The 71,767-nt window shown below is 45.7% G+C and overlaps 4 protein-coding genes and 1 long non-coding RNA gene across 5 annotated transcripts; 3 read left to right on the forward strand and 2 right to left on the reverse strand.

The window, feature by feature from the left end:
* Window positions 1–2,343: 2,343 nt before the first annotated feature.
* Window positions 2,344–6,800, reverse strand: LOC147850685 (uncharacterized). The gene is made up of 3 exons (XM_087335943.1): window positions 6,681–6,800; window positions 2,765–4,276; window positions 2,344–2,660 (listed from the first exon to the last, which is right to left on the reverse strand). Exons 2-3 carry the CDS (start codon window positions 4,133–4,135, stop codon window positions 2,577–2,579), a joined length of 1,455 nt encoding a protein of 484 aa, XP_087192069.1. The 5' UTR covers window positions 4,136–4,276; window positions 6,681–6,800; the 3' UTR covers window positions 2,344–2,576.
* Window positions 6,801–8,890: 2,090 nt separating this feature from the next.
* On the reverse strand, window positions 8,891–12,377 carry LOC147850686 (uncharacterized). The gene is made up of 2 exons (XR_015531616.1): window positions 12,330–12,377; window positions 8,891–9,901 (listed from the first exon to the last, which is right to left on the reverse strand). It is a non-coding gene; the product is annotated as an uncharacterized LOC147850686 (long non-coding RNA).
* A 2,713-nt stretch (window positions 12,378–15,090) lies between these two features.
* Window positions 15,091–18,778, forward strand: LOC147850687 (HVA22-like protein i). The gene is made up of 7 exons (XM_087335984.1): window positions 15,091–15,121; window positions 16,822–16,920; window positions 17,258–17,314; window positions 17,390–17,453; window positions 18,040–18,234; window positions 18,290–18,316; window positions 18,398–18,778. The coding sequence occupies exons 1-7, from the start codon at window positions 15,096–15,098 to the stop codon at window positions 18,776–18,778; spliced, it is 849 nt and encodes a 282-aa protein (XP_087192110.1). The 5' UTR covers window positions 15,091–15,095.
* A 38,761-nt stretch (window positions 18,779–57,539) lies between these two features.
* On the forward strand, window positions 57,540–59,513 carry LOC147850688 (11-beta-hydroxysteroid dehydrogenase-like). Its single transcript, XM_087335985.1, has 6 exons — window positions 57,540–57,722; window positions 58,174–58,366; window positions 58,444–58,529; window positions 58,718–58,849; window positions 58,948–59,115; window positions 59,202–59,513. Exons 1-6 carry the CDS (start codon window positions 57,540–57,542, stop codon window positions 59,511–59,513), a joined length of 1,074 nt encoding a protein of 357 aa, XP_087192111.1.
* A 4,714-nt stretch (window positions 59,514–64,227) lies between these two features.
* LOC147850689 (uncharacterized) lies at window positions 64,228–66,829 on the forward strand. Its single transcript, XM_087335910.1, has 2 exons — window positions 64,228–64,898; window positions 64,958–66,829. The coding sequence occupies exon 2, from the start codon at window positions 65,437–65,439 to the stop codon at window positions 66,379–66,381; it is 945 nt and encodes a 314-aa protein (XP_087192036.1). The 5' UTR covers window positions 64,228–64,898; window positions 64,958–65,436; the 3' UTR covers window positions 66,382–66,829.
* Window positions 66,830–71,767: the final 4,938 nt, after the last annotated feature.

Here is a 71,767-nt window from a genome sequence, read left to right on the forward strand (position 1 = left end):
GAGATCAACATCCTCTTCATGGTCTAGCCTTATCGATACCTTTCCTCACAATTGCATTGGGCTACTCACCAATATCATCAATTGTGTACCTCACCTCGCGAAAAGCCCATATTTGTGACAAAGTTGGCTCATTAGGAGAAAATAGGATTTTATTAGATTAAGAAATCCTAGGGAAGGGGACTCTATTTCATGAGGCAATAGAAGGAAACGCATATATCATTAAACACTCTAGTCTTTCCTTCCTTTCATTGTGTCACATTGTGTTCTGAAACTCATATAACCTCCTCATCAATAGCCATGTGAACATGCCACTTCAGCTTTTTCCACACCTAAACCAAGTTTAATTCAGAGTAAAGACCAAGGAGAAGGCATGTTTTCGCTAGATGTGAATGGATTGTCATCATGGGTTGTGGATCTTTTGATTTTATGTTGGAGGGTCTCATCTTGTGAATTGATCTCAATTGTCACCTCTTAATCAAAACATTATTTGCCATAGAGAGAAGTTTGTCTTCTTCAAACTAATGGATCTCCAATCCTCCTGAAGTTTTACGTATACTGAATCAAATTCTCTACACTCTATTATGGTCTAAACATTATTATCCCACAAAGTGAACCTCATAAACTAGATCTAAAATGATGACACCTGGAAGAATCACATAGAAGACATTTGAATCATCAAGAGTAAGTGGTGGAAACCTAAAGATGGAGAGGATCAGGGTACTCACAAGTGATGTTATGGTCAAAGAACAATGGCCTAAATATGTCTGTTTTAATGGTCAAAGATTACTTCATGGGCTTCCGGGAGGAAGAGGATGGACTCATAAAGAGACCAAGGCACATGTTCAAGATACTTGACCTGGGCAACTTTCATATTAACGTATGAATATGTTTTCCTTTTGATGAGTTGAACAACATTTCCAAAACATGGGATGCGTGCAAGAACTTAGTATCAATCCGAGGGAGTTTATCGAGGAAGATTTATTGAAGTCTCATGATTTGGAAATATGTCAATGTACTTATGTATAACCAATGGTGAAGTCTAAACTTATATGTGGTGGGAAATGCTCAAGATGGTCTTCATAATTGAGATGTGCTTTTAACCTATATTTATACAATAGTTTTATAATGATTTTGAGAATGTTTGCCTAAAATGGCTATTCATCAAATGGCAATAAATGCACTAAGCCTCACTTCATGTAAGGACATCTTTCGAAAAATAATTTGACATTGTTAACCTGATACATGTGACTCTGTCACAAAAGCTTCAAATAAGATGTCTTGCAATTTCAAATTTATGATTTTCTGACTTCAAATATCATCTTAAGTCTTCAAGCATTACGGTACTCACATTTGCAAGACTAAAGCAGAACACGATACAAGGTTTTAAGTTTTGAATACACTGCTTGCTTTGTGAGTTGTTCGTGCAAAGTGACAAGTTGTCTTCCCATTGGCAATATAGAAATGTTGATGGAAGAATAGCAAGCTTAAATGAAATAACTTACAAATTGGTCACACATAATGTGTGGCAAATAAAGCATACAATGAAGTATGATTCTCATACTCTAGCCAACAATGCAATGATCCAAGCACAGCCATCAAAATATTTCAAGAGATCACTTTTAATTTCAGCTAGTTTTTAATAACATATCCACCAATATTACTCTGTGAACTCTTGGAGTGTGACACATAGGGCGTAACATAAAGACAATGCAAGTTATTCAATGCAACCCATACAAACACAACACATAAAACCATCTTTCAAGTAACCTTTTTTTTTCTTTTTTACTTCAACAAACTATAACCCTACACATGCTCTTGCATTATATTACTTTCATGATCAGATGCAATATCTTATGTAAAGCTTGCATTTCTTCAAAAGCATGCAAACAACTCCTCTTTCAGATGGTAGCAGACCAAATTGGTGAATTGCTTGTTAAACAACATTGTCGTATATGTATATATATTACCACATCCAAAGCTTACCAAATTACTGCTCAGACTTTCATTTGGTGTACGGATAGAGATAAGCAAATAGTTTGAAGCTAAAGAGAGCATATCATTTACTTTCATTTGGTGTACATCAAATGGTACATTCATAAACCCAGAAGAATAACAGTTTTTATAAGAAATGCACTTAAGACACTAATATCAATCTCAGGTGTACTCTTGACACCATGGAGAAAGGAAGCACATATAATACTATTATCAATCTTAGTTGTCCTCTGAACCACATGGAGAAAAGGAAGAGCATATATGCCACTAGGACCAGATAGAGAAGTTTGAAAATGCATTGAAAAGGTCTTAATCAGCATTGACGCCACAAAGTTAGTTGTCAGAGACATGACCAAGTTCACCTATTTGTTTAACATTTTAACTTTACCTCTGCCAACAAATGTATCTACATTGCATCAGAAAAACTCTGGAAATAGATTGTAAAAATTACTTTGTGAGATATGCTCAAAGTTAATCATTTGCCATTCAGCTTAAAACTCTTATCTAACAATCAAATCGATACTTCACCGACCATTTTCAATTTTGAACAGATTTTTGAGTTGAGAACCATATTAATGAACTAACTAGCTTGTAACAAGGCGAGCTTTCTTAGCAGAACCTTTTTGTACATCGCCCTTGCGGCGTCCTCTCTTTTTTGGGCGCCCCACCTAATCCAATATAACAAACAAACTAATCAATCCACTAATATGATTAATCTGCCAAAGAAAAATGCATGAAATTAAAATTTGGCTTCTTCTTGGGAATTATTTACCGGATTTCTTAACGGTTTTTCACCAATGAGGTCCATCCCGAGTACGGCACGAACTTTCCTGGCGATCTTTTCATACCTTTTGGCTGAAGCTTCATTCCATTTTGATGTTCGTGGACCTTGACCTTTCCTCAGGTCTCCAGGGTTCAAAGCCAACCTTTTCAACCATTCCAACATCTCCACCAAACTGTCTGATGTTTCTACATCACTTTGCCCCATAATAACACTCTTTTCAACAACTTCCTCAGAACTCGTTGCTCTTTTTGTCTCTGACGATTCTATACTAATACCTTTAGAACTCAGATCTACAGCACGTGGGCTCTCTCCATTCCCATTACTCTCCGATCTTATCCCTTGATATTCAACAATTCTTTGATTCTCTAACACCTTGAGGTACTTCACATAAACTAGCTTTAGCAATGGACCACACTCTTGACCAAAACCAAGGGATTTTGATATGGTTGACCATATTGCAGTTCTATCATAGCCTCCACAAGCTGTCACTTGCATAGATAGTTTGAGGAGATCTATCTCTTTTCCTCGCAGAAGAACAGGTAATGGTCTTGATTCTTTAAGGTGTCGAGCTTCGAGGATCGTCATTACAGTCATCAGAAGATCCTCCTCTTGCATGCTACGCTTGTCATCGTCGATGTTAACAGTTGTGTCAAACAATGTTTCATCATCTTTCCGAATGGCTACATCTACAAACTTTCCCTCTTTAGTCTTACTCTCATTTTCATTCACATCATCTAATCGACGAATATTATTCGGAACAATCGGATTTACCAACTGCCCATCATCAACCTCAACTGCATTAACATGTAGTGGTTGGACATTCTTCGGAATTATTCGATCTACCGATTTCCAATCATCATTCTCACTTTCATTAGTGTTGCCTGGTTGTTCAATATTGTTCCTATCATCACCCCTGCTTTCATTAGCATCTCCTAGTTGTTCAATATTGTTGTTAGCAATTAGATCTATAGATTTCTGATCATCACCCTCACTTTCATTAGCACTTGTTAGTTGTTCAATATTGTTCGAAATCATTATATTCATTGATTGCCCATCACCATCCTTTCTTTCATTAGCATCTTCTAGTTGTTGAACATCATTCTGGACACCATGCTCTAGTATTTCTTGTTTTGATTCTCGTTGAACAATGCTTCCAGGTATAATGTCTTTCATAGCATCCATATCACAAACACCATCTGAAACAATCAAACCATCAGTACCACTACATTGTTGTGGTACATCTTCCCTAATTCTTTCGTCTAATACCATGCCAATTGTGTCATTCTGCTGCTTCGCACCACCATCCTGAATCAAACCTGCATTTGCTTCATGATCTACTATTGCTGTCATTTCTTCCATTGCTTCATTCGTCCGATGATATGATACCTCTCCTGTTCCAATATTTCTTTATGTTATACCCCACAATGTTCTTTTCTCAAAAGAAGAATCTTTGTAGCCTTTTTCACACCATCAATCAGATTTATCAGAAATGATTTCACTCTACATCAATTCAACAGAGAAAAACAAACAAATGCTTCAGGTGATTGTTATTTGTAAACTCTGTATCAAATCATTTGAGTGCGATGTTTCGGATGTGCGAAATTTTGATATGTGTAATGTTTCGGATGTGCGAAGAAGTCTAAAGATAGAAGAAAGGAATGTCTTGAATTCCAAAACTTCGACTCGGAAGATGGAATTGAGAAAACAAACATGTCCAAGAGATACAAGTTTCCATCTTGCAAAATATGGAGACAGAAGTTGATCAAAAACCTTCTAAACCAAGATGGAGATAGATTCCATTTCTGAGCATATACTATGGTTGAAAAACCAAGTTTCAACATCTTACTCCACCCTTTTTCACATCAAAACTCGGAATTACCTAGGCATCAATATCTACAGTTGTCTCTTTTCCCCATCTATACAAGTAGATAAGGAAAATGAGACCAATTTTCAGTATTCACAATGACTACAAGTATCTAGAATGGATATATCAATGTATTGTGTAGAATCTAGACACACACTCCAACTGTTTCGGCAAAGCATCGACTACCCATTCTTGGAAATGAGTTAGAGAAAGACAAAGGAATAATGGTAGATGTCAAGTGGACACGGAGAGAAAAGTTGGATCAATCCGAAAGTCTATATCTTCTTACATATATATCCCAAGATGGGTTTCAACCCGAGTATACAAAGACACGTGTATTCATAGGTGTTTTGCACAATGATCGGCCACATAATGGCTTCATTCACAGCTGTTTTGCACAATAATAGGCCACACAAGCTCATCCACAAAGAAAAATCACAACTTTCTTTAGCCCCATCACTCCTACTAATGCTACAAGTCGATCAAGGGATACACAAATGGGCTCCCGACCAGGATATACCAAAGGGGTTACAATAGATCGGGCAATAGCAATTTGTCATGCACGTAGGCCCTGGCCCCATGGACGACAACCTCAGCACCTTTGTCATCGACAGATAAAGGCTATTATCTCCCGCCATTGCAGGTGCTTCCCTTGCTTCGGAGACCTCTCCATTCTGGATTGACCTATGCTATCTTTCGAAGACAAAAGTTACAATATATCTAGCTTGCGAATTTCACATGTGCCAAAAACCAGATTCCCTCGTCTCTTTTTATCTTATTTACTTTTCATTTACTGAGTAATTTTTATTTTTATTTTTATTTGTTGTTCTCAAAGACGAGACAACACTTAAGATGTAATCTCTTGCTTGCTCTTAAACGCCATTTTGGCCTCTTAAAAGACGTTAATATATCTTTCTTTCTTTCTAGGAATAAAGTTGTTACTTACATATTAATTAGAGAAGTTTTTGTAGAGTGAAGGAAAGGCATTACTTTGAAGGATCGAGTATTATCCTACCATGTAGATCAAACATACAATTTAGCGCAATCACAGAAGATCAACTTTCCTTCACGGTTTCTACCGAAAAGAACATCGCTCGGTGTGAGCTAAATGTGCTATATTGGGTTCATTAACCTCGACTACAACCATCAGCAAACAGCAGACAGAACTGGAATCAGGTATTTTTACTGTTTCTCTGCATCATATGATTTGTGATAATAGATGAATGTTGATTCAGGGAAGGTTTATCTTTACCACCCAGACGAGATTCTTTTCCATCAGGAACTTTTGAGAAAAAAAATCACAAACTCATAATACACTTTGCAAGAAAATCGAAGATCAAACTTCCTTTAGAAGAATGGGTAAATACCCCATTTTTGTTGTAAATGAATTGTCTCATGGGCCAATTTTGGACTTAGAAGACGTTAATATGTCTTTCTTTCTTTCTTTCTTTCTTTCTTTAGATGCATGAAATAATAGGAAGTTATGGATGAAAATACCACAAAATCATAGAAACTCAGAATATAGATACATACATACAAAAACAAAACACATTACCACAAAATCATAGAAACTCGGGATATAGATACATACATACAAAAACAAAACACATTACCACAAAATCATAGAAACTCGGGATATAGATACATACATACAAAAACAAAACACATTACCACAAAATCATAGAAACTCGGGATATAGATACATACATACAAAAACAAACACATTACCACAAAATCATAGAAACTCAGAATATAGATACATACATACATACAAAAACAGAACACATCAACAAATTTCGTCGTGAGTCTCCACTCCCTATTTTCCTTTTTTTGGATTCGCTTTCTTATTGATCCCTCGATTGAAAAAACACCTCTCTCTCTCTTCTCTCTCTTCTCTCTCTTCTCTCTCTCTCTCACATACACATAGGCCGAGTATGGCCTCTACTAGACTTTAAAATATCTTTCTTTCTGTGTGTGTGTGTGTGTGTGTGTGTGTGTTACTTCATGAAAGCTATACACGAGAAGCAGAGAAAGGCTTACCGGGGCGAAGAAGAGAAGCAGAGAGACTGTTGTATTTTTTGGAGTTACCCTAGTCCATGGAACCCACAGGAAAAAAGAAAGAAAAATCCACAGAGGAGGATCTTCTGTGGAATCTGGTAATTATTATGTATATAGCAATTGCTGTTGCAATTCCTGAGCTTCTTGGGTTTTTTTCTAACTCCTCCAAACTCTGTTTCTTTCATTCATGAGAATATGTATGAGAAAGAAAGAAAGAGAGAGAGAGAGAGAGAGAGAGAGAGAGGTAAATGATATAGATGCTAAGTTAACACCGCTGAGGCCCACCCTTGTAAATGATAAAATTTCTCTAATCTACATTTTTAACCCTTCCCTCTCAGACCCACCCTACCCTACTATCTATGCTTCTCATCTCCTTGTCTCATGTTGTGCTGTGTTGGGTTGTGTTGTGTTGTGTTGTATTGTGCTCTATTCTGTTGTGTTGTGTTGTATTGTGCTCTACTGCATTGTTGCATTGCGTTGCGTGTTGGGTTGCGTTGTGTGCGTTGCGTTGTGTGCGTTGCGTGTTGCGTTGTGTGTGTTGTGTTGCGTGTTGCGTTGTGTTGCGTTGTGTCGCATTGTGTCGCATTGTGTCGCGTTGTGTTGCGTCAAGTCGTGTCGTGTCGCGTGTCATGTCGCGTGTCGTGTCGTGTGTCGTGTGTCGTGTGTCGTGTGTCGTGTGTCGTGTCGTGTTGTTGTGTTGTGTTGTGTTGTGTCGTGTCGTGTTGTGTCGGGTGGTGTCATGTTGGGTGGTGTCGTGTTGTGTCGGGTGGTGTGGTGTTGTGTGGTGTTGTGTGGTGTTGTGTGGTGTTGTGTGGTGTGCTCTATTGCGTTGTTTGGTGTCGCATCACAGTGTGTTGCGTTGTGTTGTGTTGGGGTGTCCTGTGTTGGGCTCTATTGCATTGTTTTTGTGGTGTGGTGTGGTGTCGATCATGGCTGTGACTTCAAAAAATGCATAGGATGGACGTGTAAGGGCAGAACTAGTCCCCCGTTACATCGAGTGTAAAGCTACTAAGAAGAACATGCATGATGACAAACAAGTTCAAAAAGCATCAATGGTGTTTATATATAGCCGAAACTGGAGTTTTTAATCTGATTTGTATGCAGATAACAAACGGAAGTTGTGGTACAAATCAGATTTATTTAAGCTCAATCGGATGAGGGAAATGGAAACGGAAACGGGAAAGAACAACGGATTCTGAGCGAGATCGTAGGTAGGTAGGTATGCATACTTGTACTTGTACTTACTTGTGAGGCTCGACGGAGAGGAGCTTCTGCGAAAAGAGAGAACAACAAAGCATTCTTCGTAGAGAATTTAGGTGTTGATCCTATGATGCATGCACTAAGCGCTCTAAGTGCAAGAATGTGATACAATCTCAACTTTTATCATAAGTACATCTAGTCTTAAAAAAATGGAACTATGACCATTATCTTGCATATCCATTACAAACATTTTGCAATTTAAGTGAAGTAACATGTCTCTAGATGGATGCACCATTGTTTCATAAGATCTACATACTACCTCCTTTTGTGTGCTTGCTCATAAAAATGCTACCTCATGCGTTGCCATTTGGGGAATGATGGAAGGAAAGACTTATTAAACTTCTGAATTAAATGTTACAACTTAAACGTGCCCTTAATTAGTATACTTCCAATTTGATCTCACCTACAACAAATAAGAACTAGCCATGGTCCATACCCTTTGCACAAGATGTCCTTGATCGAAATCAAAGATTCACTTGTTATTGACAACATATATCATCCATTATTAGGGTAGTTTAAAGGAAAATCCTCTTGGTTGTCTTCCCCAACAATTTAAAGGGCCGTGCCTTTTACTTCCTTTTATTAGATAAAAAATGTAGCATTTATGGATTAATCAGAAAAGAGCAACATAAGAATTTGGTCAAACCACCTAATGTGGTTGCCGTAAAGAATCATCAGTTGTAGAGTGCTTTCTAATATTTCCATTTGGGTAGTTATTAAGAGGATTAGGAGAAGGGTTTGTGTAAGACAACAATGGTGATTATAGTTAAGCACCATTGTTTATTAAATACGTTTTACTCTTTGTTGAATCTTCTCACCTTTCTACTCTCAAGTAATTCATTCAATAGGTCTTCATTGTTAGTTACTAATAAATTAAAGGTAGACAGTACGTGAAATACTTGACATCGATGAAATACTACCATCACAACATACAACGGTGAAAAATGTCATTTTTGCTTGGATAAAAAGGTTTAGCCCTCTACCTTTGTATATGAGCCAGCATACAAGTGTAGCTATGTTGTGCATTAGTAGAAAATAGGAGGTAAGCCTTCCAAGCATAACAAGGCTTGCTCTTTTTCTCTATCATGTATATTGTATATACACCCTCTATTGCAAGTTAGTCTTGCATAACATACCTTCAAGCTTTCTGTCTAATTTGCTTAACTTTAAGTAAGTCCATCTATAGGTTTCCATGCATACATATTCGACCACAAAAGCCAACAAGTGGTATCAGAGCATTCAATCAAGTTTTGCAACAGAGAAACAGACCCGAAAATTCGACAAGAGCTGACTTGAAAACCCTTGCCAAAATCATAGAATTGTCAAAGTCCACAACTAAATCAACAATCTTCAGACCCTCTCTGAGTATTGCTCAAGAAGACCGAATTCAAATCGAATTGACAAAATCCAACTGATCCATTGGTAAGTAAGACCAAACTCCACATTTACCCACGTTTCACAACCATCCAAGAGGGCTGACCACACTTTGGAGTACATACATATCAATCAATGTTTTGCGATGAGATTGTCATTCTCTTAGTGATTTTGTGTGATTTTAGCATAGATTTCTTTCCCAATTTCAACAGCTCCCTCATGCGGCACAAGCTTAGAGTACATGAATGCATGCGAGTCCATTCGACAAATCATCTTCAAGATGCATTTTTTCAACCCTCGAATGTATTGTTTTGTCTTCGTAGGCTTCTTGTTGGTTTCTCCCAACGTTTCCACATGCTTTCAAGACAGTGAGAAAGACTAGAGATCTTATCCATCTTCATATGCTCCAAGTCTTCAATGTTTCCATGTGCACAATGTCCAGAAATTAATATATTCCATGAGACTGTCTGTATCTCGAGTTCAAAGCTTGTCAAATGCTAGTTTTGCGTTGACTTATCCACAGTTGGCATACATCTCCATTAAATCATTTCCAAACACCACATCTTTTTCTAATAAGAGATCAGCAATCGTTTGAGCGGGTAATGTGTTTCTTTTCCCTACAACCCATAAGTTGCCACATGCTGTTAAGATGCCAGTGCATCTGGTAAGTATAGCTTCCAATCTGAATCCAGTAGAAATAGTTTTTAAACTTTCCTCGTTTTTCCCACGTGGGTGTATCTCAAAATAAGTGCATTCCAAGACAAAATACAACCTGAACCAGTAATGTCTCAAACACTATTTGTGCTTCTGCAAGCAAACCGCAATGTACATACATATCAACCAAGATGCTATTTCTCGACAAGCATTTGAATAGATGCTTCGCCATTGTATCTCTTTAAAACACGTTGATGCTTCCTCATATCACATTCTTGCTGTGCATAGTCTATTCTAAGTGAAGTTCAACTCATTTAATCCTTAACTACATATTACAACAACACAAATTTAGCACAAATATTGACCAGCCTGGCTACCTAGATGTCTCTTTCACACACACATACATATATAGTTTCTTGTAATCTCTCCATATATCCATATCCTTGTATCTATACATCCAGTACAAGCACATGTTTTCACGATGCATACAAAGCTCACAGAGTCAAGGCCAATCCCACGAACCTGCATTCTCTTTGAAACAACCAAATACCTTCTCACCACAACCATGTTCAAAATAGCCTGAAATGAATGCGTTCCACAAGGAAATATCATGAATCAAAACCTTGTCCCACAGTTAGCGCGGCTTTTCTACCATTCCAAAACTTGCACATAAGTAAGTACCAATAAATGAGTTTTCTCGAGCAGTTTCAACATGGAAATCTTGGCCTTTGCCTACAGATCCCATGCTTCCGCATGGTTTCAAGTAAGCAACCGTATGCGATAACACTTGAAGAAGTGTTACTCTACAACCTAATCCTGATTCACCAGAACATGCAATCATTTCCCCTGAGGCGGTAGGATCTCATTGCCATTGCCAGAGAGATGAAAACACATCCACAACTGTAGCTTTGTCAGCCAAAATACCTTCAATTTGGATTAGGGAACGTATATGACCGACTGACTACCTTCAACATCGATTCATTCATCCCACAAGGGTACCTACCTTCAAGCTACAAATATATGAGACAAGGGTAGGAAAAATGGACTCAAATGTGCAATTGTCCAAAAGAGCAAAGAGCTTCTTGAGCTCCGTCAATCACTCATTAAAGAATTCCATGAAACAACATCTTATAAGTAATGCCATCTTTCAGATATGAATCCAACAATCACATCATTTTGAGGTAACCTCTTCTTTCCCATCTCTCTGCAATAAATAATGTATGTAGTGCTTGCTTGAAATATCCATCTCCCACATAGCCAACAAGTACTGCCTTCCACGCAGCAATCTCAACTCAAAAAAGAGGAAGCTTTGTCAAAAACTCTCATGACATCAAGAAGCAAGCCACGTTTAAGGTGATGTGAACTATCGATATTCAACATACAAAATCAAATCATCACAGGCGAGAGCCTCTTCTTGCATAAATTTGAAGACATAAAAACGATCGTGTTATGCAGTTATATCATCATGGCTGCGGCTTCAAGAAATGCATCATCGGACATAAGGTCCATGGAAGTGGTCCCCCGTTACATGGTGTGTAGAGCTACAGAGAAGAACATGCACAATGATGAACGGCATAAAGAAGCATCGGTGGTGTTTATACAGAGGGAAAACGGGATTTTTAAAGCTGATTTGTAGGCAGATAACAAAAGGATGTCGTGGTACCCTATTCATACCACCATACCACAACTTATTCCTCCTGTGTCGATAGGTTACCTCAGTAAGTAGACCGTTGCTCGCTCGATGTTGACTACGATATATATGTACCTGTTTGGTATGCGTGCATACAAATTTGCAAGAAGAAAGAGGATGAGACTGAGATGGAGATGGAGATGGAGACAGACAGGGGGGAAAGGTCGGTGGGTCAGTCTTGTATGGAAGGATCTTCCTTCCAAATACGTAGTCCATCCAAATTTCTACAAATGTTTATGCTGGATCCAGAAGAACGAGGCACTATAATACATGTACATATACATACATACATACATATGTATGTATATATGTATATGAAACGTATGTATTTTTATCGACATCGGATCAATCCATATATAGATAGATAGACTGACTGATCCGATGTCGATTCACATGGCACAGCACATCCATCATCAATGTTAGGATAGGGCCGGCCAGGAATGCATCTGAAACTCCTACGAAGTTCTGTTGTTTTGCTGTATGGAATGCATTCATTTTCCAGGGGTTAATGCTCGCTCATTTCCATCCCATCCAGAAGAGAGGAGGATTTATTTAAGCTCAACGGTCGGGATGAAAGAAACGGGAAACGAACAGCAGATTTTGAGGCGAGATCGTAGGTAGGTAGATACATACGTACGTACTTGTACTTGTACTTGCGAGGCTCGGCGGAGAGGAGCTTCTGCGAAAAGAGAGAACAGCAGTGGAAGTGACAGAGAAGGAAAGCCACGGCTAGGAGCGAGCAAGAACGACGGCAAAGGCAACGGCGGAGAGGAGAGGAGAGGAGAGGAGAGGAGAAGGATCTGAGGAAGAAGAAGAAACGACGCCTCCTGCGAATCTGAGGCACGCACGGTGCTGTGCTGTGCAGTACAGTGAGGTGCCCGTGCCCGTGCCGTGCTGTGGCAGTGTGGTTAGATGATGAGGAGGAGGACGACGACGCCCGTCCGTCCCACATACAGACGCCCATCCGTCCGTCGGTCCCACATACAGACGCCCGTGGGGCCTACCCCTATAAAAGGAGCGGCCTACTTTTCCGTGAAGCTCGACAGAACTCATGGCCGATAATAAGAAATCCATATTATCGGTAGTGAGAAGGGTGGCTTCCGACCTAATGGAAGACCTCTCCATCTGTCTCTTCATCCCCGTCTTCCTCCTTTGCCTCCTACACATGGAGGCGGAACGAAGATGGGGAAGAAGAAAGGAGCCCTCCCCTTGACTCGGGGAGGTGCCTCCCTCCCCCCCCCCCCCCCAAAAAAAAAAAACCTTGTCCGCCTCGAGCGGAGCGGTTGCCAACCGCTCCCCTTGAGGTGGACGGCGCCCAAACCAATAAAGAACACAAAAAGAAGATCTCTACCTGTTATTAGGTAATGCCTATATTGTATGTATGCATGTCCATTGTCTACCCACCCACCCGCTCCACTCCACTCCCTTGTGAAAAAATGTTGAACATGCTTCGGGCTTGATGCGTGAGTAGATATTCAAGGGCTTGTAAGAGATATAATAGATGAAGGCGATGACCCAGAAAACAAAACAATTGGAACTCGCACTATTCCTCTCCGTTTTTTAAGAATATGAGGTTGAGAGATACCTACTAGTTTTTTACGTACAAAAAAACACATACACGCCCGTTGTCGTGGTTTAGACAAGGGAGAAGAGTTTGGAGTGCCACTCTTGCACACGTTTTTCATTCTTACCAAGGCTATATAAACGATTCATTCATCACACCATCGGATTCTCGAATCACTTTAGCGGAAGCGTAACTTTTTCCTTTCACAATTAAGGATCGTTCTTGATGAAGTCTTGTGAACGAATAGAATGATGTTGACAGAAGAGGAATAGTGAATGGAACGTACAAAAAAAACTTAGGTCCTCCTTTTTCTACCGTAAACTTTCTTTCCCATGCCCACCCTGTCCCACCTCCACTCCTACCTTCATAATATATGCCCCAAAAGCATCGACTGAGCTGAATCCGCGTGCTTACAATGTACTTCTTAGTACATATGTGACTATAACTACGTCGATCTATATTACTATTATCGAGGCATTAAGGTGGACTCCACACACACACACACCCTTACACGTTGAGCGATTGAAAACGCTTGCCTTACCTTACTGGAAGGCACATGAATGTGCCACACGTGGCTTCATCTCAACCACAACCACACGTGAATATAATTGACATGGACACCCATATTCGAAACTTTTATTGTTTCATTCCCACAGAATCCGTGTTGAACCAACAAACACACTGAGCTAGATGCTTTGGGCCCCTCCGCGCTTGCTCGCAACACGTTATATAATATATGTCCCAAAGGCGCTCACTTGGCTTCACCACGCTTACAATGTAGCTCTTCGTACGTATATGTAGTTGCATCTCTTACGACTATCGAGGCTTCTAAGATTAAATTACGTACACTTGTTAAATGGTAATTGATTTGGAATAGCGCCATTCCAAACTAAATGCTCCTATAGATTTGAATACGGGCAACATTCATGGATTAGCTAGGTAGTAGGGGCTTGTGGAGTGACTACACATTTTTTTGCTTCGTCTCTCTATAGGGCTTGTAGTGCTGCACGCACGGTGCGGTGCAGTACATAGTTTCTTCTATTCTCTCCATGCATCCATATCCTTGTTATGTATACATCCAAGAAACTCCTCTCTACCTTTCTCTTCTGTCTCTCTTTTAAGTTTTTTCACGAGACTGTTTTTGCCTTGACTGCATGCATAATACATAATACATAATACTTAATACATAATACTTAATACATAATACATAAACTGAAGCCTGTTTCCCTTGACATCCTTAAAATACATAATACATCAACTGAAGCCTGTTTCCCTTGACTGCTCTGCATAAAATACATAATACATAATTGAAGCCTGTTTCGCTCAACTTCGGAGTTTTGTGCTCTGTTTGAATCGTTTTAACGACAGTATAGTAGCAAGGACGAGAGGGAAATTCCTCTTCGTTTCCCATTCCATTTCATTTCTGGATTCGAAGGAGGTGAACAACCAACGCCAACCCTAAGAAAGCAACACACACACACGGGGAAGATAACAAGCAAGCAAATCACCAGAGAAATTAGGGTTTGTGCATCTGCCTGTATTGCCTTCTTTTTCTTCTTCTTCATAATCTCCACCACCACCGCCATCACCGTACGCCTTCTTCTTCTTCATCATCATCTTCTTCATCATCGAAGCTCAATCTCAATCGTATTCATCATCGCTGTCATCATCATCATCGCTGTCTTCTTCTTCTTCTTCATTGACGCTCGATCATCCATCATGAACTATTTGTCAACAGTTTGTCTTCGCAGGATTTCTCAAGTGCTTCCAGCTTTTGTCTCTCCTTCCATCCATTTCTTTCCTGGGAATAAGAGAAGAAGAAGAAGAAGAAGAGATACGCTCCGGGTTTCACCTGATGGAATTCTTGTTCAGAATTTCTATGTAAGTTTGCAGTCTTTGCTTAAATGACATCTCATGAGTTCTGCCTGCTGGACTTCTTGTTTCCCCTGATGGACTTCTCGTTCAGAACTCGTAATTCCTACGTAAGTTCACAGTCTGTGCTTCAATGACATCTCATGAGTTCTGCCTGATGGATTTCTTGTTTCACCTAATGGACTTCTAGTCCAAAATTCCTATGTAAGTTCACAGTCTGTGCTTCAACCACATTTCATGAATTCCACCTGATGGACTTCTGGTTTAGAATTTCGATGTAAGTTCACAGTCTTTGCTACAATTACACCTGATAAGATTGCATGAGACATCAAAATCTCTTCCCTTAATTCCTTAATCTCATCTTATTTCATCACAGCCTCTTTTTCTATGAGACATCACTTTTACATGAGAAATCTGCATGTCAGAACACAGTTCTCCTTCGTTTGGTGAAGAAATGATAAAGAAACCGTGAATCTTGATACGATGCAAATTCCTCTCTCTCTCTCTCGTTCTCTTTTGCCAATCTATCGGATTTCTTGCACAGAGATCCATGTCAGAGTGCAACTTTCCTGGAATAAATCTCTTCATTTTTCAAAGAAATTACAAGGAAATGTGAATTGATGTGTTGCTAGTCTCTCTCTCTCTCACCTCTCCTCTTTCTCGTAACTTTTTTCCTTGATTCTCGAATCTCATGAAAGGTCCGTTTAATAACAGTCTCTTTTGCCTGCGAGATATCTTTATCACATGATAAATCTGCATGTCAGACCACAGTTTTGTCCTCCGTTTTATGAACAAATGATAAGGGAACGGTGAATCTTGGATGGATGAAAATTCCTCTCTCGTGCTCACATAATTTCTAGCGAATCTAATGGATTTGTTTCGTAGAATTCCATGTCGAGCATGCTTCACTTAAAACAATCTATTCATTTTCTCAAGAAATGATATGGAAATGTGAATTTGAACTGATACAATTCCCTCTTTGTCTCTTCCCCCTCTTAATCCTTCCTTCTTTCTGCTTTTTACTCATCTCCTTTTCATCAGAAATCTGCACCATAGATCACAGTTTCCTTCGTTCTATGTATGAAGAAATGATAAGAAATTGTGAATCTTACTATGGAAATCCCTCTCTCATTTTTGTTCATAATTTGTAGTGAAGCTAATGGACTTCTTTCACAGAATTCCCTTGTAGAACACAGTTTCCCTTAGTTAAATCTACTCAGTTTCTCAAGAAATGATACGGAAATGTGTTTTTCATTTGGTGCAAGTCTCTCTCACTCTCTAACATTTCTTCTTCGTATTTATATGTGAGACATGATTCCAATTTGTGAAGAATTTATATGTAATTTTGATTTTTGAGGTGATGTTTTCTATAAGTTGTGCAAGTCTCTCTCACTCTCTAACATTTCTTCTTCGTATTTATATGTGAGACATGAGATTACATTTCCCAATTTGTGAAGAATTTATATGTAATTTTGATTTTTGAAGTGATGTTTTCTATAAGTTGTGCCAACTTTCCTTGCACTTTAATCTAATTGACTTGTTATCGAGAATTCTATGTAAGTTACATTTTCTTTTATACAATCTATTCTATTTTTGAACTAATGATGGGAAATTTTCTGAATTTAAATATTTGTTTTTAGGCTCGAACTCTTGCTCTCCTTGAGCAACAATAACATATGCTGATTATTTGTGTTATATTATTTTCCCAGTATATGTTTTGGATACCTGTATCCAGCTTACATGTGCTTCTCAGCGCTTAATTCTAGCAAGCCAAAATTTGAGCAGTTGCGGACATGGTGTCGATATTGGTATGAAATAAGTCTCTTGATTTGTACCATGTAACTGAGAAAAGCTGTCCTGTCTATATTACGGCAAATATTTTTGGTCCTCATAATCATTTATCCTTGAATCTCAAAGTTTATGGAGCATAAGCACCTATTCTGTTTTCTTATATGATGTATGCATGTCAAGTGAGACATAGGTTTTGATGATTAGAAGTGACTTCGTTTTATATGTGCTGCCTTTTTCCTAAATCTCTTATCTCTTGGAAGCCTGCTATGTTGATTTGTTTTTTTTTGGTATTTGATTCTAGTCACTCCCTCTCACTCTCTCTAAATATATGACAATGGCCGTTTTTGCTTGTAGGATGATCATGGCCGTTTTTACTGGAGTTGAGAGAGTGGCAGACACATTTATATCATGGTATTTATCCATCGGAATTCTATGGAAGTAAGGTAGTTTTGAACATCCATTAATCTCTGTATGTTGCCTATGCAGGGTACCATTCTATAGTGGAAGTAAAGTAGCTCTCATAGTTTATCTATGGCTGCCGGATACAAAGGTATGAGCAGACACAAACATAGTTTATAGTCATTATACTGCAACGTGAATGAGGCAAATGTTTGGCTGTGTTAAAAGAGTTACACATCATTATGGATTCTTCACTGTTTACGGAAGCGAAAAGGAATGTAACTTAGAATCGATTATCATATTTCTCACAAGGACAATGATTCATTTTTGTGCCTGAGCATTCTCTTTACACAAACAAAGCATTCTCTTATTTTCTTTTTAAAATGTCCACAATTTTTGTCACACAATAATGGTTTGCCAGGGTGCATCGCACTAAATCACTGTTTTCCTCTGAGGGACAGATGAGATCAAGTGATTTTAAATGCTAATAATGAACATTAAACTGATCCAAGCTAGTTCCGTAATACATGTCTGTGCTAGTCATAGTTTGTTGGAAGTCACATGTTTAGTCATAATCAAAATATAATGCTACGATACCCGATGGTGTTTTCTTGGGTTTCATTTCAGATTATGTCAGGGTATTTTTAGGCAAGCCTAATCTCAAATTTGATCATTGTGGGGCTCAAAAAGTGTTAGATGTTTCATTATAATAACTGTTACAGTATCATTGTTCTCAGGGTGCAGACTATATATATGAAACATACATAGAGCCCTTCTTCTGTCAGCATTTACAATCTTTGGACCAGAACCAGTTTCATTTAAGGAATAAACTGGTGGAGATATCAAAATCTCTGTGCAGCAAAGTGTTGCTTGCCATGCAGCTGAAGCTTATTGAAGTAATTTGTGAGAATGCCGCGACTTTTCATCCCGTGGTAAGCATCGTTTTCAACATAAAAGCGTTATTGAATTGGGTACCTTGACATGTAGGATTTTAGAATTCATTCTTTGATGAAGGTAAGTTGTGAAGAATTTGTATTTGTTGAATTTATTTTTAGCCGATTGTATTTATGAAGAAGCTCTTTCTATTCAATTCAGGTCCAATCTCTGGTTTCGAGTTACACCTCATGCTATACAGAAGCGCCTGCAGAGAATATTTTAATTCATCAACCAACACAAGCTCAAAGTTTAGGATCAACAATGGTGATTCCAAACGGTAAAGAGCTATTTCTGGTAGTGGCACCAAAAGATGCTATTGCTAATGATGATAAGCATGAAGCTGATTTCGAGATACTGGATTCTTCTGATGTTCAATTATCTACATCAAATATCTATGCATCAACTAAAGTTGAGACACATGTGCCTATGGAATCAATGAAAACAAATATCTATGGATTAAGATTTAGGTTTCGATGGTGGAGGCACCAACATCAAAATGAGAAGACAGTCATCACTCCTTGGGCCAAAAGAAAGCACTAGGATTTGAGGATCAAGTCTTCTTGGTAATAGGATAGTCACAGGGCTCACTTATTGTGCGGGAATGTTTTGACCATTTATATACATTCTATACGAACATCTATCCGATTGTAAATAGAAGCACAATATCCGTCCGTTCATAAAAGATTTGGACATGGTGCCATATGTCCATTTTCAGGTTTTTGAAATCTAATGAAAAGTGATGTTCGTTTGAGCCCAATATTGAAATCCACCTTATCTGGTTATGGAAAAATAAACTATATATGTAGTAGTAAGTTCTTGAGTTTTGGCTACAGATGCTCGAATGGTTAGTATCAAAAGTTAAACGGGCAACTTCATGAGTTGCACATGGTTTTGAGTAATGACTACACTAGTAATACAATATAGGTTATATTATTTCCTATTCTTTTCTATTTGTCACAACATTACGATTCTTTTGTTAGTGATTTGTAACCATGTATAATTCTGTATCTATTGAGTTTAATGAGGGGTTTCACTCCTTGTATGATTGATACTACCATCAACATGCAAATGATATGAAGTTTCTATGTTAAAAGCCCCAAATGCAATTGTAAATTGTGTACTATAGATGGTAGCATCAGCAACTTGAGCCTCATTTAATGTAATTGCAAATTACATGAATGACTTAGAGCTGCTTTGTGATAGAGAAAAAAAAGCATAGAGTTCAAGTTAATTATATAGATAATTTCTTGACCAAGCCTTATGGAGAAGACTTATACATGTATCCTGTCATGGGATCATGCAGATATATTCGAATCTCCCTATCAAATCATATTTAGTGAAAGGTGCATTGATTTCACACCCCTTTCACACACAAAACCCCTTCCACACTTCCTTTGAATTTGTTATATACCCCCTCCCCCCACTTTCGAAAATTGCTAAACTTACCCCTCCCTCTTTTTTGTAATGAGCCCCACCCTATTTTCCCCTCTATTTCCTCACATACCCCCGCCACTATGTATAACTCCTTTGCCCCTCCCCCATTTCTAATATAGCCACTCATATAACCCTCCACCTTTTCTTAATAATTCCATACACGCCCCTCCCTTGTTTTTTTCATATAATGTGGAAAAGAAACCCCCCTAATTTAGTTCTTATAACAGCTAAAACAAATCATCACCCCCCAACTAAAGCTCCAATTTATACGTCCAAACCAAAAAACGGACAACGAGGCATGCTAAACGAATTAGATGCCTTACATCCTTGTAAACATCTTTTTTACATACTAGATAGGCCCCCTTTAACACGTGATACGTAGATGTGGCTAGGTAGAACAAACTCACATTTCCCCTTCTCCCCATACACTACAAACTCACATATTAGAAAACCACAAACCAAATATTGGACTCCTCTCCTTAGGAAACCTATAATTAATAGTAGGATCCACAACCACTCTGATTATTCCCTCTCTAAACATGAGACACAACTCCTTATCCTAGGTTAAAACACATCTTTCCCACCATCACCTCCTACCTTAATTAAACAATTTATGCTCAAATAGTTAGTAACAAAAGTTAAACAAGCAACTTCATGAGTTGCATGTGGCTTTAAATTATGACTACACAAGCCATAGAATATACGTTTTTTGTTGAGAATCAAGCTCAACCTAACCTTGTGTGTGAATACACCCTTTGAGAATCTATGAGCACTCAAAGGTCAAAAGTCACATCACTACTCTGTACACATTAATTATGTGTCATAGAATCATATTCTATGACATATAACTAATGAGTTTCATATTCCCCATAACTAATGAGCCTCCACATTCCCCAAGAGAGAGTGGTTGTTGTAATGAGTTAATGAAGAGAGAGGGTGACCTTATTTAAAGCACCCTCCTACTTCATAGAGTGTCAGTTGTCCTCCCTTTTAATGAGACATTTTTGTATCTCATATTCTTTGTTAATTAATATACATCTTCTTCTTGAGTAATCTATTTTTCAATTCTATCTAATCTAACTTGTGTTTCTCTTCTCTCCTCTCTCTTATACACATAACACACATCTCTTCCGCTACACAGAATCATATCTGATTCTTTACATTTTTGTTGATCGTCGAGTCTTTACAAGGAGTGTGAGTAGCCTAAATCATCACCAAATGCATTCTTTCTTTCTGTCGAAGATAAGAGGCCAGCCACAACCGGTTAACGCGTTCAAATGAGAGACACAAAGATCAAGACAACAAACAACAGACAAGATAAAGTAGAAAGTACAGAGACACAGATTTTACGTGGAAAACCTTGAATGGGAAAAACCACGGGAGTCCACAAACTCCGGACTATATCACTATGGTAGGAGGAAATACACAAGAAAATCTAAGGCAACAACCTTAAGTTCCTCTTCGTCTGGCGATGGTTACAACAGAGTTGTTACACTCACACACTCTCTCTCCTACACACTAGTTACAACAATGCTAACACACACAACATAATGATTTTCCCTAAATGTATTTATACTAATACGTACTATGGGTTATTTACAAATATAGCATATCTTAGATGCACCAAAACATATTTACAAATATGTTCAATTTCAGATACCTCTTCGGATTCAGCCGGATGCCTTTTGGCCAGTCCGACTTCATGTCTTGTCGCTATCTCTTTTAGACCCATCCAATCCAGTTCTCAAACTTCGAACTCCAATCCGGGTCTTGCTTATCCCATCCGGAGAGACCTATTTCCTAACAAACTCCCCATTCACTCCGATATGGTCGGGCCAGAGGCCGACATAAAGTTCGCTCTGTCTCATTACGAACAATCCACTATAGTCGCCGTATTCGAAGTTGGTGGTGTAATTGGTGAGTTGTCGGCTTCTAGAAGCCGACTCACTCTTCTTCTTTCGACACTCCTCTTCATGGTGACCTATTTTGCCACAATATCCACATTTGATGGGATTGTTTTGTCGGCTTAGTCTGGCATGGAAGCTCCCCCTTCTTCCAAATGTTCCTCAATTGTTTCTACTTTCTTGATGAAATTGGGAGTAGTTTTCATAGGTCAGACCTTGTCTGCCTTGTCCTTGGCCAAATCAGTCTGTTCTAGCATGATTGCGTTGTCTTCCTCCATCCAAGTGTGTGTAGAGCATATGGCCTTCCGAGGTGGTTCTCTTGATTCGAACATGGTTTTCTTCAACCAATAAAATTGATTGAAGATCGAAGAAACATGGATGATTCTTTCTTGTTAGGATGACAGTTCTCATCGCGCCGAACCGTGGCGCGAGACCGCATAGGCATATTTGGATCATCTCATCATTCTCCACATTGACACTTATTGAGCCGAGTGAATCACAAAACTCCTTGATCTTCAAGGTGTAGCTTGTGATGGATATGTCCCTTTGTTGGACATTGTTCAACTCTTGGTGGGGTTGAAGCTTTCGTGCACCATCGTATTGGCGGTGAATATTTTCTTGAGATTTTCCCAAGCTTCTTTCAACGTCTTGGCTTCCCGAATGTAGTCAAGCATGTGGTCATAGACACATGTCACCAAGCAATACATCACTCGACTTGCTACTTCCTGCCATGTTGAGTAGTCGATGTCCTTTGGGTTGGGTTTGTTTTCTTGTGCTCATTTAATGTAGCCCCAATAGCCTTGTTCGACAAGGTATTGGTGCACCTTGTATTCCCAAGATGCAAGGTTGTTTCGATCTATCTTCTCGCTGGGAAGAGAGCTACCCATTTGAGTATTCATGATGGCCGATGTAGATTTCTTTCTTCTTTTTCTTCTCTCTTGGACACGAGCTATGTAGTCGCTCTACGATAGTGATGAGCTAGTTCTTCTTGAATCATCGGCGTAGAACACAACACCTATGTAGTCGCTCTATGATAGTGATGAGCTAGTTCTTCTTGAATCGTCGGCGTAGAACACAACACACAAGGATGGGCTAGATTGAGCTACCAAATTGCTTTGATACCATGTAAAGAATCGAGAGTGATTCTATGCAATGGAATAAATTAGAGATGTGTGTTATGTGTGTGTGAAAGATGAGAAAGGAGAGACAGAAGATAGATAGGAAAATAGAATACTCAAAATGTATATTGACAAGGAGTAGAGAATAGCAAGTACAACGATAATAACATTACATGGAAGATTAACCGACACTTACAAAGTAGGCGGATGGTGCTTTATATAAGGTCACCCTCTCACTAAACCACTCACTCACTCTCTAACAACTAGAGAAGCTCATGTATCATGGGGAATGTGGAACTCATTAGTTATCTATCATATATTATGATTCTATGACATATAATTAATGTTAGAAAGTAGTGGTGACCTTTGACCTTTGAGTGTAGATACATTCTCAAAAAAGGTGTTCACACACTAGACTTGGGTTGAGTTTGATTCTCAACATTGACCGAGGTCGATGCCTGAAGAGAAGGGCAAGAAGTATTTTCCCAAATACCCTTCTAGATACAATATAGTTTTCCCGTTTTAATTTTCCTTTCCTTACCTTCTTTAACATTTTACATGACTTGGACCCATTATTTATAAACTTAATTCCTTAAATACCCTCCTACATACCAATGTTCTAAACTATAAACAATACACATTTCCCTCACATAAACATGACACTCACATACATATTATACCTAAACATACTTTATATACATACAAAGCATAGAACACAAACAAAATGAACATACATAGATACATATTAAGCACACCTATATACCTTCACAAGCAAGCAATTACTATTATATACCTACGTTCAAACTCATACACCTACATATATAAATATTTACAAATATATTTCTATAAAAAAACACTCATTTGGCTAGCAGTCTGGAGGAGAGAGGAGCAGCGAAGTAGCAGAGCGGCGCACTAGTCCACGGCAAAGATTTGCGGTGTGAGCGTCTCACTAGGAGGTCCGGCACAGCGGAGCAGGAGCCGTTTTGAACCACGATAGTGTAGGGAGGAGGTCTGCAAATGTGGGGGTACAGAAGCCTCCCACTGCTCATTTCGACACAGAAGCCTCTCCTCCATGTCGTTGCTACATCGCCCTCCTCTAGTTTGAGGAGTAGATCATTTAGGGTTTCCCCTCCCCTAGTCCGAGAAGTGGGACAAACCCCCCCCCCCCCACTCCCCAGTTCGAGAAATGGGCACATTTCGAAGAGGGACCCCCCCCAACCCCACACAATTCAAGGAATGACCCCCCCCTCCCCCCAACCCCTAGTTCGAGGAGTGGGACACCCACTCCCCCCCCATTTCGAAAAGTGGGTCCCCCCCACCCCTAGTTCGACAAGTGAGAACCCACCAACCATAGTTTGAGTAGGTGGGCCCCCACTCCCGTAACCCCCCCCCCCCAAAAAAGAAGAAGAAGAAGAAGAAGAAGAAGAAGAAGAAGAAGAAGAAGAAGAAGGCAACCCCCCAAATACATTGGAAGACTCCGTCAATCATGGAAACTTTGAACATTGCCCCTATTGATCATGTTAGGAAATGGAGTCTATGGTGATTGCAATGCAACGGAAGGTGAACGTAGGTGTGTGTATGTGTAACAACAGAGAGAGAGAGAGAGAGAGCTCAAGAGAGAGAGCTCAAGAGAGAGAGATAGACAAAGGCCTATATTATCTTAACGAAACAAAATACATCCAACGTTAACTAAGTTACAATGAGTTGGTTTATATACCAACTAAGCTAGGGCAAGCACCCTTTCTACTATTTACAAAACTAGCATGGAATGTCCATGAGCTAGTGTGAAACCTATATATGGGAAGTTGAGTTCGATTCTCAACATGCCCCTTCGAACACAACTTCCATATGTCGAAAAGTCGTTCGGTTCGTACTTCGACTTGTCTAGTCGCCTGTGTTGCGTATTGCGTAGCCTATCCGTGCTACATCTACGTACTCCCCCTCAAGCTCGGCAATGTGGACGACGTGAGACCAAGATCCGATGCAAATTGCCTGAGCTTGTTGATGCCCAAGGCCTTTGTAAAGATATCAGCGACTTGTAGGTGCGTGTTGATGTGTTGGAGGTCAATTTCTCCGGCCTGAACGCGCTTGCGGATGAAGTGGTAGTGCACTTCGATGTGTTTAATCTGTGAGTGAAATACGGGGTTATGCGCGAGGTAGATACTACTCATGTTGTCGTAGTACAGACATATTGGATCTTTGATGGGTACGCCCAGATCTTTTAGTATACGCTTAAGCCATACAATTTCGCATGTGGCGATTGCCGCGCCCCTGTATTCGGCTTCCATGCTCGACAATGCGACTGTTGGCTGTTTCTTGCTGATCCAAGAGATCGGTCCACTGCCGAGGGAGAAGACGAATCAGGATGTGGATCGTCTATCCTCTTTGTATCCTGCCCAGTCCGCGTCTGTGTACCCTTCAAGTCGAATGGTCGTATTCGACTTATACAAGATGCCATAATCCACTGTTGTGCTGACATACCGTAGTATCCTCTTAGCGCAATCGAGGTGAAGGTTTCTTGGATTCTGCATGAATTGGCTAAGTAGGCTGACCAAATCACTGAGATCGGGTCGCGTAATGGTTAGGTAGATTAGACTGCCGATCAGTTGACGATACTGAGTCGACTCGCTCGCGGCCGTGCCAGTGCTGGCATCGATCTTGAGATTACGTCCAAGAGGGGTAGTCACAGGTTTGCACTCTGTCATTTCAAACTTGTAGACTAAGTTGAGAATGTAGTGCCGTTGTGAGATCATGATCCCGACTGGTGTCCGAATTACTTCAATACCTAGAAAGTAATGAAGTTCGTGCATGTCCTTCATTTTGAATCTGCCGGAAAGAAGTGATTTAACTTCGTTAATCTCAACAAGATTCTTTCCTCCGATAACTAAGTCATCCACGTATAGAATGATGACTATCAGGCTATCCGACTCATTTCGGATGTACATAGATGTATCGGATTTTGACATCTGAAATCCAACTTGGTGAAGATACTACATGATCTTCGAGTGCCAAGCAGGCGGTGCTTGTTTGAGGCCATAGAGTGGCTTCTTGAGTCGGCATACAGCGTGCAGATGATTACACGATTCGAATCTGGGTGGTTGTGACATATACACCTATTCTTCTAGCTCTCCTTGGAGGAAAGTGTTGAGCGGCAAGATCAACCGGATCCGGATCGGCATCTGCTGGATCGGTGAGACGGATCGGACGGATCGGCGAGTTGGTGAGTTGGGGAACCAGTTAGCCGGATCCAGCAGTAACCAGAAGCCTAGTAATAGCTTAGATTACTAGGTAGTTATTGTCTCGTAGTTAGTGTCAGACGCTCGTGTGAGCATTGAAGTACGCTATACTTCTGTCAGTCCCGTGAGGACTTGTATAAATAGTGCTATTGAGCACGTTGTATGTACAGAGTGTTGATATAATTTTTTGAATTTAGATTCTTGTTCTGCTCTCTCTATCTCTCCCGAGTACTCTCTGTATTCTGTGTATTATTCTCTCTCTCTCTCTCTCTCTGCTACTACACATCCAAGTTGTTGTCTTACGCTTCCACACATACGTTTTCACATGGTATCAGAGCGTGAGGGTTGAAGACCTCTACAGCCGACATTTGCTTTCGCAAGACAAACCCTACAGGTTGTGAGAACAGAACAGTAGACAAAGAAAAAAGATGGACAAAGGTATGGCGAGTTCACTTCCTACAACAAAGCTCGACCGGAGCAACTACGCGTCCTGGTCATACAAAATGCACTAGTACCTACTGGGGCATGGGTACTGGAGTTTTGTGGAAGGAACGAATGAGGTAGCACCAGCGCCTACACACAAGGACTTCCCGGTATGGGACCAAGGAGCGAGCTGAGTATTATACTGCCTCGTGTCCTGTGTGCACGACCAAATGCTCGGCTACATCAGGGATGCAAAGACGCCGAAGGAGGCCTGGGAAAATCTGCGTAAGATTTTCGCCGCAAGTACCACAACCCGTAAGTTGCAGCTTTGGCAAGAGCTGAACAACATCTGATGAAGAGATATGTCGGTTATGGACTACACCACCAAAATAAAGGAGATTTGCGACGCGCTCGAGTCCATCAACATGACGGTGGACGAAGACGAAATGGTACAAATCTGCCTTGGTGGTCTAGCGCAAAGGTACGGGCCAATCCGGACAATGATCTGCACTCGAGAGAAACCACCGACCTTCTTCGACTTGCAATCGATGCTGATGGTCGAAGAAAACCACGTGAGTGGGTCCAGGACCATTCAATCGGACAACCGGATGTTGTACACGGAGGCGGATGGGTCTCGTGGGCGTGGGGGACAAGGTGGGTCGGCACGCATTGGAGGCGGCCGACAAGAGCAAGAAAGAGGGCACAGAGAACGTGCCGACAACAGTTCCAAGACTTCCACAAGAAGGGGGAGTCAAGGCGTCGTCGGAGGCCGGCAAGACAAATCCGCCACGGAATGCTGGTACTGTGGCAAAAAGGGCCACAGAGAAAGCGAGTGCTGGAAGAAGCGCGCCGATTCGGACAGATTTGGATCCGGCAAAACCGATCGGGAGAACCGACAAAGGTCGCACTACGTGCAAGGATCGAAAGGATCCGGAACCGGGAAGACCGGTAAGGGGCCAGCCTTGGTGATGAAGCACGAGGCAAATTCGATGAAGAAGACCACTTCCAAATCGGAGGAAGTATGGTATGTTGATTCCGGTGCGTCGAATCACATGACGAGCCACAAAGAGTGGTTCTCCTTCCTGGAGAAACCGGAACAACAAGGAGTCGTCGAAACCGGAGACGACACTCCTCACCCAATCGTGCATGTTGGAGAAGTCCCTTTGAGCCACATCGGACAGAGGGAGAAGTTGATGAATGTATTACACATTCCGACCATCACGAAGAACCTGGTTTCGGTTGGACAGATTGGTGACCAGGGAATGCAGGTGAGGTTTACACACCTTGGGTGCTTCATCGAGGAAGAGGGCCAAATTATCGCGCAAGGGCGTAGAGATGGGAGGATGTTCATCCTCAACACCAATGACGTTGGCACCACTTTGTTCGCCAAAGGAAAGAAGGTCGAATCGGACATCGACCTGTGGCACAAGCGGATCTACCACGTCAATTACCGGAGGCTTCAAGACCTGCAAGCGAAACAAGTTGTTTTCGGTTTGGCAAAGTTCAGTGGCCGGAAGGCCCCAATATGTGAAGCCTGCCAACTCGGGAAGCAACACCGGTTTCCATTCCCCACCGAATGAAACCGTGGCGTAACAAGCTCGACCTTATTCATTCGGATGTATGGGGACCAACACAGAACGTTAGTCTTGGCGGGAATCGGTATTTCGTCTCCTTCATCCACGACTACAGCCGGCACACATGGATCTACCTCATTGAGTGGAAGAGCGAAGTCTTTGAGTGTTTCCGGAACCTGCAAAGTCTGGTTGAACGGGAAACGGAGAGGAAGATCAAGTGCTTGTGGTCGGATGGCGGGAAAGAATATTTTTCCGACCAATTCAACAGTTATCTACAACAAAAAGGAATTCAAAGAGAGTTCAGTTGCAGATACACACCGGAGCAAAACGGTGTGGCCAAGAGGAAGAACCGGTTGATTGTTGACGCGACAAGGGCAATGCTAGAAGAGAAGATCATGCCCTATTTCTACTGGGAGGAGGCGGTTCGGATGGCCGTGTACATCCAAAACCGGATCAGTGACAAGGAGTCAGCACATGAGCTATATTTCGGGCGCAAGCCGAATTTGTGACACCTTCGGATATTCGGTACCATTGCATGTGTGCATGTGCCGGATGAGAAGCGGAGGAAGTTGGATGCAAAGTCGGAGAAATGCATCCTGGTCGGTTACTCGCATGAGCAAAAGGGGTGTAAGTGTTATAACCCCCGAACGAAGCAGGTCCGAGTTAGCTAGGATGTTGAGTTTGATGAGAAGACATCATGGTATGCCTTACCGGCTCCGACTTCCGACCCCGACCCGACATCGAAGGATGAGGCTAGTGAGCCTGAACCGGTCCAGATAGAAGATGAAAACCTCGGCACTCTAGAAGAGTTCGATCTCATTCCGGCTAAGTGGACCGAATGAGCGGCTGAGTTAGGATGACCAGTTGGATGAGGAACCGACGAGTAGTAGAGACTCTGTCGTACTCTCCCTGCGCAAGGAACCGAGGAGACGGTTCACTCGCAAAGAGAAGGGGAAGAAGAAGATGCTAGAATACGAAACCGGCAACGTTGAGTCAGATCGGAGTGAATCCGACTCCGGAAAGGACCTGGTCAAGAAGGGCCCCAAACCGGGTAATACCAAGTTACGTCGGTCAACCCGCCAAAAGGAACCTGTTATGCAATACGGTTACAATGAGTACATGGTGCATCACTATGCATACATGACCAAGGTGGCGGAAGTGCGGGAGCCGGAGAGCTACGCGGAAGCGGCAAAGGATGCCAATTGGCGTGCCGCTATGGAGGAAGAAATGCGGACACTTGATGCCAACGACACATAGGACCTAGTTGACCCTCCCCGACATTGTAAACCGATCGGATGTAAGTGGGTGTCCAAGGTAAAGTACAATGCCGATGGTTCGGTTAACCAGTACAAGGCCCAATTAGTGGCGAAGGGATACGCGCAGACCCACGGAATCGACTACGATGAGACCTTCGCCCCAATAGCAAAGATGACGGCGGTTCGTGTGGTACTAGCAGTTGCAGCGGCAAGGGGGTGGCATCTTCACCAGATGGATGTGAAGAATGCATTTCTTCAAGGAGATCTTGAAGAAGAGGTCTTTATGATACAACCCCCCGGTTTCCAATCGGAGATGAACAAGTCGGCGGTATGCCGCCTGAAGAAGTCACTTTATGGCCTAAAGCAAGCCTCCCGAGCTTGGAATGCGAAGATCACGCACCGGTTGTGTAAGATGGGGTTTGTGGCCTCCAAATCCGACTCTTCACTGTTCATCCGACAAGGTCCGAATGGTCCGGTTTGCATCTTGTTGTATGTTGATGATCTAGTCATCACCGGACCCGGACTCGATGAAATCAACCGAGTTAAGGCCCAGCTGTTGGACGCATTTGAGATGAAGGACTTGGGGGACCTTCACTATTTCCTTGGGATCGAGGTGATCCGAACCCCCGACGACATATTGCTCTCCCAAAGACACTATGTGTTGAATATGTTGTACAAGTTCGGCATGCCGGAATGCCGACCGGTCTCCACACCCCTGGACTGGAACCAAAAGCTTCGTCCCGACTCCGGACCGGCCTACGATGAGAAACGATTACGACAAATTGTCGGAAGCCTTATATATTTGACCATCACCCGACCCGACATCAACTATCCGATCGATGTGATTAGCCAATTCATGCAGAAGCCGACCGTAGAGCATCTTCAGTGCGAGCACCGAATACTGCGGTATGTGGGCGGCACGAAGGACCGAGGACTGTTATACTAGCGAGGTATAACCGAAGAGATAGTCGGTTACACGGATGCCGACTGGGCCGGTGATACATCAGATCGCCGATCAACTTCTGGTTATATATTTTCCCTTGGTAGCGCGGTTGTTACGTGGAGCAGCAAAAAGCAGCCAACAGTGGCCCTTTCGAGCATTGAGGTTGAGTACCAAGGCGCTACCATTGCCACCTGTGAAGCCATTTGGCTTCCGGGATTGCTGCAAGACCTATGGATCGAGGTACCGACCCCAATCCTGATCTATTGCGACAATATGAGCAGCATTGCAGCATGCCAAGAACCCCGTGTTCCATGCTCACACAAAGCACATAGAAGTGCATTATCACTTCGTGCGTGAGCAGGTCCTAAGCGGTGAAGTAGAACTTCGGTATCTTCAGACGGATCGGCAGGTTGCCGACATCTTCACCAAACCGCTTGGATCGGACAAGTTGCAGCACTTTACCGAAATGCTTGGTGTTCAGCATGTCGACGTTGTCGCGCAGATTTCCGGCCACAGTATGAAACCAGGATAGAAAGGGTGAATCGGTGGTGTGCAACATGTGCACATGCACTTGTATATTTGTGTAATAAGAATAAGATAGCCAAAATGTAAGGGAAGGGTAATAATCTAAGGTGCCAAAGGGGCACCACGGAATTCGTGGAGAGTAAATGTGATGTGCACTTGTAGACTAGGGAGAGGTACATAAGGAACAAGAGTGTAGGAGTGATGGGCATTGAATAGGACGGCTAGGTGAGTGAGAGTTATGGCTGACGGTCTCAAGATCGAGATCAAATATTCTCCTTTGAAAAGGAGAAGGGAGAATTTGACCACTCATCTTGTATTGGGCCTCACCCCTTACATCTATAAATGGGAGTGAGGAGTCACATTTGAAGGGGTTGCTTAATTTTGAGTGTGAGTGAGGTATACCACTTAGTCTAGGGTTCTCCTTCTTCCCATTTCGCTTTAGGGTTAGGGTTCGCTTAGGGTTTTCTTATTCTTCTTCTTCTGACTAATTCGCTTACGGTTTCATATATCGTGGGGTGCGGTCTATGCGACCACGATTATTGTAATCATTCATTTCTTAATAGAACTTCTTGTTGAGTATCTTGACTCCATCTTCTTCTTCTTCTTCTATCATAATGTCATATTCGTTCTCTTCTCCTCTTGAGCTATGAGCTAATCTTCGTTGTCTTAACCTTTCTCCTCTTCTCCCTAGTCCAAGACCCCCGTGGTCCCGCCTAGGATCTACACGTTGTCGTGAAGAAAACCGCCCACAAGAGGAATCGGAGGAACAAGGCGTGGGAAACGGCTCTACACACACGCGCGCGCCAAGAAGTACCTAAGGACGAAGTAGGTACATACGAGGATCCTAGGTGGGAAGATTCGGTTGGTATGCAGTTAATGCCAAACGGCCCCTTGACGGGCTATAAAAGGAAGAGGAAGAATAGAAGTGGGGGCATCTCCCGCGGAGAGGACGAAGTGCTGCCGAACCGATTTCGGAGCTTCTCTCTCACTCCTGCTCTCTCTCTGTCTTCTGCTCCATCGCGTACCTGTGCAGGTTTCGAGGAGGCCTGCGCGGCTCCGTGGAACGCCCCGAGTGCGTCCTGCAGCACCTCCGACCTGTTTTCCCTTTCTGTGCGTCGCGACATACAGGGGTCGGCAGCTGTTCGCCGCCCTGTTCGTTTCGTTAGTATCTATTTTTTTTTGTGCCCCACTGTGGGTTGTAATGCTTTAGTCTGTTATTTTCTTGCATTCATAAGTACATATCTCTCGTTGTTGCGTCCATCTGCGTCGGCGTTTATTTGTGATCTCTGTTTGTTGGGCCGTGTCCCTGTGCAATTGTCGGTTCTGCGCAATCGGATCTTCGGTTCTGTGTAATCGGGTCTCTCTCTCTTACTCCTCTCTCTCTTGCTCTTCGGTTCGAGACCCCCGTGGTCCCTCCTCCTTTCTACACGCAAGGGCGTAGCAACCCCGACATCTTGGTGAACCCGACGTGAAAGAGGCGGCAGAAGAGTAGGAAATGAAAGGGGCGGATCTTGCAGAGGCCATGGCTTCGGCCGTGGATCGGATAGTAAGCGCGCGCGAGGGCACCGGCGCCCTCGATAGAGCTATTGAGGCGGTCGTCGGAACGATCGGTCGATTCACCAGAAAGGATGCCACGAAGTACCTGGCGTCCTACGGTGCGGAAATGTTAATGCGGGACATTCCGGAAGACAGGCGTCTTGCCGGTTTTCCCCGAGTGGCGATGCCGAGCATCCACGCGGAGGTGCTCGAGGTGCGGGCGGAGAGCCGTACCTGGGAGGAGTTCGAAGGTCGGCTCCTGGAAAAATACGGACTGGACGACGCGCTCCGGCTTTCGAAGCGGAGCTTCATGGAGTGGGTGGAGTCTCCCGGGAAAGGAAGGAATGCGTCGGCTCTCCTCCGGGAGTTCGAGGAGAACTTCGCGCGCCTTTCGGCGCTTGACAGGATGGTCCTGGATACAAGCCGGGTCCTGCTGTTCGTCAAATCGGTTGACGAGAGGGATCGGAGTCACGTGGGCGCCCTGCTAGAAACCGAAGACGGGCTGACGGCCGACTGGGCGGCGGTCAAGAGAGCCTGCGGCCGTTTCGACAAACGGCGAGAATGGGAGGATGACAGAGCAACCGGGTCGGGCTCAGTCGCGGCGAGGAAACTCGAGCCGGCGCAGCCGGTGCGAAGGGAAGAGACTCGGGAGTGGCTGGAATCCGGTTCAGCTCCGACCGGCGTGATCGGAGGCTCGACTGGAGGGGCTGCGTTGGAGGAACTGACGAGGGCGATAAAAGACCTCCAAATCGCACAAGCCCGCAGAGAAGGCGGAGGTCCTGCTCGTGACCGACGGCCGGCGGCAGGGAACAGGTGCATGTGGTGCGACGGGGTCGGCCACGTCCGGAAAGACTGCGGCGATTTCGCAGAGGCGCTGAGGAACCGGGTGGTGTACCTATGGGAAGGCCGGGTTCACGCCAACGACACGAGAAGGGCCCTAAACCGAAACGACGGGCGAGGCGGAATGAAGAGGTTGATGGAAGAGGCGGCGGCCCGACATGCGGAAACCGTCCACTACTCGGCGTCGGCCGGTATTCGAGTCGGGGGTGGCGAGGCCCGAAAGGAAAGCAAAGCCGGATTCTGGCCGACGATGCTGGAAGGCCTTGCCGGTGCAGGGCTTAAAAGGGAGGAATCGGACCGTGCGGAGAAACGGGTACGGGAGATGACCGGGTGGAGCGACCCGGTCGAGGAAAAGACGGGCTTCGTGGAAGCCGCTTGCCGGAACTACGAGGCTCTAGTAGAAGAGAAGCGGGTGGGGAAACCCGGGACGACCGGGCCCTCACAACGATACGAGACCCGGTCCGGGCCACGACGGGACGAAGCCGGCGGGGCCGGTACGCAAGATAAACCCCAGAAGGGCGGATACCGTCTGGGGACGGAGATAGAAAGAACCACGGACTTACGAAAGGTCCTGGAGGAACGGATTCTCGACAGCAAGGTGGAGCTGTCGCTACGGGAGGTGCTGGGAATCGCCAAGAAGGAGTTCCACGACTCCATCGTGGACTTGGTGAAACGGAAGAGGCTGTCAACGGAGGCAGAACCGGAAAGACCGGTGGAAGTGCGGACGACGCACCTGGACGACATGGCGCTGGAAGACGAGTGGGCGGAGAGCCACTATTCGCGGCCACACTGGGCCCGAGCGACCACGGAAACCCCGGTAAAGATCGGCGATGTCCAGGAACCGGTAGTAGCTTTGGTGGACCACGGATCGGAAATCAACCTGATGTCCATGGACTTCTATAAGAAGGGCAAATGGCCGATCAACACCAAGCACGGGTGGAAGATAAGGGCAGCGACGCGCGCCACCGAGGAACTTCACGGGGCCTGCCCGAATGTACGGGTCAAGATCGACGATGTCGAGATAGACCAGCACTTCTTCGTGCAGGAGTCGTCATCGCACCCCGTCATACTGGGAGAGCCGTACATCACGGCGGCTCGAATGGAGACCAAGGTGCTGGACAACGGTTCGGCCTATGCGCGGGTCAAGAGCCAGGACGGGCGCCATTCGGTCCAGTTTTTGACGGTTAGGCCGAACCATGAGCGTAACCGCGACTCCCTCGGTTCCGATAACCGAGAGGATTTTTAGAGAGGGCTGCCAAGGCGTGGGGCCGCGACAGTCCGGACACCCTGGGAAAACCCCATACCTGTACGATAAAACCGAAGAAACCTTGTACCATAGGTAGGGAATTTTTGTTCTCCGACAGCGGAGCGTGTAAGATAGTCGGCATCGGAGGCCGAGAGAAGGCAAAGGCGGAGGGGAGACTTCGAGCGTGCGGAGTTCTCGGCCCGGACGAGGAAATCAACGGGGCCGTGGAGGCGGTCTCATTCGGCGACACCTTGGGAATGCTGGGAAAGGTAGTCGAAGAAGGCCTTAACGAAGACCGGACGATACCGGTGTGTTCCGAGGAGATGTACGAAGTCATCGCGGACTTCGGTCGAGGGCTCGAGTCAGTTCGGACGGCCCACGTAAGCACCAAGTACAAGACTGTGGACCGGAAGGTAAGGCCAGTCGCGGCACCCTTACCGGAGGACAGTGCGTCGAGAGTCAAAGGGGTTGCATCGGACCCTAGTCTACGAGATCCGGCCTGCATAGGGCACACCTTCACCGACGAGACGCTCCGAGAGCTCAAAATAGGTGGGGGCGAGTTCCTACTGCCGGCGGAGGAAGACCGGTTTCGGAGAATGCTCGGAAGGCACGGGAAAGCCTTCGCATTCTCGCCGGAGGAAATCGGGTGCGTTGACCCGACGATCGTGGAGCCGATGGTGATATTCACGGTACCGCATGTACCATGGAATCTCAAGCCAATTCCGGTTCCGAGAGCTCACATCCCGAAGTTGATGGAGCTGCTGAGGCAGAAAGTTGATATGGGAATTCTCGAGCCGTCGAGCGCCCCATATTCAAATCGATGGTTTACCGTACCGAAGAAAAACGGTTCGTTGCGCTTCATCCAGGACCTGCAGCCGGTCAATCGAGTGACCATTCGGAACGCAGGGATCGGACCGACCATAGACGAGTTCGCGGAGGCCTTCGCCGGAAGGTCAATTTACTCGGTCGGGGATCTATACTCAGGGTACGACCAGTTCCAGCTAGCCGTGGAGAGCAGAGACATTACGACGATGCGAACTCCCCTCGGCCTAGTTCGGATGTGTACACTGCCGCAAGGAGGGACCAACTCGGTGGCCCACATGGTGAATGCGATGAACAAGGTTCTGAGGGACTGTATCCCGGACATCACCATGCCGTTTCTGGACGACATCCCGATCAAGGGATGCCCGGTGGAAGAAAAGGACGAGACGATCGGGCCGGACGGATGCCGGCGATTCGTGGCGACGCACATCGACGACTGCGAGAAGGTGCTGCAAAGGCTAGAGGATGCGAGACTCACCTTCTCCGGGGAGAAGTCGGCCTTCGGGCAGTCAGAAATCATGGTGGTCGGACACCTGTGCGGACCATATGGCCGGAAACCGTCTCCGGCAAAGGTAGAAGCCATCTCCGCGATGAAGCCCGACTGCAGCTCGGTCACGGAAGTACGGAGATTCCTGGGGGCATGCGCGTTCTACCATATATGGATCCCGCATTACGCACACGTCGCGGAGCCACTGTACGGGTTGCTGAAAAAGGGGCGAAGGTTCGAATGGCTAGACGAGCACGCGGAATCGGTCCGGAAGCTGAAAGAGGCCCTTGCAGCGGCACCGGCACTCCGGAAGGCGGTATACGGGAAGGGTACCCCGGTATTCATAACGGTGGATACCAGTCCGACTGGGATCGGATGGGTCGTGAACCAGGAAGACGAGGACGGCAATCGGTTTCCGATCCGATTCGGCGCGAAAGTCCTCAGTGAACGGCAGCGAGGATACGCCCAGGTTAAACGCGAACTCTGGGGTATTGTTTCGGCGGTTAAGGCCGACAAAGACTACCTGATAGGGACGGAAGTGATCATCGAGACGGATTGCCTGCCGATTCTCGGTATGGTTTCCGGATGCGCGACTCCGGACCTGGCGATGCTCAGGTGGATAGCGTACGTCAAGTCCCTGGACCCGGAAATACGACACATTTCCGGGAAAGACAACGCCATGGCCGACATGCTTTCGAGGGCGAGGTTCGACGACGAGGGCGGCATGGTTTCGGAAGACGAAGAAGTCGGCGTGGATTTCTTCGAGGCGGCATACATAACAACCGACGGGGTGAGCACTCCGGCGCTTAACGAGTTCGACGCGAGCAAGTACGACGGGGAGTGGCTGCAGATCGGCGGGTTTTTGAAGACAATGACGCCCGATGCGTCATGGACGAAGGACGAGGCCAACCGGATCCGGAAGAAAGCATATCGATTCTTTCTCCGAGATGGGCATCTATGGAAGCACCCGAAGAAGAAGGACGGCGTCCCGCTCCGGGTGGTGGCGATGAAGGAAGTACGGGAGGAGCTACTGGCGGCCTACCACGACAGCCCTTGGGCTGGACACCGTGGAACGTGGGCGACGTTTGAGAAGCTGAAGGGGAAGTACTGGTGGCCGGGATTGTACCGGGACGTGCATCGGTTCGTGTCAACTTGCGAGAGCTGTCAGATGCACTCGATAGTCCGACACCGGGACGGGCTTCACCCCACGTACCCTCCGACTATCCACTTCAAATGGATGGTAGATCTGGTGACGATGCCGATGGGGGTAGGACAGATGCGGTATCTGGTCCTAGCGCGGGAAGACCTGATGAACCAGGTGGAAGGCCGAGCCCTTCAGAACAAGACGACCGCGGCCGTGTGTCGGTTCCTAGTCGAGGACGTGATATGCCGGTACGGATGCGTCGGGAAGATCGTGGCTGACCGAGGGGAGTTGGACGCCGAAGAGGCCGCGGAGCTGTTCGACCGGCTTGGAGTCAAGCTCTCGCTCACCACTGCGTACAATCCGGAGGCGAATGGAAAGGTGGAGCGCGGACACGGACCGATCGTCAAGGCGTTGATTCGGGCATGCGGAGGCCGAGTCGGTAACTGGCCCCGGCTGCTACCTTATGCTTTGTGGGCAGACCGGACCACGCACAGTTCGGTAACCGGGTACATGCCGACGGAGCTCATGTTCGGCCAGAAGCCGATCATGCCGATTGAACGGACGATCTCCTCGTGGGCAACGGTCGACTGGAGGGTCGAGATGAGCCGGGAGGAGTTGTTGGCCGCACGTATACGACAGCTCGAGCGGAGACCGGAGGACGTGGCACTGGCTGCGGAGAAGCTCCGGGTGGCGAGGACAAAGAACAAAGCCCGGTTCGACCGAACGCACCGGCTACGACCGAAGAAAATCGACGAAGGTGACTGGCTGCTCGTCTACGACAGCAGCCTCGACAACCAGCACCGAGCAACGCGGAAGTTCGCACAGAGATGGTTCGGGCCGTACACGGTACAGAGCGCCAACGACAACAGGACGTATCATCTGGCGGAGCTCGACGGTACGAGAATAGCGATACCCGTGGCCGGGAAGAGGATCAAAGCTTTCAAGAAGCGGCACGACGACGAACCCGACCCGATTCTCCTGGACAGCAGCGACGACCGATCCGAGGCCGAGGAAGGGCCGGCAGGCGAAGAATAAAGGCGGGCCGGTTTTCTCCGTGCCAACTTAATTTGGCGCATGCCGGTGGATGCGCGGTTAGGTGGGGGCGGATGTCGTGAAGAAAACCGCCCACAAGAGGAATCGGAGGAACAAGGCGTGGGAAACGGCTCTACACACACACGCGCGCCAAGAAGTACCTAAGGACGAAGTAGGTACATACGAGGATCCTAGGTGGGAAGATTCGGTTGGTATGCAGTTAATGCCAAACGGCCCCTTGACGGGCTATAAAAGGAAGAGGAAGAATAGAAGTGGGGGCATCTCCCGCGGAGAGGACGAAGTGCTGCCGAACCGATTTCGGAGCTTCTCTCTCACTCCTGCTCTCTCTCTGTCTTCTGCTCCATCGCGTACCTGTGCAGGTTTCGAGGAGGCCTGCGCAGCTCCGTGGAACGCCCCGAGTGCGTCCTGCAGCACCTCCGACCTGTTTTCCCTTTCTGTGCGTCGCGACATACAGGGGTCGGCAGCTGTTCGCCGCCCTGTTCGTTTCGTTAGTATCTATTTTTTTTTGTGCCCCACTGTGGGTTGTAATGCTTTAGTCTGTTATTTTCTTGCATTCATAAGTACATATCTCTCGTTGTTGCGTCCATCTGCGTCGGCGTTTATTTGTGATCTCTGTTTGTTGGGCCGTGTCCCTGTGCAATTGTCGGTTCTGCGCAATCGGATCTTCGGTTCTGTGTAATCGGGTCTCTCTCTCTTACTCCTCTCTCTCTTGCTCTTCGGTTCGAGACCCCCGTGGTCCCTCCTCCTTTCTACACGCAAGGGCGTAGCAACCCCGACAACGTACTCGTGAAACTTCGCGACATCTTTGGTGAACCCGACGTGAAGAGGCGGCAATGGAGGACGGAGATGGAAGAAGACTTCGACTTCGAGGAGATGATGGCAAAGATCGTAATGGATGCGCGACGGAAAAAGGCGAGGCGAGATGCGGCTCAACAAGCCGTCGAGAGGGTGGTCGATCGAGTCGGCCGATTCAACGGGGACGATGTCCCGAGGTTCTTGGAAGCGTACGATGCCGAGATGACGGAGTGAGGCGTGGACGAAGTGATGCGGCTAGAGTATTTTTGTCAAGTGGCGGCCTTATCAGTGCATAAAGAGGTCAAGGAGCTTCAAGAAGCTCACGAGTCATGGGAGTCCTTCGAGGGAGCTCTAATGGAGGCATACAGATACGCGAAACCAAAGTGGGTATGTCGGCAATATGAAGGGGAGCGGTCGGCAACGACTTGGCCCGCGAGCGACGGAAAAGAGAGGGTGATGAGTGAGAGTTATGGCTGACGGTCTCAAGATTGAGATCAAATTTTCTCCTTTGAAAAGGAGAAGGGAGAATTTGACCACTCATCTTGTATTGGGCCTCACCCCTTACATCTATAAATGGGAGTGAGGGGTCACATTTGAAGGGATTGCCTAATTTTGAGTGTGAGTGAGGTATACCACTTAGTCTAGGGTTCTCCTTCTTCCCATTTCGCTTTAGGGTTAGGGTTCGCTTAGGGTTTTCTTCTTCTTCTTCTTATGACTAATTCGCTTACGGTTTCATATATCGTGGGGTGCGGCCTATGCGACCATGATTATTGTAATCATTCATTTCTTAATAGAACTTCTTGTTGAGTATCTTGACTGCATCTTCTTCTTCTTCTTCTATCATAATGTCATATTCGTTCTCTTCTCCTCTTGAGCTATGAGCTAATCTTCGTTGTCTTAACCTTACTCCTCTTCTCCCTAGTCCAAGACCCCCGTGGTCCCGCCTAGGATCTACACGTACTCGCGAAACTTCGCGACAACGTGCCGCACTTGAGGGGGAGAAAGGGTAGCAAAGGCACCAGAACGGGCAAAGGCAAAGAAACTGTTGCTGGCATTAGTAAGGGAAGAACCGGAAGAGGGGCAGACAAGAAGGAAAAGGAGGCCGGGTCGACGAAGGAAGTCAGCACATCCGAACAAGTCGGAACAAGCGGCAGCAGCGGCAGAGTCAAGAAGGACAGAGCCGACTGGAAGAAGAAGGCTAAGACCCGGACATGACCCAATGTGGTGAAGGGCGTGGAACTGGAAGACGAATCGGGAGCGACCGATTCAGACAAGAGTTGGAACGAATCGGAGATAGCCGATTCGGTTCAACAAACGGATTCGGAAGAACCGGATCAATTCAAGGCCAAGAGGACGAGATGGCAGCAAAAGTCAACGCCAACACGAAGGAATCGGCGAGTCGACAAGCGCCGATGTCACAACAGCAAGGGAGCTTATTTGGGCTTGTTGAGCAGACAAGGTGACCGAGTAGGTCGAGATGCTCAGAAATAGAAGGGTCGCGGCAAACGGGACCGGACCGGACGAAGAGGGCGAGCAAGGCAAAGTGACGCCAGAAGGAGCCCGGTGGAAGGACCGGCTGCCATGGAGACTGACCCTACGATCCAACCACAAGTTAAGCATGAGGGGGAGTGTTGAGCGGCAAGCTCAACCAGATCCGGATCGGCATCCGCCGGATCGGTGAGACGGATGGGACGGATCGGCGAGCCGGTGAGCAAGTGAGCCGGTTAGCCGGATCCAGCAGTAATTAGAAGCCTAGTAATAGCTTAGATTACTAGGTAGTTATTGTCTCTTAGTTAGTGTCAAACGCTTGTGTGAGCATTGAAGTACGCTGTCGTGAAGAAAACCGTCCCTTAGCGCAATCGGTGTGTAGCGCGCGTGAACTGGCTTTCACGCGTGCGCGCCCTTTAATGTATATAATAGGGAATTAGGTACAAAGGAATATCCTAGGTAGTTAGATTCGGTAGGTAGGAAGTTAATGAGGGAAACGGCTCCCTTCTTGAAGCGATAAAAGAGAGGGAGACGCGGGGGGAAAGAGATATTTTTTTTTTGGGAGGACGAAGTGCGATCGGATGGAAACCGAACGCTTCTCCTCTGTTCGTTTGGGATCGCTCTTCTCTACAGGTTTTCGGGAGGCTCGCGCTGCTTCGAGGAACGCTCGTGTGCTTCCGGCAGCACCTCCATCCTATCCCTTTTCGTGCGCAGACGAGCAGGCATTGGCACCTGTTCGCTGGCCTGTTCGGTTGTAACCGCTCGCGTGCTCTGTTGTTTATTTGTCATTCATTAATATACAAACATTTGTGTCTCTCTGTCTTTGTGTCCATTCGTGTCTTCTGCGTTGATAGGGCCGTGTCCCTGTGTTTCTTTGCTCATACGTAACCGAGCGTCTCTTTCTCTTTCTCTTTCCCCCCTTCTATCACCTGCTCTTTGGTTCAAGACCCCGGTGGTTCCGCCTCGTTTCTCCACGCACGCGCGTAGTAACATGACATCTTTGGTGAACCCGACGTGAACAAGGCGGCAGAGGAGCAGAAGATGAGGGGGTCGGATCTTGCAGAGGCCATGGCTTCGGCCGTGGACCAGATAGTGAGCGCGCGCGAGGGCACCGGCGCCCTTGACAGGGCTATTGAGGCGATCGTCGGTACGATCGGCCGGTTCAGTGGAAAGGATACCACGAGTTATTTGGCGTCCTACCGGGCAGAGATGTTGATGAGGGATATTCCGGAAGAGAGGTGTCTTGCCGGATTCCCTCGAGTGGCGATGCCGGGCATCCATGCGGAGGTGCTCGAGGTTCGGGCGGAGAGCCGGACCTGGGAGGAGTTCGAAGGACGGTTCCTGGAGAAATATGGGCTGGATGACGCGCTTCGACTTTCGAAACGGGGCTTCATGGAGTGGGTGGAGTCCCCCAACAAAGGAAGAAATGCGTCGGTACTCCTCCGGGAGTTTGAGGAACGCTTTGCGCGCCTTTCGGCGCTCGATCGGACCGTTCTGGACACAAGTCGTGTCCTACTGTTTGTCAAATCGGTTGACGCACGGGATCGGGAGCAAGTGGGCTCCTTACTGGAAACCGAAGATGGGCTGACGGCCGACTGGGCCGCGGTAAAAAGAGTCTGCGGCCGTTTTGACAAATGGTGGGAGTGGGCTGATACAGGGGCGGTTCCTGTCGTAGCAAGGAAGCTCGAACCGATACCATAGGCGCGAAGGGAAGAGACTCGGGAGTGGCTCGAAACTGGTTCGGCTTCGACCGGCGTGGTCAAAGGCTCGTCCGGGGGAACAGCTTTGGAGGAGTTGAGACGGGCGGTAAAGGATCTCCAGATCGCCTAGGCTCGGAGGGAAGGCGGCGAACAAGCTCATGACCGACGGCCTCCGGCAGAAAATAGGTGCATGTGGTGCGACGAGGTCGGCCACATTCGGAAAGACTGCGGGGACTTTGCGGAGGCCTTGAGAAGCCGAGTAGTGTACCTGTGGGAAGGTCGGGTGCACTCCAGTGATACCCGGAGGGCCCTGAACAGAAACGACGGGCGAGGAGGAATGAAAAGGCTGATGGAAGAGGCGGCGGCCCGGCACATGGAGATCGTCCACTACTCGGCATCAGCCGATATTCGGGTCGGAGGCAGCGAGGCCCGGAAGGAGAGCAAAGCCGGGTTCTGGCCGACGATGCTGGAAGGCCTCGTCGGTGCCCGACTAAGGAAAGACGAGGCGGACCGCGCAGAGAAGCGGGTCCAGGAGGTAACCGGTTGGAGTGACCCGGGCGAAGAAAAGATGGGTTTCGTCGAAGCAGCTTGCCAGAACTACGAGGCTCTGGTTGAAGACAAACGGGTAGGTAAAACCGGAGGGGCCAGACCCTCACAGAGATACGAGACCCGATTCGGGCCGAAACGGAACGAGGCCGGTGAGACCAGTGCCCGGGATAACTACAAGAAGGGCGGATACCGGTTGGGCACGAAGATCGAAAGGACCACGGACCTACGAAAGGTCCTAGAAGAACGAATCCTCGACAGCAAGGTGGAACTGTCGTTGCGAGAGGTGCTCGGAATCGCCAAGAAGGAGTTCCACGACTCCATCGTAGACTTGGTGAAGAGGAAGAGGTTGTCGACGGAGACAGAACCGGAAAGGCCGGTGGAGGTGCGGACGACGCACATAGAGGACATCGCGCTGGAAGATGAGTGGGCGGAGAGTCACTATTCGAGGCCACACTGGGCCCGAGCGACCACGGAAACCCCGGTGAAGATCGGAGATGTTCAGGAACCGGTGGTGGCGCTGGTGGACCACGGTTCGGAAATAAACCTGATGTCCATGGACTTCTACAAGAAGGGGAAATGGCCGGTCAACACCAAGCACGGGTGGAAGATACGGGCGGCGACACGCGCCACCGAGGAACTACACGGGGCCTGCCCAAACGTGCGAGTCAAGATCGGCGACGTCGAGATAGGCCAACACTTCTTTGTGCAGGAGACGTCCTCGCACCCAGTCATATTGGGAGAACCGTACATTACGGCAGCACGGATGGAGACCAAGGTGTTGGACAACGGGTCGGCTTACGCGAGGGTCAAGAGTCAGGACGGGCGTCATTCAGTCCAGTTCCTAACGATGCGACCGAACCACGAGCGAAACCGCGAGTCCCTCGGTGGCGAGAACCGAGAGGATTTTTAGAGAGGGCTGTCAAGGCGTGGGGCCGCGATAGTCCGAACACTCTGGGAAAACCCCACAAATGTACGATAGCGGCAAAACCGAAGAAACCTTGTACCATAAGATGGAAGTTTTGTTTCTCCGACAATGGAGGGTGTACGATAGTTGGCGTCGTTGGCCGAGAAAAGACAAGGGCGGAAGAGCGACTTCGGGCGTGCGGAGTTCTTGGGCCCAGCGAGGAAATCAATGGAGCTGTGGAGGCGGTCTCCTTCGACGATACCTTGGGAATACTGCGAGAGGTGGTCAGAGAGGGCCTTAAAGAGGACCGGACGGTACCGGTTTGTTCAGAAGAGATGTACGAAGTCATCGCGGACTTCAGTCGAGGGCTCGAGTCGGATCGGACGGCCCGGGTTAACACGAAGTACAAGACTGTGGATCGGAAGGTAAGGCCAGTCGCGGCACCCTTACCGGAGGGCAGCGAGTTGCGAATCAAGGGGGTCGCGGCGGACCCCAGTTTACGAGATCCGGCCTGCATAGGACACACCTTCACCGACAGAACGCTACGGGAGCTCAAAATCAGTGGGGGCGGGTTCCTACTGCCGGCGGAAGAAAACCGGTTTCGGAGAATGCTCGGAAGGCACGGGAAAGCCTTCGCATTCTCACCGGAAGAGATCGGGTGCGTAAACCCGATAGTCGTGAAGCCGATGGTGATATTCAGGGTACCGCATGTGCCGTGGAATCTCAAACCAATTCCAGTACCGAGAGCTCACATCCCGGAGCTGATGGAGCTGTTGAGGCAGAAAGTCGATATGGGCATCCTCGAACCGTCGAGTGCCCCGTACTCGAACCGGTGGTTTACCGTACCGAAGAAGAACGGGACGCTGCGCTTCATTCAAGACCTGCAACCGGTCAACAGAGTGACCATTCGGAACGCAGGAATCAGACCAACGATAGACAAGTTCGCAGAGGCCTTCATCGGAAGGTCGATCTACTCGGTCGGTGATCTATACTCGGGGTACGATCAGTTCCAACTAGCAGTGGAGAGCAGAGATATTACGACGATGCGAACTCCTCTCGGCCTAGTGCGGATGTGTACCCTGCCACAAGGAGGGACGAACTCGGTGGCCCACATGGTGAATGCGATGAACAAGGTGTTGAGGGATTGTATCCCGGACATCACCATGCCATTCTTGGACGACATCCCGATCAAGGGATGTCCGGTGGAGGAAAAGGACGAAACGATCGGACCGGACGGATGCCGGAAATTCGTGGCGACACACATTGATGACTGCGAGAGGGTGTTGCAGAGGCTAGAGGACGTGAGGCTCACCTTCTCCGGGGAGAAATCGGCCTTCGGGCAATCAGAGATCATGGTCGTCGGACATCTATGCGGACCGTATGGCCGGAAACCGTCTCCGGCTAAGGTGGAAGCCATCTCCGCAATGAAGCCCGATTGTAACTCGGTCACGGAGGTACAGAGGTTCTTGGGAGCATGCGCGTTCTACCACATATAGATCTTGCATTACGCCCACGTTGCCGAGCCGCTATACGGGTTGCTGAAAAAGGGGCGAAGATTCGAGTGGCGAGACGAGCATACGGAGTCGGTCCGAAAGATGAAGGAGGCTCTTGCTGCATCTCCGGCACTCCGAAAGGCTATCTACGAGAAAGGCACTCCCATCTACATAACGGTAGATACAAGTCCGACCGGGATCGGATGGGTCGTCAACCAAGAAGATGAGGACGACATTCGGTTCCCAATCCGGTTCGGCGCGAAGGTCCTCAACGAGCGACAACGAGGATACGCCCAGGTTAAACGCGAACTCTGGGGTATCGTTTCGGCGGTGAAGGCCGATAAAGACTATCTGATCGGGACAGAGGTGATTATCGAGACGGACTGCCTGCCGATTCTCGGCATGGTTTCCGGATGCGCAACCCCGGACCTGGCAATGCTCAGGTGGATAGCGTACATCAAGTCCCTGGATCTGAAAATACGACACATTTCCGGGAAAGACAATGCCATGGCCGACCTGCTTTCGAGGGCGCGATTCGACGACGAGGGCGGCATGGTTTCGGAGGACGAGGAAGTCGGCGTGGACTTCTTCGAGGCGGCTTACGTGACAACCGAGGGGGGGAGCACTCCGGCGCTTAACGATTTCAATGAGAGCAAGTACGACGGGGAGTGGCTACAGATTGGGGGATTCTTGAGGACGATGACGCCGGACGCGTCATGGACAAAGAACGAGGCCAACCGGATCTGGAAGAAAGCATACTGATTCTTTCTCCGAGACGGATACTTGTAGAAGCACCCGAAGAAGAGAAACGACATCCCGCTCCGAGTAGTGGCGATGGAGGAGGAATAGGAGGAGTTGTTGAAGGCCTACCACGACAGCCCCTGGGCTGGACACCGTGGGATGTGGGCCACGTTCGAGAAACTAAAGGGGAAGTAATGGTGGTCGGGACTGTACCGGGACGTGCATCGGTTCATGACAACTTGTGAGAGCTGTCAGATACACTCCATAGTCCGACATCGGGATGGTAGATTTGGTGACAATGTCGATGGGCGTAGGGCAGATGCGATATCTGGTGTTGGCCCAAGAGGACCTGACGAACCAGGTGGAAGGCCGAGCCCTGCAGAACAAAACGACCGCGGTCGTGTGTCGGTTCCTGATCGAGGACGTGATATGCCGGTACGGGTGAGTCTGGAAGATCGTGGCTGACCGCGGGGAGTTGGACGCCGAAGAGGCCGAGGAGCTGTTCGACCGGTTAGGGGTCAAGCTCTCGCTCACCACAGCGTACAATCCGGAGGCGAATGGGAAGGTGGAGCGTGGACACGGACCGATCGTCAAAGCGTTAGTCCAAGCGTGCGGAGGCCAGGTCGGGAACTGGCCACGACTGTTACCTTATGCCTTGTGGGCGGACCGGACAACGCACAGTTCGGTAACCGGGCTCATGCCGTCAGAGCTCATGTTCGGACAGAAGCCGATCATGCCGATGGAACAGACGATCTCCTCTTGGGCGACAGTGGACTGGAGAGACGAGATGAGCAGGGAAGAACTGCTAGCGGTGCGTATACGGCAGCTCGAGCGGAGGCCAGAGAACGTGGAACGAGCGGCAGAGAGACTTCGAACGGTGAGGATGAGGAACAAAGCCCGGTTCGACCGGACGCACCGGCTCAGACCAAAGAAAATCGAGGAAGGCGACTGGGTGCTACTCTACGACAATAGCCTCGACAACCAACACCGGGCAACACGGTGTCGTGAAGAAAACCGTCCACAAGCGGAATCGGTGCACAGGAGCGTAGGAACCGGCTCTTCTCGAATGTTGTCCTTAGAAGATCCTAGGCGGGTAGATTTAGTGGGTAGGAAGTAAAGGGGAAACGGCTCCTTCCTTGCCTATAAAAAGGAGGGAGACGAGAAGGGGGAGGGGATCGCGGAGAGTCGAGGACGAAGTGCTGTCGGTTTGCGTGCAAAGGCTTCTCTCTCTCTCTCTGGTTCGCAAACTCCATAGCTTCCTTCTGTGCAGGTTTCGGGAGGCTCGCGCTGCTCTGAGGAATGCCCGAGTGCTTCCGGCAGCACCTCCAACCTGTTCTTGTCTTTCTGTGCGTTTACGAACAGGTATCGGCATCTGTTCGCCGGCCTGTTCGGTTGTAGCCGACTTCGTGTTTTTTTTGTAGCTTCCGTGTTCTTGTTGTTGTCTTTGTTAATACATACATACATTCGTGTCTCTCTGTGTCGCTGTCCCACTCGCGTCTTTGTGTCGAAGGGCCGTGTCCCTGTGAATCTACGCTCGCACGTAGTGGGTCTCTTGCCCTTCCTCTCTTGCTCTTCGGTACAAGACCCTTGAGGTCCCACCTCATTCCACGCATCCGCGAGGAATACCTCGACATCTTGGTGAACCCGACGTGAAGGAGGCGGCAGAAGAGCAGAAGATGAAGGGGTCGGATCTTGCAGAGGCCATGGCTTCGGCCGTGTATCGGATATTGAGTGCACGCGAGGGCACCGGCGCCCTCGACAGAGCCATTGAGGCGGTCGTCGGTATGATCGGCCGGTTCAGCGGAAAGGATGCCACGAAGTATTTGGCGTCCTACGGGGCAGAAATGTTGATGCGGGACATTCCGGAAGAGAGGCGTCTTGGCGGGTTTCCTCGAGTGGCGATGCCGAGCATCCATGCGGAGGTGCTCGAGGTGCGGGCGGAGAGCCGTACCTGGGAGGAGTTCGAAGGCCGACTCCTAGAAAAATACGGGCTGGACGACGCGCTCCGGCTTTCGAAACAGAACTTCATGGAATGGGTGGAGTCCCCCGGCAAGGGAAGAAACGCGTCGGCACTCCTCCGGGAGTTCAAAGAACGCTTTGCGCGCCTTTCGGCGCTTGACCGAACCGTTCTGGATACGAGCCGGGTCCTATTGTTCGTCAAGTCGGTGGACGAGCGGGACAGAGATCATGTCGGCTCCTTGCTGGAAACCGAAGACGGGCTAACAACCGACTGGGCTGCGGTTAAGAGAGTCTGTGGCCGTTTCGACAAACGGCGAGAATGGGCTGACAACGGGGTGGCCGGTGCGGGCTCTGTCACAGCAAGGAGGCTTGAACCGGCACCGCAAGTGCGAAGGGAAGAAACCCGGGAATGGCTCGAAATCGGTCCGGCTTCGGCCGGCATGGTCAATGGCTCGTCCGGAGGAGCAGCGCTGGAGGAGTTGACGCGGGCGATAAAGGATCTCCAGATCGCCCAGACTCGAAGGGAAGGCGGCGAACCGGCTCATGACCGACGGCCGGCAGCGGGGAACAGGTGCATGTGGTGCGACGAGGTCGGCCACATTCGGAAGGACTGCGGCGATTTCGCAGAGGCGTTGAGGAACCGGGTGGTGTACCTGTGGGAAGGTCGAGTGCACGTCGGCGACACCAGGAGGGCCCTGAACCAAAACGACGGGCGAGGAGGTATGAAGAGACTGATGGAAGAGGCAGCGGCCCGACACGTAGAGGCCATCCACTACTCCGTGTCGGCCGGAATTCGGGTCGGGGGTAGCGAGGCCCGAACAGAGGGCAAAGACGGATTCTGGTCGGCAATGCTGGAAGGTCTTGCCGGCGCACGGCTAAGGAAAGATGAAACGGACCGCGCTGAGAGACGGGTTCGGGAAATAATCGGGTGGAGCAATCCGGTCAAGGAGAAGACGGGCTTCGTAGAAGCCGCCTGCCGGAACTACGAGGCTCTGGTAGAAGACAAACGAGTGGGGAAAGCCGGAGCGGCCGGGCCCTCACAACGGTACGAGACCCGATTCGGGCAACGACGGAACGATGTCGGCGGGTCCAGCTCGCAAGATAACCCCAGGAAGGGCGGATACCGACTGGGGACGGAGATAGAAAGGACTACGGACCTACGAAAGGTCCTAGAAGAACGGATCCTCGACAGCAAAGTGGAGCTGTCATTGCGAGAGGTGTTAGGGATCGCCAAGAAGGAGTTCCACGACTCCATTGTAGACCTGGTGAAACGGAAGAGGCTGTCGACGGAGACGGAACCGGAAAGACCGGTGGAGGTGCGGACGACGCACATCGACGACTCGGCGCTGGCAGATGAGTGGGCGGAGAGCCACTATTCGAGGCCACACTGGGCCCGAGCGACCACGGAGACCCCGGTAAAGATCGGAGATGTTCAGGAACCGGTGGTGGCATTGGTGGACCACGGTTCGGAAATAAACCTGATGTCCATGGACTTCTATAAGAAGGGGAAGTGGCCGATCAACACCAAGCATGGGTGGAAGATACGGGCGGCGACGCGCGCCACCGAGGAACTGCATGGGGCCTGCCCGAACGTGCGAGTCAAGATCGGCGACGTCGAGATAGACCAACACTTCTTTGTGCAGGAGACGTCCTCGCACCCAGTCATATTGGGAGAACCGTACATTACGGCAGCACGGATGGAGACCAAGGTGTTGGACAACGGGTCGGCTTACGCGAGGGTCAAGAGTCAGGACGGGCGTCATTCAGTCCAGTTCCTGACGGTGCGACCGAACCACGAGCGAAACCGCGAGTCCCTCGGTGGCGAGAACCGAGAGGATTTGTAGAGAGGGCTGTCAATGGAGGGTGTATGATAGTCGGCATCGTCGGCCGAGAAAAGACAAGGGCGGAAGTGCGACTTCGAGCGTGCGGAGTTCTCGGCCCGGACGAGGAAATCAGCGGAGCCGTGGAGGCGGTCTCCTTCGACGACACCTTGGGAATGCTGAGGAAGGTAGCCAGAGAAGACCTTAACGAGGACCGGACGATACCGGTATGTTCCGAAGAGATGTACGAAGTCATCGCGAACTTCAGTCGGGGGCTCGGGTCGGATCGGATGGCCCGAGTTAGCACGAGGTACAAGACTGTGGACCGGAAGGTAAGGCCAGTCGCGGCACCCTTGCCGAAGGGCAGCGAGTCCCGAATCAGAGGGGTGGCGTCGGACCCCAGTTTACGAGATCCGGCCTGCATAGGACACACCTTCACCGACCGAACGCTCCGGGAGCTCAAAATCGGTGGGGGCGGGTTCCTACTGCCAGCGGAGGAAGACCGGTTTCGGAGAATGCTCGGAAGGCACGGGAAAGCCTTCGCATTCTCACCGGAAGAGATCGGGTGCGTAGACCCGACGATCGTGGAGTCGTTGGTGATATTCACGGTACCGCATGTACCGTGGAATCTCAAGCCGATTCCAGTACCCAGAGCTCACATCCCGAAGTTGATGGAGCTATTGAGGCAGAAAGTCGATATGGGTATTCTCGAACCGTCGAGCGCGCCATACTCGAACCGATGGTTTACCGTACCAAAGAAAAACGGAACATTGCGCTTCATTCAGGACCTGCAGCTGGTCAACAGAGTGACCATCCGGAACGCAGGAATTGGACCGACCATAGACGAGTTCGCGGAGGCCTTCGCCGAAAGGTCGATTTACTCGGTCGGTGATCTGTACTCGGGGTACGACCAGTTCCAGCTAGCCATGGAGAGCAGAGACATTACGACGATGCGAACTCCCCTCGGCCTAGTGCGAATGTGTACCCTGCCGGTCAACAGAGTGACCATCCGGAACGCAGGAATTGGACCGACCATAGACGAGGTCGCGGAGGCCTTCGCCGGAAGGTCGATTTACTCGGTCGGTGATCTGTACTCGGGGTACGACCAGTTCCAGGTAGCCATGGAGAGCAGAGACATTACGACGATGCGAACTCCCCTCGGCCTAGTGCGAATGTGTACCCTGCCACAAGGAGGGACCAACACGGTGGCCCACATGGTGAATGCAATGAACAAAGTACTGAGGGATTGCATCCCGGACATCACCATGTCGTTTCTAGACGACATCCCTATCAAGGGGTGCCCGGTGGAAGAGAAGGACGAGACACTCGGGCCGGACGGATGCCGGCGATTCGTAGCAACACACATCGACGACTGCGAGAAGGTCCTACAAAGGCTAGAGGATGCGAGGCTCACCTTCTCCGGGGAGAAATCGGCCTTCGGGCAATCAGAAATCCTGGTGGTCGGGCACCTATGTGGACCATATGGCCGGAAGCCGTCTCCTGCAAAGGTAGAAGCCATCTCCGCGATGAAGACCGACTATAGCTCGGTTACGGAAGTTCGGAGGTTCCTGGGGGCATGCATGTTCTACCACATATGGATCCCGCATTACGCCCACGTTGCGGAGCCACTATACGGGTTGCTGAAGAAGGGGCAAAGATTCAAGTAGCGAGACGAGCACACGGAGTCGGTCCGGAAGCTGAAGGAAGCTCTTGCGGCAGCACCGGCGCTCCGGAAGGCGGTCTACGAGAAGGGTACCCCGGTATACATAACGGTGGATACGAGCCCGACCGGGATCGGATGGGTCGTCAACCAAGAAGATGAGAACGGCATTCGGTTCCCGATCCGATTCGGCGCGAAGGTCCTCAGTGAGCGACAGCGAGGGTACGCCCAGGTTAAACGCGAACTTTGGGGTATCGTTTCGGCAGTAAAGGCCGACAAAGACTACCTGATCGGGACAGAAGTGATTATCGAGACGGATTGCCTGCCAATTCTCGGCATGGTTTCCGGATGCGCGACACCGGACCTGGCGATGCTCAGGTGGATAGCGTACATCAAGTCCCTGGACCCGGAAATACGGCACATTTCCGGAAAGGACAACGCCATGGCCGACATGCTTTCGAGGGCGAGGTTTGATGACGAGGGCGGCATGGTTTCGGAGGACGAAGAAGTCGGCGTGGACTTCTTCGAGGCAGCGTACGTGACGACCGATGGGACGAGCACTCAGGCACTTAACGACTTCAACGAGAGCAAGTACGACGGCGAGTGGCTCCGGATCGGTGGATTTTTTAGGACAATGACGCCGGATGCGTCGTGGACGAAGGACGAGGCCAACCGGATCCGGAAGAAAGCTTACCGATTCTTTCTCCAGGACGGATACTTTTGGAAGCACCCGAAGAAGAGGAACGGCGTCCCGCTCCGGGTGGTGGCGATGAAGGAAGAACAGGAGGAGCTGCTGACGGGCTACCACGACAGCCCTTGGGCCGGACACCGTGGAACGTGGGTCACGTTCGAGAAGATAAAGGGGAAGTACTGGTGGCCAGGACTGTACCGGGATGTGCATCGGTTCGTGACGACTTGCGAGAGCTGTCAGATGCACTCCGTAGTCCGACATCGGGACGAGCTTCACCCTACGTACCCTCCGACCATCCACTTCAAATGGATGGTAGACCTGGTGACGATGCCGATGGGAGTAGGACAGATGCGGTATCTAGTCCTGGCTCGGGAAGATCTGACGAACCAGGTGGAAGGCCGAGCCCGTCAGAACAAAACGACCACAGCCATATGTCGGTTCTTGATCGAGGACGTGATATGCCGGTACGGGTGCGTCGGGAAGATCGTGGCTGATCGCGGGGAGTTGGACGCCGAAGAGGCCGAGGAGCTGTTCGACCGGCTAGGAGTCAAGCTCTCGCTTACCACTGCGTACAATCCGGAGGCGAATGGGAAGGTGTCAAGGCGTTAGTTCGGGCATGCGGAGATCAAGTCGGGAACTGGCCGCGGCTGTTGCCTTACGCGTTGTGGGCGGACCGAACTACGCACAGTTCGGTAACCGGATTCATGCCGTCAGAGCTCATGTTTGGGCAGAAGCCGATCATGCCGATGGAACGTGCGATCTCCTCATGGGCAACCGTAGACTGGAGAAACGAGATGAGCCAGGAGGAACTGTTGACGGCGCGCATACGGCAGCTCGAGCGAAGACCGGAGGATGTGGAGCAGGCTGCGGAAAAGCTTCGGGTGGCAAGGACGAGGAACAAAGCCTGGTTCGACCGGATGCACCGGCTCCGACCGAAGAAGATCGAGGAAGGCGACTGGGTGCTAGTCTACGACAGCAGCCTTGACAACCAGCACCGAGCGACACGGAAGTTCGCAAGAAGGTGGTTTGGGCCTTACGTGGTACAAAGCGCCAACGACAACGGGACGTACCATCTGGCGGAGCTCGACGGCGCAAGAATGGCGATACCGGTAGCTGGGAAGCGGATCAAATTGTTCAAGAAGCGTCACGACAACGAGCCGGATCCGGTGGGCCTGGACCGCGACGACGAACGATCCGAAACCGAGGAAGAACCGACGGGCGGGGAATGAAGGCTGGACCGGTTTTCTCCGTCCCGACTCAATTTGGCGCATGCCGGTGGATGCGCGGTTAGGTGGGGGCGGATGTCGTGAAGAAAACTGTCCACAAGCGGAATCGGTGCACAGGAGCGTAGGAACCGGCTCTTCTCGAATGTTGTCCTTAGAAGATCCTAGGCGGGTAGATTTAGTGGGTAGGAAGTAAAGGGGAAACGGCTCCTTCCTTGCCTATAAAAAGGAGGGAGACGAGAAGGGGGAGGGGATCACGGAGAGTCGAGGACGAAGTGCTGTCGGTTTGCGTGCAAAGGCTTCTCTCTCTCTCTCTGGTTCGCAAACTCCATAGCTTCCTTCTGTGCAGGTTTTGGGAGGCTCGCGTTGCTCTGAGGAATGCCCGAGTGCTTCCGGCAGCACCTCCAACCTCTTCCTGTTTTTCTGTGCGTTTACGAACAAGTATCGGCATCTGTTCGCCGGCCTGTTCGGTTGTAGCCGACTTCGTGTTTTTTTTGTAGCTTCCGTGTTCTTGTTGTTGTCTTTGTTAATACATACATACATTCGTGTCTCTCTGTGTCGTTGTCCCACTCGCGTCTTTGTGTCGAAGGGCCATGTCCCTGTGAATCTACGCTCGCACGTAGTGGGTCTCTTGCCCTTTCTCTCTTGCTCTTCGGTACAGGACCCCTGAGCTCCCGCCTCATTCCACGCATCCGCGAGGAATACCTCGACAACGGAAGTTTGCAAAGCGGTGGTTCGGGCCTTACGTGGTAACGAGCGCCAACGACAACGAGACGTATCACCTGGCGGAACTCAACGGTACGAGGATGGCGATACCGGTAGCAGGGAAGCGGATCAAAGCGTTCAAGAAGCGCCACGACGGCGAACCGGATCTAAGAGGCCTGGACAACGACGACGAACAGTCCGAAACGGAGGACGAACCGATGGACGAGGAACCCGAACCCGAACCGGTTTTCTCCAACCAGAACCAAAATTTGGCGCATACCGGTGGATGCGCGGTTAGGTGGGGGCGGATGTCGTGAAGAAAACCGTCCCTTAGCGCAATCGGTGTATAGTGCGCGTGAACCGACTCTTCACGCGTGCGCGCCCTTTAATGTATATAATAGGGAATTAGGTACAAAGGAATATCCTAGGTAGTTAGATTCGGTAGGTAGGAAGTTAATGAGGGAAACGGCTCCCTTCTTGAAGTGATAAAAGAGAGGGAGACGCGGGGGGAAAGAGATATTTTTTTTTTTGGGAGGACGAAGTGCGGTCGGACGGAAACCGAACGCTTCTCCTCTGTTCGTTCGGGATCACTCTTCTCTGCAGGTTTTTGGGAGGCTCGCGCTGCTTCGAGGAACGCCCGTGTGCTTCCGGCAGCACCTCCATCCTATCCCCTTTCGTGCATAGACGAGCAGGCATTGGCACTTGTTCGCCGGCCTGTTCGGTTGTAACCACTCGCGTGCTCTGTTGTTTATTTGTCATTCATTAATATACAAACATTTGTGTCTCTCTGTCTTTGTGTCCATTCGTGTCTTCTGCGTTGACAGGGCCGTGTCCATGTGTTTCTTTGCTCATACGTAACCGAGAGTCTCTTTCTCTTTCTCTTTCCCCCCTTCTATCACCTGCTCTTTGGTTCAAGACCCCGGTGGTCCCGCCTCGTTTCTCCACACACGTGCGTAGTAACGTGACAACGCTGTACTTCTGTCAGTCCCATGAGGACTTGTATAAATAGTGCTATTGAGCACGTTGTATGTACAGAGTGTTGATATAATTTTTTGAATTTAGATTCTTATTCTACTCTCTCTGTCTCTCCTGAGTACTCTCTATATTCTGTGTATCTCTCTCTCTCTGCTGCTACACAACCAAGTCGTTGTCTTACGCTTCCGCACATACGTTTTCACATGTGGGTACATTGCAAAAGGTTCAGGAAAAAGTATAGAATGTTGGCGACGGTTTATGTCACTGCCACTACAAGATTAGGCGAACATACTCCATGGAATCAAGGGCGGATGGACTATGAGATCGGAAATCATTAACGATCTACTGATTAGGGAATCTGCTACTCAAAGGACGACAATGGAGAAATGGATAGGCCACGAGGAGGAGGGATCTCTGATCCCAAGAGGTAGGGGACCATCAAACAGGTTCAAAGGCTCTGAATTGCGAGACACTGAGACACCAATACAGAATAACACAATTTGAGTACTCGCGTATACTAGTCATAATGGATTGTAGATCCTGATTCAATCAAAGTACAACCCGAATTGCACATATGTACTCATGAAAACACATGGCTACATAAGGTCAGTTGGGACCCTTTGCAATGGACATGGCATGATCCCTATGCGGGGCAAGGAAGCAAACCCATCCCTTTCTTCCAATTCACAAGTAGATTGGGTCACCACTTTCTAGCTGCTCAAACCGCCTGAGAGCCGGTTGTTGCGAAGGTTTGGCTCACATTTCAAGTTCCTCCCACAATAATCACCAAGTTTGGCAGAAACTCTGGAAACAACAACACGCGAGGCGAATTACCACATTCCAATGGCTATTAATACATAAGTCCCTACCGGTGGGAGCATGGCAACGTGGGAACCTTAGCTCTCCTAATTGTGTAGAGTGCCCACATGCAGTAGAATCAATACGACACGCTCTGTGGGACTGCCCAACATCCCATTGAATATGGCAGGGGTGTGGCCGCTTGTTGCAATTATGACGAGTGCAAGGCTCAATCAAGTGGGGAAATATATGTTGGCTATCATGGCAGACCGCAATTGGTAGATACGAGCATCAGGAGGAGGGGATGACTTTGGTGATAAAAGCACAAGAGGTCTTTTTCTCCTCCAGCGGCAATGTCCACTCCACTCCTCTTAATGACAATTCTCAAGAGGTGTTGGAATTGGTCAGCCCAGTAACTCTTTGGATTCTATGGAAACAACGATGCAGGCGAGTCTTCGCCAACCAAACCACACATCCACCAAGGTTACTGCAAGAGATATGGAGTGAAATTGTAGCCACTCAGAAGAGCCAATATGATGGCCTTAAGGGTGGCTCCGAGGGAGTTGAAAGACAACGAATAGCCTTCATCCAACAATGGTCGTCCTCTCCCTTTCTTGAGTCAGTGGGCATCCACATAAGATGGAACTATCGCGTCCCTTCAAGGATTTGTACATAATCGTCTCATTTGTAAAATTTTATCACTAATGGAAGGAGCTTTTTTTTGGAAAAAAAAACACTCATTTGGCCACATACACATTTACTTTCATACGAAAAACCTACGTACCTCAACACAAATTCACATATGAGAATTCAAATGTGCCAAATTAATCATAACATGAAATTTGTTAGAAGGCCCCAAATTTGAATCCAAATCTCATCACATTTTCGTAAGCTATAGATAATAGTTTCGTTTCGTTTGGGATTCTCAAGTTCCTAACCTTAACCTAACCTGACAATTTAAGGAATCCTTAAACTTGAACCAAACCATTTATGTGATCGTCAACCTCAAATTGTTTCAATTTCAACCAATTACTTATGAGTAACGTTGTTGTGGTTTGGTTTTGGCTCCAAATAAACTGTAGCCATTTGCTAATTATAACTTACAACTTATAAATAATAATTTATAAGTTAATTTATATTTGTTCAATATTATTAAGATGAACTCTAAACCATTGAAATCGCATAGACCACAAACTATTAAATCAATGTAATTTGAAATGGAATCAAACCTAACCATTTACACCCCAAGTCAAACCAAACCATTTTCTAACTTTGGAACTTAAGCCGAATTGAGTTGATTAGATAAGTCATTAGGTCATGATTTCATGGTTGAACTATTATCAGTGACTATCCATAACATTAAAAGGTGATGATGTGATTATGGAGACACTAGAAGTTGTATTGCACATAATTACTAAGGCAATTCACACCTCACTTCCTTAAATTTTGGCACAATTGGAGGATTATTTTGACTCATAATTTGTGTATAATGATACCTTCAACCTTCAACAAAGTGATAACAATGCATATATATAGCTATCTTCATAGCCCATGTGTACATTTGATGAACCACAACATGTTTTCACTAGCCAATCATCCAATTTATAGCATGTCGTATCATATTCACATATAACTAGGGTGTGCCATGGACTATACATTGATCCCTTTATACCTTGTAAACATGCTCGACAACTAGCCAATTCTGCGTGCAAGCTCACATATGCTTGTGGGATGATATGATCCACACTTGACATTCTAATCATGTTGCTTGGCACATAATTTTCTCAAACGTAAGGTTGTGTTGATATATAACATGTGTGTGTGTGTGTGTGTGTGTGTGTGTGTGTGTGTGTGTGTGTGTGAGAGAGAGAGAGAGAGGAATATATACAAGTAATACATATTGGGTGAAATTGGGTTGTTTTAAAAGAGCATATTGGTGTGTCACCCATGCAAATGGATTTCCATTTTGGATGTCTTCACCACCACCCAAGACATGCATATACCTATACTCACAAAAAAGTCACAATCTTAATAACCACTTCTCAATCTCAATCTCTATCTCCATCCCTAATCTCTTTAGGGTGCGCCCTGCTCCATCAAAATCATCACATAATCACTTGCTTTCCATCAAAATCCTCACATAATCACTAGAAAGCGAAATAGACGTGTATATAAATACAATTTGATTCATTAAATCAATTCAATCTTGAGCTCATATCGTACATAATAAAGACAACCCCCACCCCCCTATTTGTGATGATGGATCTCCTACAATCCTTCTTGAATGTGGTAGTTCCCGTTGTTGGGTTGTGCATGTTGTTGGTGCTATGGCCAGCCCTTGTGTTTCGAAGTCTCTTGTTGGGAGCATTCCATACCCTCTTCCCCGAGAACATGCGTGGGAAGATCGTCTTGGTCACTGGGGCCTCTTCGGGTATTGGGGAGGTATCGTACTCGATCTATATATCTATCTCTAATATCTCCATCTTCTTTTACTTGTGTTTCTTTCTAGTTTTTACCATGGAGTCTAAAAATTTTGGTTGGAATCCATTTAATAGTATGAAATGATTGGGAATCTATATATGGTGCAAGGAATCTTTTCTTGTTGACTTGTGGAATCTCAATCTTTGTGATAAATTGCATGTACATATTATATGCCTTAAGTGAATGAGTGCGTTTTCTAGGAATCCTTCTTGGTGATTTTGTAGATTGTAGAATTTGCTAATGAGCATATCATGAGATCATTTTATTTGGATTTTGGATCTTATAGAACTTGTTATAGTGGAGTGGAACACTACAATCGATCCAATCGATCTTGCTTTCTCTTCATTTCTATATTCTTCCAATAATTTCGATTTTAGTCTTTATAAATCCATGATGATTGTGTTGTCTATAGCAAACGGCATACCAATATGCGAAGAAGGGTGCGGTTCTTGTGTTGATAGCTCGTCGAGAGGATAAATTGCGGCATGTAGCAGATAATTGTATAAAGCTAGGTGCTATGGATGTACGAGCAATTCGAGCAGATGTGAGCAAGGAGGATGATTGTAGAAGATTTATCGAAGATACAGTGAACCAATATGGAAGATGTAAAAGTTTCTCTCTTATGTGCTTTTGGATCTTATATTTGTTTGTCTAAATCGAGATTATTTGTATGTTTTCATAGTGGATCACTTGGTGAACAATGCTGGAATAGCACATAACTTTATGTTCGAAGATGCCTTCGATTCTATAGGAATGAGCCAAATTTGGGTAAGTATATCTACTCTTGAGTTAATATCTACATTTTGTAGATGTTGATTAGATTGATTAAGTTTTGGTAAGCATAATCCTTTCTATAAGCAATATAATTGTACACTAGTATTCAAAAATATCTACATCAGTAGATGTTGATGGACACTAATGAGTTTTAACGATATTGTGGGATTGACTTTTTATAGGGAACAAATTTTTGGGGTGCTGTTTACCCTACTTTCTATGCGCTTGAGCACTTGAAACGTACCAAAGGAAGGATTGTTGTGCTTGCTTCAATGGCATCTTGGATGCCTCATCCCAGGATGAGCATTTACAATGTAAGAGGTTTGACATCTTGAAAGTGAAGTTTCTAACAAGTTTGAAGCAATGAGGTTTATTTGTGAGTTCATATAATGAGGTTGGTGGTATGTTGTAGGCTTCCAAAGCTGCATTATTGAACTTCTTTGACACATTGAGGATTGAACTAGGGCCAAGTATTGGTGGTATCACCATTGTAACACCTCTTTTCATTGAGAGTGAAATGATGATGGGTAAATATATCACCGAGAAAGGCGAGATGGAATGGCATGAAGATCGTCGAGATGTATGTACTATTCATTAATATTCTATTTTGTTCATCAATATAAAGGTATTATGAGATGTTGTTCTTTATGCATCTTTGTTTTATAGATGTTAGTTGGAGCGGTCCCTGTTGCTTACGCAGAAGAATGTGCAAAAGCAATTGTGAGAGGTGCAACTAGAGGTTCTCGATATGTGAGAACACCTTATTGGGGAACAATATTCCTATTATACAGAGTGTTTGCGCCAGAGATTGTGGATTTCTTCTTGTGCCTAATGTATGTCATGCTAGTTCCGGGTAGGAAAGACCATGCAACCCTAAGTAAAGTTATGACAGAAATTCCAGGTGTGAAGACATTGTTATATCCCTCGAGCATATGCCATATTCATGAGAGACAGAGACGAAAAGCTATAAAGGCTTAGATTGATCATTTGGTGTCAACGTAATACATGGGAAAGACATTAGATCGATCATTAGTCTATATAGAAATAATAACTTGCTCAAATTGAACCTTTTGAGAATGTGATGTGGCAAGTAAACAATGTAATTACACTTAGGTTTTACAAAATGTATAGAAGTGTCAATATGGTTGATATCTAAGTCATGTTTGAGTCATTTGATATTTTATTAAAAAGTGCCAATTAGGCACATGAATCATTTGATATTTTATGAAAATAAAGCAACCTTTTAAATCCTATCGTTAATGGGAAGATAATTTAATTTTCATTCTTTTTGAGTTACAAGTAGTGATCGTAACGGTTCGGTTTAGGCTTAGCCGGAACCGTTTTGGGGATCTCAAACCTGAACCGGTTCACAAACCAGTTTAGTCCAAACCGGACAAGGGGAGAGAGAGAGGTTTCCAAGCTGAACTAGTGCACAAACCGGTTTAGCCTAAACCGGTTTGTGAACCGGCTTGGAAACCGGTTTCCAAACCGGCTTGGAAACCTCTCTCCCCCCCTCTCTCTGTCTCTCTCTCAAGTTTTTAAATGGCTTAATCGGCTTGAGCCGGTTTGGCGAGGCTCAAGCCAACCCCAACCGAGCCACTAAGCTGCTTTAAGCCAGCTAAGCCAAACGGTTTAGGCTTGAGCCGAGCCGTTGTCGATCCCTAGTTATAAGTTCAATGCATTAAAGAGCACTAGTGGAAACTTGATGAACCATTTCAAGGGAGAGTTTTTTTGGTATGGATCTGAGACCATCTCATATCAACATTAATTGAGTTTTCTTACCAAAAAACATTATTTGAGTTTTCTTTATATGGATTTGAGATTGTCTCATATCAACATTAATTGAGTTGTCAAGTTGTTGCAACAATGGTCCATAAATTTTGATTGTTAAAAGAACATTGTAGTTGAATGTAAACGACATTCTAGAGAATATGCACATATTTTTCATCGACAACTTGTTATAGAAACATATGAACCTTGTAAATGTCGTGATCCATATAATTGCATTGCATGCGACCATTAATATTTTTAGATCACAGAATTGATGCTTGAAATTAATTGTTTTTCTCACTTGATTTGATTGTCAAGATGGGTGCTTAATTTCGTAGACTTGTAGGTTGGGGGTGTCCTCTTGAACTATATATCTATTAAGGTTGTAGTATAGCATGAAACATGCACTAAAGATAATTCAAGAAGAGGGGGAGTATTTGAAGGACATAACTCGTTTACGTAAACTTGACCTAAAGTATTAACCACATGTCGTATGAGTAAATAGTAAAACCTTTAGACATTATTTTACAGTCGACATTAGTATATAAACAAATGACTTGGCTCGAAGGGTTTGGCTCTACCCTCGTGAAGTGCATTTATTATTGTTATCATGTTCTACTTGTTATTTACAAGACAAGAATACATGGCAATCATAATAATCAAATATACGTAACAAATCATACATGACATTCTTGAAACTCTAACATATATGGGTGGAGAATCGATAGGCACATTGCAATTTGTTCTAATTTCTAGGGTATAGAAGGCGTGGCCATAATGTAAAATAGGTTGAAATTTTTATGGAAACTCACTATGCTAAAATTCAAGGAAAAACTTGTGTTTATGGAAAATCCTTAATCACAAGCTGTTACAATATAAAGGGATCCATTTGTACATATTATTATACATGATGATTTACACAATTGTTTGCTTCCCATGAATGATCTTGAGGGAAAGAAAATAACAAATTCATGGGTCTTTATATTGTAGCGGCTTGTGATGAAGGATTTTCCATAAACACAATTGTTTGCTTCAAATGATCATATATTGAGGGAAAGAAAATAACAAATTCCGGGGTATTTTGGGTCTTTTCCGTATGATTTTTTTTTTTCCAAAAAACCACTACTTCGCATTAGTTAGCAAATAGAATACAACAAAGTTTATCCAAATCCACAATGGGATCAACATATACAACTTGGAGAAACAACTCCAAAACTATCAACCAAAAACAGCAAAAAAAACTCAACCGATCCTTAACTCAAGCAAAATTGAATTAAACCCTATTTTTCCGTATGATATTTTTGGAGCTGAGGAAGAAAAAAAAGCTAACTTTAAAACCAAGGTCTTTTAAGATACAAAACTTTATGGCCAACAAGGATAACAATGATATAATGAGATAGATACATTAGATCCTACCAAGAGGGCAAACCAAGGTCGTGTCAAGCTCATCAACCAAGCCCAACACACCTTGGGTTTGCCCCATTGGTAGTAACATACTCTTATTCACTTATTAGGGTTATACGACAAAAAAATTTTAACTACACTACACAGAGTCGATATTTATATCTTACACAAGGTGGTGTGTCATTGATATTTGCTCTATACATATGCATACATGAATGTATAGCTACCATGAATTCCAAGTTATCTTCTAATTCTTTTGTAGCCCATTTCAGAGTTCTAACTAACACGCCCTATTTTCGATTCTAAAGACAAATATACAAGGATTTTCAATGAATTTGATTTACGTACATTCCTATCGATATCTATCTATCTATCTATAATATAAGATCCTTTTGTGTGTCAATGGGTCTTTTCAAGACCATGTTTGCATTCCACTGTACAACATAGTTAAAAAAACTTGTTCACGTGTTATGTTATGTGTAGACAAATAGATTATTTTACAATGACCAACCATGAATAAACTATCTTCCTCAACAACTTTGCACTAAGGCACCTTAGAAAGAGTTGGTAAATGTGGATGTGACGTCTTTCGTTAAATTGGTTATATACCTCCAATGTGTGTGTGTGTGTGTGTGTGTGTGTGAAAGGGGTAGGTTTTTAAATTGTATAACTCTAGTGTGAAACATGGATGCTCATTGCTTTCTATCTTTCTTTCGTTTTTAGATCAACGAGGTATATATTTACATGGTACCGTTGCCATGCATGTTGTGTTGTATATTACATTGTGAAACATGTTACTTGCATGGATATGAATGCTCATCGTACGATCTCTCCAAATATATTTATATTGCCAACAAACTAGCATGGAAAAAGCATATAAAATCTAGCAAAGGGCCCTTTCCACACACCTCACATGCATATGACTAGCAAATAGGTATCTGGAAGATGCCTTTACTCTGTACCTATGCTTAGACAATTAATGAGTACGAGAAAGCAACCAGACATTTGGTCGACTACGAGAAAGCAACCGAGGACATGGCAGAGGAGATTCCACTGACACCTTATAGAGTACTTCTGAAATAGAATCCAAGGACTCAACAACATGAGTGACGACATGCAAACTTTCAATATAAACCCACGGACATATCAAAAAAGAGGATCCATGGGTAGGGCCCAAGTAACGATGATATGTACGCTAGTAGTAAATGAGATACATGCATCGGTGGCAGTAGTAAAGTTGATACTCTTAAGAGTCGTTATCAATGTGACGCAAAGAGCCGTTTTATGTTTGAGCCAGAGTGCTATAGATGACTAGGAGGCCAATATCACAAAAGGCCATACTATTTCGAGTCGCCCAAAGGTGAGAGTCAGGGAGAGAGCATTAAATTATGTTACCGAGACCTCGATGTTTATTGTTCTTTTTTTCATTCATCCTTTTGTTTTAGACTGTGGGGGAACCCGAGGATGCGATTGAGCATTGTTGTGAAGCAATGAAGCAATTGTGCTTCACAATATATAAAGAAACAAATTCAAATATTATGGCAAGTGACATTGGGTGAGGCTCGACCTTATAACCTCACATATGAAAGCACTGACCGAGTATGAACCATTAAGATAACATATGAATGTTATATAAATCTCTATGTGTGCCTGAGGATGATAATATAAATATATCTATCTGGCTATGGGAAAGCATTGATGGATTGACCCCACAAATCAAGACCAATCGGCTCCACGGATAAGGATCAATCAGCCCCACGGATTAGGACCAACTGGCACCGCAGATCGGGATCAATCGACCCAACATATCGAGATCCGTCGACCCCAAGGATTGGGATCAATCGGACCCACGGATTGGGCACAATCGGGCACCATAGATTAGGATCAATTTTGGCCCAACAAATCGGGATGCATCAATCGACCCCTACATATCGAGATCCATGGACCCCACGGATCGGGATCTGTCGGCCCCACGGAGATTGATCCCCATGGATCGGGATCCATCTACCCACTCCACGGATCGAACGAAGGAATTGCTCGGAAAAAGCATCGATGGATCGGATATTTGCCCCCCCACACCATGGATTTGAATATGCATAAGGAATTCTTGTTTAGAGAGAGAGAGAGAGAGAGAGAGAGAGTTGGTGACAAACAGACAGGCTGGATTTTCCTGGCAAAGCCCTCTCTCACTCTCTCTCTTCTTCTCTCTCTTTTTCTTTCTCCATTTTGATTCTCTTCCTCTCTTTCCAAACCCTAAATCCCTCTCTCTCTCTCTCTCTCTCTTCTTCTTTCTCCATTTTGATTCTCTTCCTCTCTTTCCAAACCCTAAATCCCTCTCTCTCTCTCTCTCTCTCTCTCTCTCTTCTTCTCTCTCTTTTTCTTTCTCCATTTTGATCCTCTTCCTCTCTTTCCAAAACCTAAATCCCTCTCTCTCTCTCTCTCTCTCTCTTTCCAAAACCTAAATCCCTCTCTCTCTCTCTCTCTCTCTGTTTCTAAATTCTGCCCCCCCCCCCCCCCCCCCCCCCAAAACCATTCTCACAAAACCCACATCTGAACCCTCTAACCCTAACCCTAACCCTAACCCTATATCTTCCCTACACTTTGCAGGAAAGCACTAAGCCTGCCAAACCCATATCCTGATCCTCAACCCTAACCCATTTGCAAACCCCCATTCCCTGAGCATCCCCTATTCCTAACCCTAACTCATACCCTTTTTTTTAACCCAATTCTCCATTATCTGATCAAACCCTAACCCTAACCCTGACTCACACTCATTTCCAAACCCAATTCTCGATTACTATCTGATCAAACCCTATCCCTATCCCTAACCCTAAAACGGACCTATGCCCATTTGCAGAAACACTTTACCTTGGGAAATTTGTATACAGATTCTTAACACTAACCCTGATGCTGACCCATATTTCAGAAAAACCTAATCCTCGGAAACTTACATACTGATTCTTAATCCTAACCCGCCACCCTCACCAATTTCTGCGATTGAGTTTCTTTGAGCTCCCTGCGTCAGAACCCAGAAACCCTAATCCAGAGAAACTTTTGCCCTTTTTTGGGCGTAAATTCGGAAATCCCTACACAGAGAAAACCATTCCATGTTTTGGTGTGAAATCAGAAAACTCTAATTCAGAGGAAAACTTCTGTTTTATGCTGGTTGAATCGGAAACCCTAATCCAGGTAAAGCAGAAGAAGAATCTTTCTCATTTCAGGTGGTTGAATCGGAAACCCTAATGCAGGTAAAGCAGAAGAAGAATCTTTCTCATTTCAGGTGGTTGAATCGGAAACCCTAATCCAGGTAAAAAAGATGAAGAAGCTTTCTCATTTCAGGTGGTGGAATTAGAAACCCTTAATCCATGAGAAAATCAACACCAAATTTGTGGGTGAAATTAAGAGACCCTAATTCAGAAAGAAGAGAAAGAAAGATACTGAGATCATCAACACCAAATTTGTGAGTGAAATCAGAAGCCCTAATTCAGAGAGAAGGGAAAGAAAGATACTGAGATCATCAACACCAAATTTGTGGGTGAAATTAAGAGACCCTAATTCAGGGAGAAGAGAAAGAAAGCTACTGAGATCATCAACACCAAATTTGTGAGTGAAATTAGAGACCCTAATTCAGGTGGAAGGGAAAGAAAGGTATTGATTGGAGGAATCAGAGACCCTAAGTCAGGGGATGAATCAGAAACCCTAAATTTTGATCCGAGAAGACTGGGTGATGCCCTCTATGTTCAATGGGCTGGACATAGCCACACTCATACTCATTGTGGTTGGCTTGATTGGAGGCCTCTTTTGCTTGGCCTATCTCCTCAGGTTTCACACTAGGGCGGACAAATCGACTCTTCGGGATTTCGACTCGCCATGGCTCGTCCGGGCCGCGCTTTGCGTCCTATTCATCCTATGGTTACTCGGCCATTTCGTCCGCCTCCCGTGGCTACGGACTGGACGGAGCCCCCTACATAGCCTCGCGCTCTCGAGTCAAGCAAACCTATGCAAACTTCACCTCGTGTGGTCTCTCGGGTTTGTCGAGCCATCCACACTTCTCATCATACTATTCCTCTTGCAAACTTCCCTCGAATCTCCGCCGTCTTCTTCTTCCCGAAGCTTGAACTCTCGGGTTTTGCCACGTGTCGGTCTCTCGTGTTTGCCCGTGTTCACATTGCACCTCGTTCTCACATTAATGGGCCATCGGAAGACCTTCGGAGACCTCTTCCCATCGTACTTCACTAGGTCCTACCACTATGTCTTGGTTGGTACCGAGAAGGACCAGGATAAAGCCCAAATAGTGCTATGCACCACCCCTTTGTTCAGCGTCTTGGCGTCGGCTTGCTTTTCGGCATTTTTCATTGCATATTTCGCGTTCTTGAGCTCCCGATTGGTTCATGGTGTGATCAACCGAAAGCTTCGGCTTCGGTTTTGCACCATGGCTCTTCTTATACTAGCTCTCCTTCCATTCCATGTGATATTCCTTGGTATACCAATTAAAATGGACCCGACTCTAAGTGCCTTTGAGATGCTCATGTTTCTTCGGTTCCTCGCCCTACTAATTTGTTTAGTTGCTGCGATAGCCGTACTTGTCATTATGCCAGTTGTTGATGCCACAGCCGTATGCTATTTCTTCGAAAAAAGGGACGAGGCATGGCAATCTGTGATTGTTAAGTAATGCTATGAGTCTCTACAACGACCTATGGAAAGGGCCTTGGGTACCGGTAGTCATTGGCATGGCTCCTTGAGCAAAAGTGACACTCTTCTTACACATTGGTACAAATGATCTTACACTAGGGTTCAAGGGGGTGGCTATTAGATGTTCTTAGGGTAGTTACTTCCCTATTCTCGCTCGTTGTGACAACTCTTGACAATTCTATCATAACTTGTTTGGTACGTGAAATTTAGATAGATACCTTGTGAAACTACACATAATTTGTATTCTAATCTTTGTAACCCATATAACACAAACATTTCCCTTCCATCATCATTGATTTTCAATAGAGTACCTAGACTTGACAAATCTTGTAGAAATAAGGATAAAATAAGGATTACTTATTTGATGATATGAGTGTGCATTGCAATTTTCCAGCAATGATGAATCTATTCTATTGCATGTGTGAGAATGGAGGGTTGGATATTCATTTCACGACAAATTAATAAACCATTGTGGTATGGAGTAATATGATGCTCAAATATTATATTTATAACATGCATAGAACCTAGAGAATGATCTACACTATTGTTATTATGTATTTAATTCATATAATTTAATGCAAGAAAGCAGAATGCATGATTGAGACCTCATTGGTTTAAGAGTTTATCCGAGTATATGATGTCTCTTCAAATTATGCGAGAATTGGCCATGTGTTCACAATAATAGAGATAAACCCCCTTGGCATGGAAAGAATGGATATTTGATTTGGACATGTAAAGTAATACTCGTCAACAAAATTAAAAGGATTGCATGTTAAATTATGTTGAACAAAAGACTTTATTGTTTTCTTATCAAGAAAATGAATCCTAATCACTACCTTGCCATATCGTTGTAGCATGTATTTATAAGACATGATTATTTCGCAAAGAAGGTTAGTTACTATTATGGTGTTATTTCTTAGTCTCTTTGATAACAATCCTCTCAAAGATAAGCTTGTCTTTATCAAATCGGACATTGTTTCAATGCATGTTGGTTTGTAACATACCTAAAGATATGCTTTGAATTCTCACATTATTCTTGTGATCATGGAGTAGTTTCCTACATGATGGCTGAAATAATTTTAAGATGCATGTGAAAACTGTGTGTTTCAAGCATTTGACAACACTCATGAATTGCGGTTGACCACTAAGCCATAAATAAATTAGTCTACTCACAAGACATTTTTCTACCTATAGTTCATGAAGTGGAATATTCAGACATATTTTATTACCTAGAGTGCATTTCACACTCTCTCCTCTTCTTGGACAAACTCAAACTTATTGAATTCTTGGGGGTTAATCTCATGTTTGCATTAAACATTGCCAATAATGTTTTGGTTTTTATTGCTTCCTTGGTTGGTACATTTCCTAGGAAGCACATATAACACCATAATGACTTTATCCTTGTGAGTCGAATCAAGTGCATTCTTTCCTCTAAGACCACATGCAATGTTTGTTCCATAACACACCTACTTGGTTGCAACTACTTGGTTGATGAATTAGAATCTTGATTGTGCCATGATGCATTTTTTAGTATATCGATAAATTAAGGCTCTTTGAGTCCCCTATTGAGATCTCTCCCTCCATCCTTGACGTGCGTGGTACTTAGGTAGTTTTGGTTATGCATTAACAACCTTCAAGCTTGAACATGTGGAATTGTAGTCCAATGTGTTTTTGCATATATGAATGCTTGATAGTTCAATTTCAGATCTTAGTTGAACTAGCCATTGACACTGATTTTCTGTGAACGCAAGCCACCACTCTTACTTATGACTTCATTCTTATTCTTTCAAGAGTTACTTATGATTGATGAAGCATCGGGCAATCATATTGATTATGATTAGCAATAACTACGTTCGAGTTTCCAACATAAGCTCTAGTTTGGGTATATGGTTAGTTGCGACTAAGTTTTGCATGTGTTCTCTAGCCCATTTGTAGGCATTTTAGTTTTTTATATTCACTGTAGCCATTGAGGATAGTGTTATGATGTTTGTACACCTCCAAAAGTGTTAGCATACATAACATCTAGTATGTTTTGGTACGACTTGTTGCACAACAAGTCTGGAGCCAATTCTACAATATCCCATCATTGTTGCAAAAATCAGTATTTGGCCTTTAAATTGACCAAGTGAAGTGTAAGATTTGTCCTTTTTGAAGTATTGTTTTTCGCCTCCATGTCGCATGAAATGGTGATCATGTATTTCCACCATTTTAAAGGTTGTTGGGAGGTTATCATGTCCTAAATCCATAGCTATTGAAACCCGAGATTTGTGCGGTGAGTCAAATGATATAGCTAAAACAAATTTGTGATTAGTAGTGTGAAAGAAACTAGTTTTTGTATATCTATTTCTTGCTTTTATCCACATGTCATTAGTTGCCTCACAAACCTTGTGCACAAGGTTTTGGTATTCCGAATCCAATGAATTGAGGTATCCCTACATCTTGAAATAGGTTTTGGTTTTGCACGTAACATGTAGGTTCAATGATCCGATGGATCAACGCTTCTTTGATATTTTTCCCTTCCCTTAAATACAATTGAACTAATGTTTCCTTGTACTAAATGACACATTTCTCTCCACAAGAGTTCAAAGCATTCATAAGATTTGCCATATTAAAGGGATTTGTCCTTGAAGATTCAAATTATTTGTTCTTGCATATGTTGTATGATACACATTCTTGCATTTCTTTGAATATTTGATTGAGGCATGCCGCATCACTCTTTCACTATTGATTTGTTGTTGATCCTAGGGTGAATGCAAGAAAGGCTGGACACAAAGGTGTGTCCTAGATGTTATACTCTTACTCTTCCTAGGAGTAACACAAATGGATTGAAATGATATGATAATCTATCCCCTTGGGCATTACACCTTGACTTGGTGATCTCCAATGTTGTAGCAAGTGATGCCTACATTGACATATAACCCATTCTTTATACTTGAAAGCTAATTCCTAGGGAAAATTTTGTCTTTAACATTCATTGATAGAAAAGCTAAGATATAGTTTGTTATGATATGAATTATTGAAGTTAGGTCCAACTATAACTCTATAAAGTCATCATGTTGTCCACCCATAATAATCTTCCTGATTTATTAATGCTACATTAATTGAATCCTTTCAGAACCAATCTTGCCTTCTACCTTAGTTGTGAGAAATGTTCCTCAATCTTGAGCTTGTTAACCCATTCGTTTTTCAATGCTCTCTTTCTTGTAGACAACTTTACCAAGTCATAGGTGTGATCATCTTACAAAGACTTCATCTCAACTTTGATGGCCTCAAACAATTTATGTTTATTATCATGTGCCATATTTTTTCTAATGCTCCATGGCTCTCCCTTGTTTGTAAGGATCATATGTGCATGTGGATTATGTCTAACATAAGCTTGTCTTGGTTTAGCTAAACTTTTGACCTCTTCCTCTTTGTGGTGGAATTGGATTGAGTATCCTCAATATGTATAGATGGAATAGGGAGATCGTCAATGACACCATCATACCAATCTTGCACATCTCCCATGTGATCCTAAATTACTAGGAGTAATATTTCAAGAATAATGTGTTCCCTTTATGCGTCGTAGAGCGACATTTTTATCATGCATCTGCAATGATTAAATAAAAATTATAAATACTAAATTGTGAATTAACATGATATCATAGTTGGTAGAACTCTAGAACATTCTAGAAATATGTATATGTTACAATATAATAAAGATGTGTATCATATAGCTTAATGCTTAAGTCATTGGCGTCAAGCCTTGCCATCACATACACTAACTAGATTCTATCTAGGTAACTACTACGTGTGTTGACGAACTAACTAAATCTAGTTGAGTTTCATATCTCAACAAAATGCTCGAGTACTATTAACAACATGCCACCACAAGGTTGTAATTCTCGTTTTCCCATGGTATATTCCAACCTTCAAAATTTAGTAATGCAACGCCCCCTAGAACGAGCTAATTGATCAACTGATTTCTTTGTCCAATGTAATAATGGCAAAATGTAAGAAATAATTGGAATCATTATAGCTTGTACCACTTTGAGACGAGTACTAAACAACTGTTATAAACACGACAACAATTATGTCAAGATTCAAACATCTAAGTGTTATACTGTAACCAACACATCTAAGTACATGGTTGTGTTATGTATATGTTTGTAGACATGGTTTCTCACACCCACCACTTCCCGTTCACCCCTACACCGTGCTTTCGAAAAGGCGGTCGTAAAATTGAGGATAATGTCATAGACATGACAACAATTATGTCAAGATTTGAACTCTTGACCTCTTGTATTATAGTTGAGTATTATATTGTAACCAACACATCCAAGTACATAATTGTGTTATGTGTATCTTCATAGATGATCTATTCACGTTCTAGGAGTTTTTGGAAAGTTCTAGAACTAGAAGGTTCTAGAGGGTTCTAGAATATTCTCCAAAATATTCTCAAGAATATTCTAATGCATGTACTTCAACTCACAGTATAAATACTTGTAACCTCCTTGGTTCCTTTCAAGGGATTCAACACCAGTCATTGACACATCAATCTAGTATTCTCGTTTCGCCCCATCTTGTCTCCTTGATCTTTATTTCTGTCTTTCATGCTCTTGTGTCATCCAACTTCTTAAGTTCCACGCTTGTAGCCCCATCATCCGTGCTCTGTCCCAGTCCGCGCTTGGTGTGTCCATGACAGTTGTCAGTAACCATAAATTTGTCTAAAATGGTCCCTGATATCCAATTCAAACTTTGAGACTGTCAGGAATAGTACTAAAGCAGAGATGGAATTAGTACTAAGAAGAGTAGTACTATTAGTACTAAGAGGACGGGACTGCATAAGATTCCCGAGAGAGAGGAAGTGAGAAGAGGAGAGAGAGAGAAATAGGATGATGACAACAACTCTTATATTATATGAAAGATAAGTACAAATCGACTAAGAGGCTTAAGACTGCTGTTGAACCAATTTGGTTCAAAACAATGCCTTGTGCCTCCTTTTATAGTGTTTTTAGGAATAATCCTAAAGCTTCTAGAATTTTCCAGAGAGATCTGGAATATACATCAATTTTCTATGATAAAGTATAAATGAAAATAATATCCTACAATATACAATTCATAGTCTAATGGTAAGAGCTCGACCCATGTAGCATAAAGTCATGGGTTCGAGTCTTGCCATATCATGACACTATCTCTCCCTTAAAGACGACGAGTGGAACGAGTCGGCGCTAATTGCGGACCGGGTTTGTCTGGATACTTTCGGTGGAAATCAGCAAGAAGATCTTGTGCATTGGCAACATTCTCGACGGGTTCCCAAGTACGTTCGCTCGGACTATAACCGAGCCAATCGACCAAGTAATAAAGTTTGTTGCGAACAAGTTTGG

This window comes from Azolla caroliniana, unplaced genomic scaffold (assembly GCF_043228905.1).
Source record: "Azolla caroliniana isolate FFs.n. ecotype wild unplaced genomic scaffold, voAzoCaro1.0.p SCAF_20, whole genome shotgun sequence".
NCBI lineage: Eukaryota > Viridiplantae > Streptophyta > Polypodiopsida > Salviniales > Salviniaceae > Azolla > Azolla caroliniana.

What these genes read in the sequence shown, in the direction of transcription:
- LOC147850685 (XM_087335943.1), bottom strand. Translation starts at nt 4,135, where the DNA reads ATGGAAGAAATGACAGCAATAGTAGATCATGAAGCAAATGCAGGTTTG. An exon ending in AAAAACCGTTAAGAAATCCG is followed by an intron (nt 2,661 to 2,764) that starts GTAAATAATTCC and finishes ATATTGGATTAG; the next exon opens with GTGGGGCGCCCAAAAAAGAG.
- LOC147850689 (XM_087335910.1), top strand. Translation starts at nt 65,437, where the DNA reads ATGCCCTCTATGTTCAATGGGCTGGACATAGCCACACTCATACTCATT.
- LOC147850688 (XM_087335985.1), top strand. Translation starts at nt 57,540, where the DNA reads ATGGATCTCCTACAATCCTTCTTGAATGTGGTAGTTCCCGTTGTTGGG. An exon ending in TAGGAATGAGCCAAATTTGG is followed by an intron (nt 58,530 to 58,717) that starts GTAAGTATATCT and finishes GACTTTTTATAG; the next exon opens with GGAACAAATTTTTGGGGTGC. An exon ending in CCAGGATGAGCATTTACAAT is followed by an intron (nt 58,850 to 58,947) that starts GTAAGAGGTTTG and finishes GGTATGTTGTAG; the next exon opens with GCTTCCAAAGCTGCATTATT.
- LOC147850687 (XM_087335984.1), top strand. Translation starts at nt 15,096, where the DNA reads ATGGAATTCTTGTTCAGAATTTCTAT. An exon ending in TTCTTGTTCAGAATTTCTAT is followed by an intron (nt 15,122 to 16,821) that starts GTAAGTTTGCAG and finishes TTATTTTCCCAG; the next exon opens with TATATGTTTTGGATACCTGT. An exon ending in CGGACATGGTGTCGATATTG is followed by an intron (nt 16,921 to 17,257) that starts GTATGAAATAAG and finishes TTTTGCTTGTAG; the next exon opens with GATGATCATGGCCGTTTTTA.